The sequence below is a fragment of the Salmo salar genome, chromosome 16 (assembly GCF_965601325.2).
Source record: "Salmo salar chromosome 16, fSalSal1, whole genome shotgun sequence".
Lineage (NCBI taxonomy): Eukaryota > Metazoa > Chordata > Actinopteri > Salmoniformes > Salmonidae > Salmo > Salmo salar.
This window is the reverse complement of record NC_138306.1, coordinates 19,862,487-19,934,575: the sequence shown is the minus strand read 5'-3', so window position 1 is coordinate 19,934,575 and position 72,089 is coordinate 19,862,487. Positions and strand designations below refer to the sequence as shown.

Below are 72,089 nucleotides of genomic sequence, written 5' to 3'. Positions count from 1 at the left end.
GTGCACGGACGCAGACCTCCCTCCTTTTTCTTCACAAAAAAGAAACTCGAGGAGGCGGGTGAGATGGAGGGCCGAATGTACCCCTGTCCCAGAGATTCCGTGACATATATCTCCATAGCCACCGTCTCCTCCTGTGACAAGGGGTACACGTGACTCTTGGGAAGCGCTGCGTTAACCTGGAGATCTATCGCACAATCCCCCTGTCGATGAGGTGGTAATTTGGTCGCCCTTTTTTTACAAAAAGCGATCGCCAAATCGGCGTATTCGGGGGGAATGCGCACGGTGGACACCTGGTCTGGACTCTCCACCGACGTGGCACCTATGGAAACTCCTAGACACCTCCCTGAACACTCCTCGGACCACCCCTGGAGAACCCCCTGTTTCCACGAAATCCGGGGATTGTGATCAGCCAGCCAGGGGACCCCCAGCACCACCGGAAAGCGAATCGATAAGAAAGAAACTAATCCGTTCCTTATGATTCCCCTGCGTTACCATGTCCAGTGGAACCGTAGACTCCCTGACTAGCCCTGACCCTAATGGCCGGCTATCTAGGGAGTGCACGGGGAAGGGGGAATCTATTGGCACTTGCGGAATGCCCAGCTTAATGGCGAGTCCGCGATCCATAAAGTTCCCAGCTGCGCCTGAATCGACTAGCACCCTATGCTGGGAAGAGGGAGAAAAATCAGAAAACAAAATGAATAAGAACATGTGACCAACAGGGGGTTCTGGGTGAGTTTGGTGCTGACTCACCTGGGGTGACCGAGAAGTGTTCTGCCTGCCCTCTCGACTCCCAGACTGACTCCTCCAGCACCGGTCGGCCGTGTGTCCTCTCCGACCACAGCTAGTGCAGGAGGAGCCACATCCTCCAGTACACCTTGGCACAGCCCCCCCCCCTAACTCCATAGGAGTAGGGGCGGGGGTGCACGGAGGTGGAACGGACATGACCCTTTCCGAACTCCATAGGAGTAGGGGCGGGGGTGCACAGAGGTGGAACGGACAGGACCCTTTCCGAACGCCCGCGGGCAGCCAGCAGATTGTCCAGTCGGATAGACATGTCGATGAGCTCATCGAGAGAAAGAGCGGTGTCCCGACAGGCTAGGTCCCTGCGGACGTCCGCCCAGAGACTACACCGGTAATGGTCTATCAGGGCCCTGTCGTTCCACCCCGCCCCAGCAGCCAAGGTCCTGAACTCCAGCGCGAAGTCCTGCGTGCTCCTCGTCTCCTGCCTGAGGTGGAACAGCCGCTCACTCGCTGCTCTTCCTTCCGGAGGGTGATCGAACACGGCCCGAAAGCGGTGGGTGAACTCTGGATAGTGGTCCCTCGCCGAGTCCGGACCATTCCAGACTGCATTGGCCCACTCCAGAGCTCGGCCCGTCAGGCAGGAAACGAGGGCACTCACGCTCTCCTCTCCCGAGGGAGCAGGTCTGACGGTGGCCAGGTACAGCTCGAGCTGGAGCAGAAATCCCTGGCACCCAGCCGCCGCTCCATCATATTCCCTCGGGAGCGCCAGACGAAGCGCGCCAGAGCCAGATGCAGTGGGAGGCGGAGGTGGCTGCGTCGGAGGAGCCAGAGGTGGAGAGAGGAGACCACTCCTCTCCCATCGGTCCATCCTCTCCATCATTTGATCCATCACGGATCCGATTCGGTGGAGGACTGATGTATGATGGAGCACGCATTCTTCCATCGAAGGAAGGGGGTTGTCAGCTGCTCCTACCTACTCCAAAGTGGTGCGGGATTCTGTATGACTTCGGTGTCGTGCTGGCGAGGAATCAAATGTAGGAAGCAGCGATACAGGGTAGTGGCTTTAATGAGCACAACGGCTAAAACACAAGCCACCCCAAACAGCAATCAGAGCGCACACAAAACAAAGTGCCCCAAACACAGGGGACAAAACACTGTTGGCGCAAACAAACGCACTAATGCAAAATACAAAATCAGCGTGTCACCAAGCACAGCATACAGAGAAACAATCCCGCACAAAGAGCAGGAGGGTTAACTAGCTAATATAGCCCCGCTAATCAACCCAACTAAGGACAGGTGCAAACAATAACAGAAAGGGGAAAACAAAAAGGAATCAGTGGCAGCTAGTGGGCCGGTGACGACAACCGCCGAACGCCAACCGAGCGTTGGAGTCGTGACAAACGCCAACCGAGCGTCGGTTGGAGTCGTGACAAATACGAAAATATTCATTGCGTGATTATTCTATATATTTCGGATAAAAAAAGCATTCATTTAGATTTTTTATCAGGGAGCAAAAGCCAATCTAGACAATGAACTCCTGCCACCACAGTTGGGGACGATCTCTCAATTGGATGATAAACAAACAATATGGCAGTTATAGTTCCCTTTTTATCCATCAGACTCTTGATCCGATTTTATGTATTGGTTTATTTAAATGTCAACTCCAGAGAGTTAACTTTATGATCACTAAAGAGTTGTCTGTCTCAGACCCTCATAGTGTAGGGAGGCATTCAGAGCCTTATGTTCAGTCTCTCATAAAGAGACTTGTAAAAACATCCAGTGAAACCATCCAGAAGTCCATAAAAGTGTTCATAAACTCTACTTATCCCACCTCTTCTCCTCATATTATACCCAGCCTCTCTATAGTTTTCTCAAAACACAGCCTGTCACAGCCCACTGACCACTGGCCGCCCAAGGCCACTAACTGGCTACAGAGGCTGGTTAAGTGTCCCTATCGGACCACAGTGGTGGAACAGCAGATTAGCCATGATCTTATCTATCCTATCCACTGGTAGCCGGCCCCTTTATACGCTCCATTACACAGCCGTTTAAAAGGAACCGGTTCGTCCATTCAGGTCCGGACGTATGAATCCCAGATGCAGCGCAGAAGAACAGGCCCTTTCAGACACAGAAAATAGGCCTTTTTGGCACCTTCTAATTGTAGTTGCTAAGGACCCCAGGGTTCAATGGCGAGGCCCCGTTGTGAGGGGAAAATGCCCCGTGGTCGCCTGACAACGGCTGCAAGGGGAGGCAGAATGTGTGGGGAGGGATGGGCGAAGACGAAACGTCTCTCTTAAGACAGGCGGGATCTGGTGATTGACAGGTGGCTACATGCTCTAGTGCTGACCGCCCGGGAGGTCTGTCCTTCCTGGGTTCTGTGTGAGTGGGGGTGTGTGCATTTGTGCGTGGGTGCCTGCCTGCATGCATTTGTGAAGTGCATGTGCATGTGCTAGCATTAGGTAGCATTGATGGAGCTCTGAAAGCACTGTTTGTAAGTCCATAAGATGGGGTCTCTCAAGTTTCATTTTCTAGCATATCTAGCAAACAGCCCTGTTCACTATGGTCTGAAGGGCGCAGTACTGTCCATCTCCTCAGTAAGTCAAGGGCCACTACATGTCTGCTGTCTGCGTGCCTGCCTGGGTCCCACCAGGACATCCATCAGAGCTCTTTGTCCCCCCTAGTCAACATTAGTTTCCAGGGCCCTCAGACGGATATGTAAACGGCTGTCTCCTTCCATACCTACCTGAACAGATGTTTTCTGTTCTTAGTCTGTATAAAATATAGGTTCGGTTGCAACTTGTAAACAGCCTGTAAATGATTTCTGAGGTGTGTTGTGTTAACTATGAATGTCTTTCAACATGGTGTGCAAAGTGCTTCATTCAGCAAAGTGAAGCACAGTGTCTTCAGAAGGTATTCATACCCCTTGACTTATTCCACATTTTGTTGTGTTAAAGCCTGATTTTCAAAATTGATTAATTTAAATAATCTCACCTATCTACACACAATACCCCATAATAACAAAGTGAAAACATGTTTTTAGAAATGTTTGCACATTTATTGAAAACGAAATACAGAAACATCGATTTTACGTAAATATTCACACCACTGAGTCAAAACGTTGTTGAAGCACCTTTGGCGGCGATTACAAATGTGAGTCTTTTTGGGTAAGTCTCTAAGAGCTTTGCACACCTGGATTGTATAATATTTGCCCATTACGCTTCTTAAAATTCTTCAAGCTCTGTCAAGTTTTTAACATTTTATTTAACCTTTATTTAACTAGGCAGTTAATTGTTGATCATTGCTAGACAGCTATTTTCAAGTCTTGCCATAGATTTTCAAGACAATTTAAGTCAAAACAGTAACTCAGGAAAGTTCAATGATGCCTTGGTAAGCAACTCCAGTGTAGATTTGGCCTTGCGTTTTAGGTTATTGTCCAGCTGAAAGGCACATTTTTCTCCCAGTGTCTGTTGGACAGCAAACCGAACCAGATTTTTCTCTAGGATTTTGCCTGTGCTTATAGCTGTATTCTGTTTATTTTAATCCCAAAAACCTTCTAGTCCTTGCCCATGACAAGCACACCCATAACATTATGTAGACACCACCATGCTTGAAAATATGAAGAGTGGTACTCAGTGATGTGTTGTGTTGGATTTGCCCCAAACATTGTATTTAGGACAAAAAGTTCATTTCTTTGCAACATTTTTAGCAGTATTACTTAAAGCTGCAATATGTAACTTTTTGGGTGACATTCCCTGTCACGTCCTGACCCTAGTAAGATGTAATTTTCTATAGTAGAGTAGGTCAGGGCGTGACAGGGGGTGTTTTGTGTTTTTCTATGTTTCTATTTCTAGGTTTGTGTTCTAGGTTTTCTATTTCTATGTTGTTTTTTGGGGGGTTGATCTCCAATTGGAGGCAGCTGGTCCTCATTGCCTCTGATTGGAGATCATATTTAAGTATGGGTTTTTCTTCCTGGGTTTTGTGGGTAGTTGTTTTCCGTTTTGTCAAGTGTACCTGACGGAACTGTTGGCTGTCGTTTTTGGTTAAGTGTTTCATTAAAAGAAAAGTATGAGCACTCTACACGCCGTGCCTTGGTCCCCTTTATACGACCCTCGTTACATTCTCATTGAAAGAAAAACTAAGATGCTGTAGATATGTTCTATGTGCTCTATTTCTATGCTTCCCGTTCTTAAGTTTAATTTTTGCTTCTTTTACTTTCGGTACACCAGTTTCAAACAGCTGAAAATTCAATATTTGGGTTTTAATTAAAGTTTATTTCACAGCGCTTTAGATGGTACAATGGTTCTCTACACTATACCATTGCTTGTTTTGTCACATAAACTGAAATTAGGCAAACCAAGAGCGATTTCTACATAATTGCACCTTTATGTGCCTTGTCACAAACAAGATGCATGTTTTGGAATATTTTTATTCTTTACAGACTTCCTTTTTTTCACTCTGTCATTTAGATTTGTGTTGTGGAGTAACTACAATGTTGTTGATTCATTCTCGGTTTTCTCATATCATAAACATTAAACTCTGTAACTGTTTTACAATCACCATTGGCCTCAGGGTGAAATCCCTGAGCAGTTTCCTTCCTCTCCAGCAACTGAGTTAGGAAGGACGCCTGTATCTTTGTAGTGACTAGGTGTATTTATACACCATCCAAAGTGTAATTAATAACTTCACTATGCTCAAAGGGATATTCAGCGTCTGCTTTTATTTGTAAACATTTCCAAATCGGTGCCCTTCTTTGCCAGGCATCGAAAACTCTACCTGGTCTTTGTAGTTGAATCTGTGCTTGAAATTCCCTATTCAATTGAGGGACCTTACAGATAATTGTATGTGTGGGGTACAGAGATGGAGTAGTTTTTCAAAAATCATGTTAACCACTATTATTGACCGCGGAATGAGTCCGTGCAATTTATTATACGATTCGTTACGCATTTCTACTCCTGAACTTATTTAGGCTTGCCATAACAAAGGGATTGAATAATTATTGACTCAAGACATTTCAGCTTTTCATTCTTATTAGTTAGTGAAAATATCTACAAATATAACTCCACTCTGACTTTATGGGTTATTGTTTGTAGACAAAATCTCAATTTAATCCATTTTAAATTCAGGCTGTAACACAACAAAATGTGAAAAAGTAAAGGGGTGTGAATACTTTCTGAAGGCACTGTTTTAATGGTGGGGATATAGTGTGGATTCTGATTTTATGTGTTTTATATGCATATAATTCAGTATATAATGTGTTTATGCAATGATTCTATGTGTGTTTGTGTACGTTAGTACCTCTTTGTGTTTGTCTATGTACCCACTTTACACACCCCTGTCTGGGAACCAGCACCCCGCCAGTCCCCAGACAATCCCTCAGCAGTCCACCTGTTCATTCAGGCCCAGGGGGTTAAGGGAAACAGACAGAGCGGTGGGGTGGGGTGAGGATCTAAAGGGGGTGCAGGATACACAGCCTCCCCTGTACTCTCAACCAGACGTCTGGGACAGTCTGGACCCTTCTCTCCCAGACAGCCCCCCCAAATGCGTTCCATAAGCCCCCTTCCCCCTTTACCCTTGACCCCCCTGTCACAGTGGCCCTCCAGACAGGCTGGGGTTAAAGTTTAGCCTAGCAACCACACATCAGACACGGCTGATAGACCATGCCTGCACTGATGTGAATGGAGAATAATGGTAATCAAATTGAGAATCAGCCTGTTGGAATGTGGCTGGTGCATTCCTATAGACATGGACCCAAAGACCTTTTGGGTCCTTTTAGCATAGTGGATGACTCTAGATATTCTAAATGTGTAGACCGTGAAGACAAATTAGAACTGTGTTAATGTTTCAAGGGCCCCTTGCCTTCCTACCCGCTGTGAGATTATATTTTGATTCAAAGTCTACGATTTATAGGGAAAGTTGGGGTATATGGATTTGACTGATCTATTTATTTGATAACTATAAAGCGTATGAACAATCCATATCATATGGCCAATGGCTTTTAAAAAGAAGATGCATTTGTTTATGTTTAAACATATGACAGGACATATTGCTTTAATTGCTAAGTTGTCAATGTTGTTGTTGTTAAAGGGACCTCAGACCTGTACAATATGATAGACAATTTGCAATTCAATATTGTTATTGGTTTTACTATGAAACATACACAGTTTCGGCCACTGTTCTCAGTAACGTTGTTTTGTTTCTGTACCCACAGCTCACAGCTCAAACTTTACCTTTTGACTGTGTTGACTCAAACTGGTTTCAACAAATCCCCACTTTATGCTCGTTCCTGCCTCTTTGTTATGACTGATCTATAACAGAAGGGATGGGCTTCATCCTCTCTGCACTGAGCAGCTAGTCCATCCATGTGGCATGTAGCTCAGATGGCTCTCTCTCCCCCTGACTGTAAGCATGTGCATGCATATAATTGTGACGGTCAATACATGGCCCTTTCTTTCTCTCCCTTCTCCATCTCTCTCTCTCTCTCTCTTTTTCTCTGGAAGAATAAGAAAATAAGAGAAACCCTTCCATTAAGAGCTAAGTTAACATTGGGGATACACCACTGATCCAAACACATTTGAAGCCAGGTGCAAACAGACAACATGAATCTACATCTTATTCACTGACTAATGAATGATTCCTAGCTCTAGTGAATCCTGGGCTCTGATCAGGGGTTCAATGCTACAGAACGTTCAGATAGAAATGTATTGTGTAGAACAAACCTACACAATACATTTTCTGTAGTATGCCATGTAGAATAGGAGGGATCATGTTAGCACATTTCTATGCAATGTTTGGAACGTTTCACTTTTCTGAATACACCCCTAATGAGTTACTCAAACTGGTTAGATTGTTTTCTACAGTAGGGAATGAAATTGCACCTTTCTCATTCAACATCATCAGCGCTGTCACGACTTCCGCCGAAGTCGGTTCCTCTCCTTGTTCGGGCGGCGCTCGGCGGTCGACGCCGCCGGTCTTCTAGCCATCGCCGATCCACTTTTCATTTTCCATTGGTTTTGTCTATGTTTCCCACACACCTGGTTTTCATTTCCCAATTACTGGTCATGTATTTAACTCTCTGTTTTCCCTATGTCTTTGTGTGTGTTTGTTTATTGTTAGGGTCGGTACGTTTCCGGCTGGTTTGTTCCGGGTGCTGTGTTCACCTGTGTTGTATGGCAACCATTATAGTTCACACATTGGTTTTGTTACTTTGTGCTATTTTCTCTAGTAAAGTGCGTTGTTCACTCATCTCTGCTCTCCTGCGCCTGACTTCATGCACTGGCTACACCCACCGCCTGACAAGCGCATAGCCTACAAGCAGTAACAGGCTATTGGTTTGTCTCTTGCTGTGAGAAGGAGAGAGGCTGTGTGTAGTCTCCATTCCTCTCCTCCACCACAGGACATCAACATTAACATTCTGCCCCTAGATCGTATACCCTGAATAAAAGAGACCAAAATGCTCTACTACTATGAGAGAGATATAGAGAACAAAACCAGCACTTTTTCTTTTCACCTCCAGTCAACATGTTTGTAAAGTTAAGTTATTCAAGATCTCTTCCACACACACAATCACACGCTCACACACACACACGTAAAGATGCCTCGTCCTCCACCCCCAAAAGCCTATTCACAATGGTGCCTGTCAAATGGTGCCCGTCAAAGGGTTATTACCAAATAGTGCCCGCCCAGCACCAGTGCTCTAAACACTCCCTCCATATTGCTGCATTTGAGGCGGGTCACGTTCAGGATTAAACCATTGGACTAAATGTAGGAGTCCATATAAAAGCACACACCATTTGAAACATTATGTACTTTGCTGTCCTCACTTATTTTCACACACCTCTGTGCTGACTCTGAATGGCATTAAACAGTTTTCTTTTACATTCATATATATGACGTCAAATCCCGTAGCATCATTAGAAGAAAACCTCTGATGATGCTGTGTTGTTGTATCATTTCTGGAGGTGTACGATATTGTGTTGATTCAATTATGATGTTGGTATACACAGTGGCTTCATAAAATATTCATACCTCTTGACTTATTCCACATTTGTTGTTACAGCTTGAATTGAAAATGGATTAAACAATATATATATTCACCTATCTCCACGAAATAGCCCATAATGACAAAGTGAAAACATGTTTTTGAAATATTTGAAAATGTATTGAAAATGAAATACAGAAATATCTAGTTTACATACGTATTCACGCCCCTGAGTCAATACTTTGTAGAAGCAACTTTGGCAGATATTACAGCTTTGAGTCGTCCTTGGTATGTCTCTATCAGCGTTGTACATCTGGATTTGTGGATTTTCTCCCATTCTTCCTTGCAGATTTTCTCAAGATCTGTTAAGTTAGATGGACAGTGGCGGTGAACAGCAATCTTCAAGTCTTTCCACAGGTTTTCAATGGGAGTCAAGTCTTGGCTTTGGCTGGGCCACTTGAGGACTTTCAAATTCTTGTTCTGAAGCCATTCCAGCGTTACTTTGGCTGTATGTTTAGGGTCATTCTCTTGTAGGAACATAAATCTTCACCCAGTCTAAGGTCGTTTGCACTCTGAAGCAGGTTCTCATCAAGGATTTGCCTGTATTTGGCTCCATTCATTGTTCCCCCTATCCTTACCAGTCTCCCAGCCCCTGCCGCCAAAAAGCAACCCCATAGCATGATGCTGCCACCACCATGCTTCACGGTAGGAATGGTGTTAGATGGGTGATGATCTGTGCCTGACTTTCTCCAGACAGACTGCTTTACATTCAGGCCATAGAGTTATATGTTTTGTTTCATCAGACCACAGAATCTTATGCCTTATGCTCTGAGTCTTTCAAGTGCCTTTTTTGCAAACTTGAAGCGTACTGTCATGAGCCTTTTTCTCATAAGTGGCTTCTGTCTGACCACTCTCCCATAAAGCCCAGATTGGTGAAGTGCTATAGAGACTGTTGTCCTTCTGGCAAGTTCTACCATTTCAGCCAAGAAACTCTGTAGCTCTCTTAGAGTGGTCAATGGGTTCTTGGTCACCTCCCTGACCAAGGTTCTTCTTGCCCGGGTGCTCAGTTTGGTCAGATGACCAGCTCTATGCAAAGTCTGGATAGTTCATACTTTTCCATTTTCCAATGATGGAGACCACTGTGCTCTTAGAAACGTTCCACACTCTAGAAATTGTTTTATACCCTTCGCCAGATACAGTGCATTCGGAAAGTATTCAGACCCCTTCACTTTTCCAACATTTTGTTAGGTTACAGCTTTATTCTAAAATGGATATAAAAAAATGTATTGTCATCAATCTACACACAATACCCCATAATGACAAACGAAAACAGGTTTTTAGAAATGTTTGCTAATTTATTAAAAATAAAAAACTGAAATATAACATTTATATAAGTATTCAGACCCTTTACACAGTACTTTGTTGAACCACCTTTGGCAGCGATTACAGCCTCGAGTCTTCTTGGGTATGACTCTACAAGCTTGGCACACCTGTATTTGGGCAGTTTCTCCCATTCTTCTCTGCAGATCCTCTCAAGCTCTGTCAGGATGGATGGGGAGTGTCACTGCACAGCTATTTTCAGATCTCTCCAGAGATGTTCGGTCAGGTTCAAGTCCAGGCTCTGGCTGGGCCACTCAAGGACATTGAGAGAGCAGGTTTTCATCAAGGATCTCTCTGCTCCGTTCATCTTTCCCTCAATCCTGACTAGTCTCCCAGTCCCTGCTGCTGAAAAACATCCCCACAGCATGATGCTGCCACCACCATGCTTCCCCATAGGGATAGTATTGGCCAGGTGATGAGTGGTGCCTGGTTTCCTCCAGATATGACACTTGGCATTCAGGCCAAAGAGTTCAATCTTAGTTTCATCAGACCAGAGAATCTTGTTTCTCATTGTCTGAGAGTCCTTTAGGTGCCTATTGGCAAACTGCAAGTGGGCTGTCATGGTCCTTTTACTGAGGAGTGGCTTCCATCTGGCCACTCTAACATAAAGGTCTGAATGGTGCTGCAGAGATGGTTGTCCTTCTGGAAGGTTCTGCCATCTCCACAGAAGAACTCTGGAGCTCTGTCAAAGTGAACATCGGGTTCTTGGTCACCTCCCTGACCAAGGCCGTTCTCCCCGATTGCTCAGTTTGGCTGAGTGGCCAGCTCTAGGAAGAGTCTTGCTGGTTCCAAATTTCTTCCATTTAAGAATGATAGAGGCCACTGTGTTCTTGGGGACCTTCAATGTTGCAGAGATGTTTTGGTACCCTTCCCCAGATCTGTGCCTCGACACAATCCTGTCTACGGACAATTCCTTCGACCTCATGGCTTGGTTTTTTGCACTGTCAACTGTGGGATCTTATGTAGACAGGTGTGTGTCCAATTAATTGAATTTACCACAAGTGGACTCCAATCAAGTTGTAGAAACATCTCAATGATGGTCAATGGAAACAGGATGCACCTGAGCTCAATTTCGAGTCTCATAGCAAAGGGTCTGAATACTTATGTAAATAAGGTATTTTAGTCTTTTATTTGGAATATATTAGCAAAAATTACTAAAAGCCTGTTTTCGCTTTGTCATTATGGGTTATGTTGTGTATATTTATGATAATTTTTCTTCCTCCATTTTAGAATAAGGCTGTAATGTAACAAAATGTGGAAAAACTGAAGGGGTCTGAATACTTTCCAAATGCACTGTATATGCCTCATCACAATTTCGGAGATCTACAGATAGTTCCTTAGACTTCATGGTATAGTTTTGCTCTGAGATGTGCTGTCAACTGTGGGACCTTATATAGATAGACCTGTATTTCTTTCTAAATCATGTCCAAACAATTGGCCACAGCTGAACTCCAATCTAGTTGTCCTGACATCTCAAGGCTGATCAAAGAAAATTGGATGCACCTGAGCTCAATTTGGAGTGTCATAGCAAAGGAGTGTAAATTAGATATTTCTGTTTTACATTTTCAATACATTTTCCAACATATATAAAAACATGTTTTCACTTTGTCATTATGGTGTATAGTGTGTAGATGGGTGAGAGAAATATTGAATCGACTTTGAATTCAGGCGGTAACACAAATGTGGAATAAGTCATTGGGTATGAATAGTTTCTGAAAGTAATGTATTATGCTGTGTTGTATCAAGTGTTTTGATGTACATATGATGTTGTGTTGCGTGGCTCTCTGACTCTGCTGATAGGATTCTGGTCTTATATATTCTACTAGATGCTGCTGTCAGAGAGGACTCTCTGAGGATCTATAACAGCCTGCAGTTCTTAGTCAGATCACACTTTGGCCATTTTGATGTTGCCTATGTTTTCCTCTGGTTGTAAAATGCAACTAGAAAGAAGTCTTTATTCAATTTTTTTCTCACAAGATCTGTAACGTGTAAGTATAATATTTGATTCTTATTACTCCTGAATATTTCAGATGCATTACACAACCTATACCTAAACAGAAATATAATGAAATGTAATATACAGATATACGGTATAATATGCATACATTATAGACGTGGGTGTCAGGGAGTGACAGTAAAACGGAGATCAGTCAAAAAGCAAGCACTTCTCTCCATTATTATCTCTGTCAATTTCACTCGATTCAATTAATAAAGACAACACAATCCTTTTGAATTTCCCTATAATCCAGGGTTCGAGATTTTTTTAAATCTAGTTCGACATATTTAAGGCATATTTGGGGCGGCAGGTAGCCTAGTGGTTAGAGCGTTGGACAAGTAACCGAAAGGTTGCAAGATCAAATCCCCTAGCTGACAAGATAAGAATTTGTCGTTCTGCCTAGTTTAAAAAAGGTAAAATAAAAGATTTGAGTCCAAGAAAATTGCTTGGCAAACTAGTATTAAACTGTGAAAGATATTTATAGACTATTATGAATCCTAATTTACAATATAAATAATATCAAAATTCGTTTGATGAACACATGTTCTGGTATAGACTATACTCGAAGCAATTTAACGAAAATGTTACCAGAATCTCTCTATTGTCTTCTTTCCCTCTCGTTCGCGTTTTATAGCGTTTACATTTCACACATTATGTAGGCCAAGGCTATGTTACTAGTCAGAATTAAGTCAGAAAGAGAGCTATGTTACTAGCCAGAATTAATAAATCCAAAAAATAATCTCACATTTAACATACATTATATGACCGTTAAATATTTGTAGCCCACTCCAAGTTGTAATTCCTCAATGGTGTAAGAGACCAAGAAGCAGAACACTCACTTTCACTTGCAAATTAATCATTTTCAAGACTTTTCGTTGACATATTACAAGTTTGATGATAATTAGCCCTATAATTGCTTATGTGAGGATTCAATCAAGAAATGAAATGGAAACAAACTTTTATTTGGTTTGCCATTGTGTTGCACATCGTTTTGGGCAACCCTATTTTTGAACCTGTTTGGATCAACGTGTTTAACAGTACGAAATTCAATTGGAATAATATCATGTATTTTTGTATCAAATGTGAGAATGTAATATAATTCGTTTATATTCCAAATATGGCAAAACATATGAGGACAAGGGGCTAATCATATTATAGGGCTACATTTTATACACCACTTTTACAGGTCTAAGGTAAGCTATGAAATAACATGATTGATTAAGACAATGATGTATAACCATGTTGTAGGCCTATACATTATATTCACACCTCGTTTTGAGCCCCACTTATGCTCTGGGAAGAGAGCCAGACATCGCTTAAGGACGCCCCTCCGGCAGGCCTACACCAGACTACCCAGGTATACCATTAACTATATTACTGACAGTTCAGTAATTATTCAGAGAGTAAGCTTGAGCCCACTACGTTAATATAGCAGTACCACGGGCACAGGAGCATTTACACAATCTAATGCAATGAGATCCATGTTTGACACAGTTTTACCCATTGATTACGTGACTAACTTTGCCTGCACCTTTCATTTGATGCAAGTTATTAGATTATTTCATTGGTTGTTGTGTCACAATCTCTCATTTATAAACTGATGAAAACGCATAGGCCCTAAACAAAACAGTTTTGCAATTATTTTATAAATATAAATAAATAAACTGGAACAATATAAAATGTGCATAAATAGAGACGAAATAGGAAATTCACTTTTTTGTGTCTGGTTCTCGATTGCAAACTATAGAGATTCATTGGAAACACGTGGCGCTGTCCTCTCAGCACTTCGAATCCATAGGCTAAATTAGTCAAACTGACAGATGCAATGGTATTGCCAATAATCTCCCCTTTCTCCTGATAGGCCTAGGCTACAATAAAGGTTTTGCTGGTTAAGTAATATTTGTGTGTCAATATTTCATTCAAACCTATTGCAAACAATGAGATGTACCTTAATTAAAGGTATGAGGAACAAATTGTGAAGGAATATTCAATGAGGTCTCTTTTCTCAAACGATGTAATAAAATAGGCCAAGATACAAATTCTCTGCCATGAAAGGTAGACCATTTTAGCTATATTCTTGACATTCATCAGAGACTGTGGATTTTACAGACTGAAATGTTTCTTCTCCATGCCTGAAGGTGTCCCTCTTTCCAGCCTTCTCTCAAGTATTCCTGCATCTGATAGACTGCATTGCTGAGAACACTTCACTGAAGCTCTCTCTCTGATACACATATTATCCTCTCAGTCCAGCTTTCTGCATCAGGTTTTCTGCAGCATGTTATCCTTATTCTAATTCACACCTATCTTTGAATAGCTGTTTCAGTTCAGTTGCACTTCAGTATTGAATGTGAGATGGGTGATTATGATCAGAGTGACACCAGTCTGATCCTTTTACCATTCTAATTCGGATTAGTTATAAACAGCTCAGTGGTTGGGGAACCAATTGATTATGTGGAGGCCCAACTTCTTTGGGAAGAGAAAGGGACCCCTGTTGTCTTATACCAGCTCCTCAGACTCCTCCAACTTCCAAGTCCAGGGGCCCATAAATTGGATGAGGGGTACCCGGATTGGGGGGCGGGGCATGCCTTAAACAAACTGCTGTACCCCCGGTCTGAATAAATGGGGGGTGGGGGTGTCTAGAAGGGGGTTGTAGGATACATTAAATCAGCCTGATTAGAATTTTAGGCATGGCTCAGGTCTGACAGAGCGAGCGGGCAGCTCCTGAGTGATACTATTCACATCCCAGGAGAGAGGTCAATGGGTCAGAGAAGTTCACAGGAGCCATCCCTATTCTCATGCTAACAGTTCATATACACAGCCTTAATGCTCACTGGCTAGAAAGACATAAACAGTTCCTATTCCTATCTGCTCACTGTGAAACTTATTCCAGCGCCCACTGACTGCTGAATTGGAATGTCTAGCAACTTTTTAGTGAGTTTCCCTCTATCTTTCACTCCTTAAACTAGCCTACAACTGCAATAGCCTACTGGCTGACTCTTCTGGTCGTGTTTCCTTTTCTTGTTTACTACTTGCCATATAAAAAATTGAAAATGATTTCCTTTTCACAAAAGAACATGATTTTGCAAATGTGTTGCAGTATATTCTGACACTGCATTTATGTTGGTCTTAAAAAATATGGGGGAAAGTTGGCTTTTTGTATATGAACACAATGTAATTATGACATTGTGCAATCGCCAATAAGCAATCAGTCATTTTCTTTTGTAGTTACTACAGTATTACTACAGATTACTACATATTTTTGACTGAAATCTGCCTGAAATACTGTGTGGTAAATATCCCAGTAAAACCACCCTGTAAAACAACCCATTATTGTTCCCTCCAATAGTCTACTGATTGTGGTGAATAGGCTGTAATCACTAGTTAATTTAGTTAGTTAATCACCATGTAGTTTTTGTTAAAGCCTGGTCATCAAGGACCTCCCCAAGCCTCTGCCTGTCCATCTCAGCCAAGCGGTCACTGGGGAATAGCCAGAAATAGCCACTTAATTACTGGCACTTGACCTCTGGCTGTGACCCCTGACCTTGGTATCACATGATTTTCCTTTGGGCTACTGTCCAGAGCATAACCTCTTGACCCTAACCTCCAGCCGCCATAAGGGCATTACCAACAGGGCCATGTGCCTCGGACCCACTTTGGTCTCATCAAAGAGGATGCTTCCACCACCTCAAGCTGCTAATTTAACAGACTCAATACTAACAAAGGTGGTGGAGAGTTGGCCTGCATTATAATAAATCAATAAAAATCTAATGAAATTATAATAATTTCTACAGCATTTTACTTCAGTGTTTCCCTTTGTTGTCCAGTCAAACGTGACAACTGTCGTCCACTTGCAATCTACAATATAAACCACAATATTCATGATGAAGAGAGCTTGCTGCCTTATATTTCAGGAAATATTTTAATGTAAAATGCATGTGAAATATCACAGCCAACGCACAATTTGTAAGATTACTTGCACAATTGTGTACATTCTGTCTTTGGGGTTGCAAGAAAATACCATATGATTTAGCAATTTAAACATTTTTTTTGTTAATGCAAAATATAAATAATAATAATAGTTTACAACGGTTTATTACTGTTCTGTAATTGTATTACATGTCATTGTGTCAGTCTTTTCACTCCATCAAAACAGCACTATTTGGACTGTTTTCCAGCATGAATTAAACCATTTCCTTGACAACTTTGTAAGTGTTAGCAACAATACCAATGATAAGCATTAATTTTGTTATATTTACTACTTTTTGTCTGTCACATCAAACATGTTTTGATCATAACAACACAAAGACTCTGAATAATCCCTTCTTGATCTTACTTCTGTCCATCTGTTGTTGACTTTGGTCATCAGGACGGACACTGATTGAGGTCAAGGGTGAGATATTGGAGTCAATGTTCGGTCCATCAAATCAGACCTACACTGTATAATCCTAAACCTGATTTGGTGTCAGAAAATGGAGTCACTAATCAAGTCTGTCAAGTCTGGAATTAGGAGTAGCTTCTAGTAGGGTAAACAACTCCATCAAAACAAGTCTAACTTCAGATTTAACCTACTTCAGAAATAACTGCGTTAAATATGAGAATATTTGACTACATTACATATACTAATTGACGGACATTATATGTTCCTGAGGCCACCATTGTTTCTCACTCCCACCTGCATAAATTAGTTTGTTATATGAAAAAGTGGGAGCTGTAGCCCAACCCAAGGTGCTGTCCAAGGTACTGACACAAGAGGACTAAATGATAGGTTGTTTGCTTTGCACTATGGCCAGCTCCAAAGAGGTGGGTTTCTCTCAGCATGGTAGCATGGTAGCCATTTAATTGACAACAATGTGGAATCACTTTCTTCAGGGTTTGTAAAGAGCAATCACACACACACACACACACACACACACACACACACACACACACACACACACACACACACACACACACACACACACACACACACACACACACACACACACACACACACACACAGCAGAGTTTGAATATCAATTGTGACTTGAGAGCATAAGTGAGTTTATGTTTTCATTATTATTATTACATTGAATCAGATAAAGAACAACAAATTCAAGGAAGAGTGAATGTGTGAATGTATTCCATGAAAAAATATCAGATTTCTCCAGTATTTTCTAGTCTCTTGTGATTTTTGCCAAAGTATATTTTAAGCGTCCTCTTGCATAATCTTCCATTGTCTTCCCTCTAGCTTGTTGTGGTCCTCTGGTTCTGTGAACAGTGTAGGCTACTGTAGCTCCTCATGCCAGATGTATAAACTGACTATGACAGTGACAGAGATGGTTTTAACTGTCTAATGGTTGTTTGGTCCATACCAGGATCCCCAATAGGGTATGCAGAATCCTGACGACTCCACATCCAGACCTGAGAATATGACAGAAATAATTATTAAGAACACGCATATACACTATACAGTAAAAGTCTAAAATTTGAACAAACTATTTTTACTATTTTTCTACATTGTAGAGTAATAGTGAAGACATCAAAACTACGAAATAACACATATGGAATCATGTAGTAACCAAAAAAGTGTTAACTTCTATGGGCTAGGTGGGACGCTAGTGTCCCACCCGCGGTACACACTATCAACAGCCAGTGAAATAGCATGGCGCGAAATACAAAACAGCAAAAATCTCATAATTTCATTTTCTCAAACAATCAACTATTTTACACCATTTTAAAGATAAACTTCTCGTTAATCTAACCACATTGTCCGATTTCAAAAAGGCTTTACGGCGAAAGCATAAAATTTGATTATGTTAGGACATAAACTTCACAAGAAAAACCACACAGCCATTTTCCAAGCAAGGACATGTATCACAAAAACCAAAAATACAGCTAAAATATTCACTAACCTTTGATGATCTTCATCAGATGGCACTCATAGGACTTCATGTTACACAATACATGTATGTTTTGCTCGATAACGTTCATATTTTATCCAAAAACCCCATTTTACCTTGGCGCGTGATGTTCAGAAAATGTATTCCCACCAAAACTTCCGGTGAATGAGCACATCAATTTACAAAAATACTCATCATAAATGTTGATAAAATTTACAACAGTTATAGAAATAATTATAGCTATACTTCTCCTTAATGCAACCGCTGTGTCAGATTTTAAAATAGCTTTACGGAGAAAGCACATTTTTCAATATTCTGAGTACCTAGCTCAACCATCAAAGTAAGCTATACAGATACCCGCCAAGTTCTGGGGTAAACTAAACTCAGAATTAGTATTATAAATATTCTCTTACCTTTGCTGATCTTCATCAGAATGCACGCCCAGGACTCTTACTTCCACAAGAAATGTTCTTTTTGTTCGAAATACTCCATATTAATGTCCAAATACCTCCGTTTTGATTGTGCGTTCAGATCACTATCCAAAGGCATAACGCGCGAGCGTAAATCCAGACACGAAAAGTCAAATAGTTCCATTACCGTTCATAGAAACATGCCAAACGTTGTTTACAATCAATCCTTAGGGTCTTTTTAACATAAAACGTAGATAATATTCCAACCGGACAATAGCGTATTCATTACAGAGGAAAAAGAAGGAGCGGCGCGCCAAACGTGCCTGCGCAGTAAACAACTCACTGGTCCCAGGCAGTCCACTCATTGACTGAGCTCCTATTTTCTGCCCAGTAACAGGAGAAGGATGAGAAGACTGTGTGAATCAGGCCTTGGTCGAATTGCTGCAAAGAAACCCCTACTAAAGGACACCAATAAGAAGAGACTTGCTTGGGCCAAGAAACACAAGCAATGGACATAAGACCGGTGGAAATCTGTCCTTTGGTCTAATGAGTCCAAAATTTGACCCGAAGTAGGTAAACGGATGATCTCCGCATGTGTGACTCCCACTGTGAAGCATGGAGGAGGAGGTGTGATGGTGTGGGGTGCTTTGCTGGTGACACTGTCAGTGATTTATTTAGAATTCAAGGTATACTTAACCAGCTACCACAGCATTCTGCAGTGATATGCCATCCCATCTGGTTTGGGCTTAGTGGGACTATAATTTGTTTTTCAACAGGACAATTACCCAAAACACACCTCCAGGCTGTGTAAGGGCTATTTGACCAAGAAGGAGAGTGATGGAGTGCTGCATCAGATGACCTGGCCTCCACAATCATCTGACCTCAACCCAATTGAGATGGTTTGGGATGAGTTGGACCGCAGAGTGAAGGAAAAGCAGCCAACAAGTGCTCAGTATTTGTGGGAACTCCTTCAAGACTGTTGGAAAAGCATTTCTCATGAAGCTGGTTGAGAGAATGCCAAGAGTGTGCAAAGCTGTCATCAAGGAAAAGGGTGGCTACTTTGAAGAATATAAAATATATTTTAATTTAACACTTTTTTGGTTGCTACATGATTCCATATGTGTTATTTCATAGTTGTTATGTCTTCACTATTATTCTACAATGTAGAAAATAGTAAAAATAAAGAAAAACCCTTGAATGAGTAGGTGTGTCCAAACTTTTGACGGGTACTGTATAAATGATTTGTCAAGATTGGTGTAGAAGAACTTGACTGGCCTGCACAGAGCCCTGACCTCAACTCAATTTAACACCTTTGGGATGAATTGGAATGCCGACTGTGAGCCAGGCCTAGTTGCCCAACATTATTAATGTTCATTAATGCTTTTGTGGGTAAGTGAAAGCAAGTCGCCGCAGCAGTGTTCCAAAATCTAGTGGAAAGCCTTCCCAGAAGAGTGGAGGCTGTTATAACAGCAAAGGGGGGACCAGCTCCATATTAATGGCCACAATTTTGGAATGAGCTGTCCACATACTTTTGGTCATGTAGTGTATATAATACACACATTTTTCACAAAAAAGGGGAAGACTACAAAGAGACTCAAAACGAAAAACTTTTTTGATACCACTCACTTCTTCAGTCTACCCTGTCCTCCGAAACCAGACATTGAACCCACCAATTTAACAGTACTGCAGCCCACTCTCACCCATTTAACAGAACTGCAGCCCACTCTCACCCATTTAACAGAACTGCAGCCCACTCTCACCCATTTAACAGTACTGCAGCCCACTCTCACCCATTTAACAGAACTGCAGCCCACTCTTAGCCATTTAACAGTACTGCAGCCCACTCTTACCCATTTAACAGTACTGCAGCCCACTCTTACCCATTTAACAGAACTGCAGCCCACTCTCACCCATTTAACAGTACTGCAGCCCACTCTCACCCATTTAACAGAACTGCAGCCCACTCTTAGCCATTTAACAGTACTGCAGCCCACTCTTACCCATTTAACAGTACTGCAGCCCACTCTTACCCATTTAACAGAACTGCAGCCCACTCTCACCCATTTAACAGAACTGCAGCCCACTCTTACCCATTTAACAGTACTGCAGCCCACTCTTAGCCATTTAACAGTACTGCAGCCCACTCTAACCCATTTAACAGAACTGCAGCCCACTCTCACCCATTTAACAGTACTGCAGCCCACTCTAACCCATTTAACAGAACTGCAGCCCACACATATCTGACAAACAAACAGCATTATGAACAACAATATCTGGAATATTTTCCATATTGGCAAGCTAATAGCAAGCTCAGATGCTTAATTAAGAAGAAAGACACCGTACAGGATTGTACTTTAAATGCATTTTACTGCCTACCCGAAACACTTACACAACCCATAACAAAGCCAGATCCTTGGTCAACATGATAGCAACCTCCACAGTACACTCTCCTTATTTACGCTACATAAACATAATTTATCTTTATCCTTTATTCATTTTAGATACTTCCAGACATTTATTCAAATCTGAAATGCAAACTGAAATGCACTGAAACGCAAACAGTATTTTTTCCCCCTTTCTGCAAATAGGCCCTGCATGTTGTTCCTCTCCTCCATTTTAACTCTGTATACATGGAGCTCTGTAGGCTTTAATCACTTCAGGGAGCCAGCCCAAACTCTTTCTCTGTCAATTTTCATCCACTCCCCCATTCAAACAGTCCCTTTCTGTCTCCAACCCCACAATGCAGGGTTTGTCCTTGCTCTCTTTGTCCACCTCTGATATCTTTTTTGACTGCTCCCTCTCCTCAGACAGCATGCAGCGTATGCAAATAGAGGCCCTTTTATTCGCCAGACCCCTCCCCTGAACGGGAACAACCATGAAGGGGACCACACTCGCATACGGACAGAGAGGTGTAGAAATACATACGCAAAAAGCCTGTACATGCACTTACAGAAACTCACACACACACACACACAGACTCACAAACACAAACACTGAAACAAATTGACTGACATACCAGTTATTTTACACTGAAAAGTGAAAATTCTCTCTGGCTGGTATTACCACATCCATAAGGTTGTTCTGTAATACTAGAGTTTTATGCCATCCAAATACTTCTCAATTCAACACAACAATATAACACAATAAAACAGAAGCATACTACCTCAAATATATGTAGGCAAAGCATACAGTGAGTGGCAGAGGGAAAAGTTAGAATACAGGGTGGAGGATGTATGGATTCTCTTCTATAGAGTGAGGGTGTTGAGTCTAGACAGGGATCAAGGGTGGGGGGGGGGGGGTACGCTACACAGATCTACAGAGGGGTAGACTGAGGGAGGGGCCAGACTGGAGCTATGGAGCGTAGACTGAGTATTTGGGGTTTGGGGGAAGACTGTGTGCTTATGGGGGACTAGACTGTGTGTCTGAAGTTGGGGTGCAGGTGGTGGGAGGGTAGACTGGAGTTATGGTAAGGAGGTGTCTGATGAACATAAAGCAGTCCTTCCCTCAGAGCTGACATTCCAAAGCTCTGGGCCTGTGCCTTCTGTGAGTGTGTGAGTGTGTGTGTGTGTGTGTGTGTGTGTGTGTGTGTGTGTGTGTGTGTGTGTGTGTGTGTGTGTGTGTGTGTGTGTGTGTGTGTGTGTGTGTGTGTGTGTGTGTGTGTGTGTGTGTGTGTGTGTGTTGGGGGGCTGATGTGCAGCCTACTCCCACCCATTTAGACGGCTCTGACAGCTTGGCCTTTTCATGGGTGCATTGCTGAGCCAGCTGGCTTCCCTTCCTTAGCAACCTCCACAGGGGTCAAAGGGCACCCCCCCACCCCACCACCTCTCCCACTGGCCAGAGACCAGACAGCTTGGCAGCCATGAACTTGAGCTTGACGAACTTGACCTATACTACAAGAATAAGTTGAAACAAAAAAGCATGCACATTACATCACGTGATCAGATGTGGATATTTGATCCGTCAAATAATGATCCAAATCAGATCGAATAATCTAGAATCAGTAGCACGATGATCAAAATGGAGAAGGAACCAGTATGCAGTATCAGCAAGAACTGAGAGCTAGAAATGTTACAGTGCTATACACTGAAACTGATACTCCTCTTTCTAAGTGTTCCTCACTTCTCTCAGTTGCAAATCTGCAGTATTTCAGAGAGGGATCGACACAATCATTACAGAACTGCAGATAGTACCATACAGTAGCTGTGCATCTTCAATCAGATTAAGAACATGCAAAGAAAGAAACAGGTCACTCTCAAGACCTCCCACCACCCCACCTCCAAACTCCATCTTCCCCTAGTGTGATTATAATATGAGTACTGTATTAAAAGCTCAGTCACCTAATTCTCCTCTACTTTCATTAGAGCACAGAAGATCCCTGCTCCGGGACTCTGGGGGCAGACAGACATAATCTGAAAAGCCCTGGATGTAGAAACTTCTCCTGTGTATTCCTCTATAAGATACTTAAAGACAAGGCTTTGTGCTAGATTACTACCGGCCAGAGTTGTATTAGGGAGCCCTGATGAGGCCGGCCTGACCCACATTGGACTTCCACTCCCCCCTTCAGACCCCCCCACCCCCAAAACACACACACTTGAGCCAGGCTTAATATATATCACAGTGAGCCATTAAAACATGAATACTATCCACACAGCGAGAGGTGAATCCAGAGAGGTAACTGGGGAGATGTACTTATTTCATTAACTGTTTGTGGGCTACATTACTCATGTACAGAATGGGAACTGTGGGAACACACAAGATCAGTGTATGGTATGACTCTCACTCTCCAAACATGAAATAATACTTTTTCTAAATAATAATATAATATCCAAAATGCTCAAACAACACTACTACGATTCAATTAATGCTAGGCTACAATATCTCTAATTTCATCCTTTCCTTTTCAGGACACACACAGTCATCTGTGGCAGTCACCAAAACCTATACAGTCGCTCCCCTATATCAGGAGCATTCAACTCTTACCCTGCGAGGTCCGGAGCCAGCTGGTTTTCGGTTCTACCTGATAATGAATTGCACCCATTTGGTGTCCCAGCTCTAAATCAGTCTCGGATGAAAAAATGCAGTGGAACTGGCTTCGAGGTCCAGAGTTGAGTTTGAGGGCCCTATATGGATAATTACGTTTGTTCAGAGGTTAAGGGAAAAACTTTGGCTCATGTATCCATCCACGGGAGGGGTAATCTTGCGGAAACTATGATCCCAAATTGTTCTTAAACCATGTCTTAGTGCCACTGACCTCTCTGATCAATCACTGATTGGACATGGCCACCGTTCTGATTGAAAGTTGGGGTTTAAAATTAAAGTATTTCTCCTTAAGCACCTCAATACTGATGCATTATAATGAAATCACTTCAGTTCATAGGTCAACTCTCAAACTATACCACATTTGACATATTTTGGATCACTTTGGTATTTTCTGTTATAGTTGATTTTCTGTTCAGATAGAAGTTTATGTTTTACTTCTATACCAAATTCACATGATCTGGAACTGTGGAACAGAATGTATTTTATATGAACTAATAGTGCTCTTTCCTAAATGCAAATATGGTTTAGTGTCTCATTAAAGAAAACACACAGGGGAACATTGTTTGTCTATGAATACTGAACAGATGTGCATGGACAGTACTGGGGCTGGGTGGGGGGTCTAAATACCCTTTGAACGCATGCATGCTTCCAGTATGTGAAAGAAAAACCTGTCTCTTTTAAATGCTAGTATAGTGACCATGAATACATTTAGATTGCCTCACAAATCTGCCTCGGTCGCTGACTCTCTTTGGCCACTGTGCCGACGACTGTAGCATCTGTCACATAGAGCTGACCCCCCACCCCATCCCACCCCCGCCCCACACACAGACACACAGACACACAGACACGCAGACACACCCTCAATAACTCCCCCTAATTCTCCCTTACTGACATGCAATTAAACGCATACAGGTCCTTTGATTGAGCTTACGCCTCGCTGTTCCTCTGCTTACAGTAGCTTCTGCTCCACGCGGGGAGGCGGAGGGAAAGAAACATGGCCACTCACCCTATACACACTATCATGTGTCTCTCTCCTCCTCCCTCTTAGCATCTTTCAGCCTCTCCCTGCCCCTCTCGTTCCTCTCCTTTCCACCAATCTGTCTTTTACCTCTTTTCGATGAGCAACTGTCGACATTTCAAAGTGGCGTTCTATAGCTGTCTTTAGTCTGTTCAAAAGCAGATTGTCTGTCAGACATATTTTCTTCCTCTCTTTGTTTGCTATAACCCAGTAGTACCACTCTTATAGAAAAGCGACTAAGTGTCATCTGAGTGAATTCTCTCTCTCTTTCTGTCCCCTTTATCATAGTTTCATATGCAGTATATGAGACAGACAGCCCTAACACAGTTACAGTATATAAAGAGCTGTGCGCATCATTCATCTGAATAAGAAGTATAATACTTTATGGGCCGGTTTTCTGGACCCAGATTAAGTCTGTTCCTGGACTGAAAAGTTGTCACGGGTGTCGTAGGGATTAGACCAAAACGCAGAGGGAATGTGAATACTCATCTTCTTTAATGAAGGAAAACGTAAACACTTAACAAAACAACAAACATCGACGAGAAACAGTCCTGTCAGGTGCAACAAACACTAAACAGGAAACAACTACCCACCAATCCCATAGAAAAAACACCCCTACTAAATAGGACCTTCAATTAGAGGCAACGAGGAACAGCTGCCTCCAATTGAAGGTGAAAACAATAAACTATATATAGAAATAGAAAAAAATTGAAAATAGAACATAGAAATACAAAACATAGAACACAACCCAAAAACCCCGACAACACAAAACAAACACACCCCTGCCACGTCCTGACCAAACTACAATAACAAATAACCTCTTTTACTGGTCAGGACGTGACAAAAGCATACTAAATGGAGACTCTCTACTATAGCCTTTTAGTCCAGGGCTAGTCATAATGCTGTTCTGGGAAACCAGCTTTGTAAATATAAATGAGACATTCATTAAACCTGTATGATGAAGGAGATGGATGATGAGTCAGCTGTTTCAACACACCTTGCAGGTCCACTGAAAGTACTCAGTCATTCAATACATCACTTTTCATCTACTTCAACCAAATGAACTACTATACCATTAGATTCCCTCTGATACATCCAGTGGTCTCAGTGGGTTTTCTCTATCTATACCTGGTTCCTCTGTGGAACCTGCTCCATGCACCCCAGAGATAAACAGAGAAAAATGAGGTAGAGGAGGAGAGCTTGGCAGAGAGGAAACACGTCAGACCCACTGATAACACTGAAACACTCCCTGCCTTTTTTGTCTCAGACAAACTCAGACTTAAATCTATTTTACCACTAAAGCAACAACAAGACAATCCAGAACATAAAATAATAATAGTGATGAGTAACATTTCACCTGTAATGCAACTTATATTTCTATCATATGCCTTTGCCAGCTTGTGTATATTGTGTACATTGTTAGCGTACATACTGTATAACGGCAGTAAGATCTCCTATACGTTTGTCAAAGTATTTCCCAGTCCACAGCATCTATACCCCTGTCAGTCATGCAGAGCAGACTGAACAGACTAATGAACCCAGTCAGGTGGCACTCTAGTGTGTGAACCTACCCCCACCCACCACTCCTCACCCATCCAACCAACATATCAAATGCACATATTAAAACACACACCACACACACATTAAACCCAGTCGCTCACAAGACTCCCCTGATCGGTTAAAACATTCTAATGTCTGTGGCATCTGCTCATAGTCTAGTCTGGAGGGCCTTTCCCACCCTGCCCCCGGCCCCAGGCCCTCCAGACCCAGGCCTCGCCTCACCACCAGCCCTCACAATAGTAGGAAAGCAGGGGCTTTTTTTGGGGGGGGGGGGGGCAGCCTTTGAGGGGGAGAGAGAGTGGGGATGAATAATAATGTGAAAACGCAGGCCTCTGTTCATTAACACGCGAACGCAGGCTGCAGCTGCACACATTGGCCCTTAACGCAGACTCTCTCTCTTGGCATATCTGCTTTTCGCTCTCTCGCTGTCTCTCTTGCCCTGTTTATGTTGATGCAGAAACCGCCAGGGGCACAGGGTGGCATTTATAACAGACTTAAGTCTGATTTTGGTGTGTTTTGTGCGTGTGTTTTGCATGTCTGACCATGTCTGCCTGTGCAGTTCATTCATGAATCAAGCCAGTTGTGCAATGGCCAGTTGTGCAATAGCTCCATTACATGTCTCATCATCAATATTTGGGAGTAGAGTATACAGAAATGAGGGAGTAATTTGGCAGTAAAGTATGCTCACACAGATGCACGCACACACACACACCCCACATACATAAACTTGATTCTAAAAAAGATGAATATAGATTAATATGAATCAATTAATAATTTGGGAATGGCAAGTAACAGCCAAGTATGAGCATAACTTTGTAAATTGTCCTTGATGTGTGTTTGATAATCTCACACAATATCTGAATAATTATTCCATATCATTCATCATTTAATTACACAGTAGGTACATGTGAGTTTGATGTAGTAAGATACGACAACTGTACTGTATAATGTGGAGCACTATATTAGTCTTCATCTGAACAAAAACGTCATGAGAAAAAAACAAATAAGATTGAGAATTAATCTCATAGAAAACTCTATTTAGCAGGTATCTGTAGTAGATTATCAATGAAACATTTTAAACCCCATTCAAAATCCCTCGTTGCAAACTACTTGCATCAAGCAAGACAACCATCAACACAACCCACACTAGAATACTTCCCAAGCGCACTAAGCCTCTCAGAACAAAATGTCCCTGCCCGCAGTCTTTTTCATGTCATTTTTTTAATCTTCACTCTATGTCTAATAAATCACTATGTCTGTTATTTTCATGTAAATAACTCAAACTATTTCTTGTAATTTATTTTCCTGAGCCTCCTTTTGCCATTGAAATGCTCAGTCTGATCATGTGGGTGACAGACGAGTGGCCCCCCTCTTGACAGCAGACAGAAATGTTTTAAGTTTAAGAGTTAATTTCGTGCAATCCTACACATTTTGCCATGGGGTGTAGAGAAAATGTTGCAGTTTTAAAGCAAGTTTGATGCAATTCTACTTATTTTGACATGAGGCGGAGAGGAAAGTTTGTTTTTAATATGATATCTGAGTGAGACTGATTAACAAAATAAATAGGGAACCCCCCCGGCCGGTAATTTGACCATGATAAACAAGTTTTGATAGCTGGCAGTTAAATTAACTTAGCAAACAAAAACATTTTTTGCTGACATGGGCTAATTAACTGATTATCAGTGACTGATATAACTAGAGAAAAACTGTTGATTCACAATGAAATTTAGAATTTGCACCTTGCGTATTCTACTATTCTAACTCGCAACAGTAAGTTGAGACCCCGACTGAGTTGTTTTTTTTTTACCTCACTTACCCCCTCAAAGAATGAGGAGCCATATGCATATAAAAGATGGACTGGTTATTGGTCAGAGTGATCTGATCAGATTGTGATGTCATGCTGTGGGCCAAAAATTCCATACCACCTGAATAGGCTGAAATTCCATTATCAGAATTTTCACAATTACAAAGTGTTATTTTGACATCATAGTGTGGAAATATCTTCTTAAAAAAAAAAGGAAATCACGTTTTTGACTGCACTGCTCCTTTAAAATATTACATAACATAATCAAGGTCTTCTCAGAATAGCATATCCTATTTGAGTGGGAGGAATAGGCCTTCCTTCCTCTACTGTAAAGAGTAAAAAGCCGCCAAGAGAAAATTGTAGGCTTCCTGCAATCCTCCAATCGGTGCCAGCTCATTCATTTTGTTTGCCACCCAGCCCCCTGCCTCCTTCTCCTCGCCCCAACCCCTTCTCTTTTAATTAATAGTATCAGATAGGCGAGGGAAGAAGGCCATGTGTGATGTGGGAGGAAATAGGGAATACCCCCCCTCTCTCTTCACCACCCCCTAATAATTTTTCACCCCCATTCCCACTCCCACCTCTGGTACCCAACAGAGGACCATGATGCAACTCACCTCGTGTGCCAGCCAGCCCAGCCATCTTAGGTACCGCGGCAACGTCTCCCAAGATGGCTCCTTTCTATCCTCTTTCAGCACCCATCCGCCGGGGATCCGGCACAGTCTTTGTCCCCTCTCTTGTCTCCCTGTTGGCAGTACAGATGACATTAGAGGCTGGTGGGTAAAGGGGGTGGGGTGTTGGGATAGGGAGTGGCAATTTCCAGACAGTTTCATCCTCCTCTTTCTCTTTTTGCGGTGATTCTGTCCCCTTTTTGTGCTCCTTGATCACACCAAGTTGAACAAGTCACCTGTGGAGAAAGCAGGTGGACGAGAAAAACATACACCATGATATTTGGTGATTATTACCAATTCAAAACCATGGCAACTACTTCTTCAGATTATTTTTAAGAGACAAATGTGGATGCACAATTCCTCTAGTTCATTAAAATGTTAACATATAGAGCATTTCAAAATGACACTACAGAAACCCATTCTGCTTCAATTTAATTATTTTATGACATACACTCTACTTACACAGATGTGCTTTTTTTTTGGGCTGCCCGAGGAGTTGTCTGACTCATGCATTAAACTGATACAGCTGGAGATGTACAATAACAGTGTGTGACTGACATGTGCAGAACCCAGCATGCTGTTGGTCAATATCTTAACCCATTACCAGTGCATGATGACTAATGCAAAAAGATTTAAAGCTAGTACGGATAACACATGCACACCTCTCCCAGAAACTTCTCCCCAAGTCATCCTTATTACATCATCCTCCCAGGCTAACAACACCACAATTAACAAAATCAAAGGAAATCTATATTATTGCAAGACTTTGTGATGGCATACAGAATGCCCTGACTATACCGTAAAGACCACACTGAGTGAAAGCTCGTTCCAGGCCTGCAAGGGAAAAGAACTAGGACTTTTACATAAATCCAATCTCCCTATCTGAATCAAAGCAATTAGCCAGGCCTGGGCTGACAGTGAGCCCGGCTGCAGCAGGTAGTTAAAGGGATGAATGAAAACTCATCTCACTTTAGTGCTCTCTAGGCTTTACAATCTCAGTTGCTTAATTCTCTGGTCAAAGCACACAAAGTAGGTGAAGTAGAAAGTTAAGAAGTGCGGGCCCTGTATCCTGGATGTCCCTGCCCTTGTTATTGAGAGGACACAAAGTATTGGTAGAATTACTCCCAAGGTCTCAGACACTTCAATTTTAACTGCAGTCTGCAAGTGTTTTTCTTACCCATGGGTGTATTCTTAGAGTAGGCTTACCTATACCATTCACATTTAGTTGCATTTCTAGTGTATTGCATATTCAAATAGCCTACACTGCCTAGAACATGTAGTGCGTTATTAGGCTAGTTTAGCCTACACTCTTATTTGGCCATTCTTTCAAACATCCTTTAATTTTTCGTTTTCCTAATGGCTTGAATAAGGAATAGGCCTACTGTAATATTTTTGGCCAAAATGTAAGAGAGATTAATTTAAGTTAGAAGGCCTATTTGTGTGAATAGTGGCGGCCATGGCAAAGTGCTGTCAGGGTGGTGGTTGAACGTGTCAGTTTAACTTAATACGCAGCCAGAGAGCACGCGCCCTTCTCAACCTGTGGGTGCGAGTTGTTTTGCATTCAGCACCATGTTCTAGAACGGGCTGAATGGATAGCTCCCGCGTAGGCAGGCTAGGTGGATAATCGCCCCATGAAAACAAACTAACCCAAACACATCGAAACATTCATACCTCGTCAGTGACTGCGACTAATGCCACCAACCAACATCGGGCCTTAATAGGCATAGGCCTATATTCACAAATGTAATCGAGTCATATGTTTGTTGTAATTGCTTTAATGGCAGCCTTAGCCATTATCAAAAATGCAAAGACGTGGTATTTACTTAGATGACCCTATGCGAAAAGTTTTAAATGTAAAGAGAGGCCTGTAGTCCTTATTTGGCCACAAACATGGTCATAAGAGCAGCGCACACCCTTACCACAAAGGAAACAGCCAAAAAGACCTAGAAAAACTAACAAATGTCCTCAAGCCAGTCGAGGCGGGCATACATTAAGGAATGTTCACGATGTCAGAGTTCAGATAAAAGTAGGTTAGGCCTACATCTGCTCATATTTTGTTTACTGAAATTAAAAAAGCAGCCATTTCAAATAAATTGTTGATTTTCTTTGATTGTATTTGTAACCATAAATATTAAAAACACTATAATGTTTAAGAAATTACATTGCAAGCATTGTGACAACAAAGACGTTTATTATTTTTACAATTAACAACATGAGGTGTTGCTTACCTTTGAGGTGGAACTAGGCGAAACTTGTTAGAAGGCCTAATTAGTTGTAGGTATACCCTAGGCTTTATTTCCTACCTGACCGTGAATGTGGAAGTAATTTCTACTTTCGGTTATCTAGCTTTATGACAGGTATTTAACACTCATACAGCTAGATAACCAAAGACAGAAACCGACCTCCGGTTCACATGAATTTTCGTGGACTACTTTGTCTTGCTGCCTCGTACTCATGACAGATTGGTGAGCGGTAGTGATGACGTGCTTCATCCGACACCTTGAGAGAGGAAGGAATGATAGATATGATTTAAATTTGTTATGACCATATTAAATGTCCTTTTACCAATGATGGCGGAAAATAAGTGGGGAAAATATTATATTATATTCTAGAGATGTCCATTTATTCTATTCGGAGATGTTCATGTGGCGTGAGGCAGGGGTGGTTCTGGGGGTTGGGGGGGGGGGGGGGGGGGGGGGGGGGGCAGTGCCCCTGTTACAATTTTGGACCCCCTTGTGGCCCCCCTAAATATGGAGTATGACATAATTTTTACATAACTAATTTTTGCCATGTTCTTTTGCCTGTTAATGCCTGCAATGCAGTGGAGAAAACGATATGACAACAATAATGTCTAATGTAACTGGCCCCTCTAACAGTACAACTGGCTCCAGCTTGGCCCCCACAGTTGAAATGGTCTAGAACCGCCACTGGCGTGAGGACAGGACACTGACAGCAAGTCATCAAATTCCTTTTTAAAGGACCAAAAAGAACAAGATAGACCTGAATTAACATTGACTATAAGTGAGTGGCGTTTATACAGTTAGGCCTGTTATTACAATATATAGCACCATCTTTCAGGCTATGGCAACAAAAGGCCTATACTGATTGGCCTTATCATTCGATTATATTTAGTTTTCTAATCATTATTAGAAAGTTCATCAACAAGTAGGCTAGAAAACGTATAGGGTTACACTCGATGTGAGTTAAAAAATGTGATTGCCTTTAATTGAAGGGGAAAAATATATATTTGTGGGCCTCCCTTACCAATCCAAACAAACTCAGTTCGAACAAAGTGGCTAATTTATTGTTCTACGATAAAGACAGTTTGTATAATGTGCGCATGGGACCTGGTTATGTTGGGCCTATATATAAATGATCTGTCGCCAGAATTAAATTAATCAAGTAGCTTATCTTAATTTAGGAGATATCGCCACAGCATTGTGGAGATGTTGGAGATGTTTCCTTGTCAATTTAAAAGCTTTTCATTTATCTCAGAGACAGAAAAAACATTTCCTGATGTGTCTAGTATCAAATCATAGTCTAGTAAAGTAGCCTGCGTTATATCGTGAAAATGACAATTGTATTCTTAGTAAGTAATCCAGTAAATGTGATGTTACGAGTGTTGATTAATTGGCACGACACTGGCCTAAACAACAGGTGCGTTGTTACATTTCATTAGACTAATATTAATGGACAATGCTTACACAGAAATAAACTATTAAACTTCCACTGAAAATAGGCAATATGACTCAAAGAGATGTGAATAGCTTACATTTTATTTACTAAATTACTTATTAGTTGTGTAAGGGTGTAGGCTGCATAGGGACTACTGATTTTGTTTGCATGCATTTGGACAGTTATTTTCCTTCTATCCATTAATATACAATTTACTGAACAACAACCAAACTTAAGAGTTCCTTGTCTGTAATCAAATTAACCAAATGTGAATAAAGACAATCAAAAGCAGGCCTAGGCTTACAAGTTCTTCCTAGTAGCAATACGAACCATTGTTTGTTTTGTATTTTAAGAACAACAACACTATTAGACCTAGCTGTGAAAACTATTTTTAAATACTGAATGATTTGTCTATATGTCACTGTTTAGAAGTTTAGCATATTTAGAGGATGACTTGGACGTGAAACTGAATTTGAGACAGCGCGGCTATAACGCATGATATGGCGAATATATCGTGTAGGACTCGGCCCTCATGCTGTCTTCAGTTCAAGCACGTTTCGATTTACAAACCACCGACCCGTTTAAAAACATACAAGATAGAAAAGAAGGACTAGGCTATATGATAGACCATAATTCAAACGCTAATAATATGATTGTCGAGTTGCCTTTGTGTGCCCCTAGGCCTGGTCACTTTTATTGAGAGTTCTTGCCAATGACCTAGTTCTGAATCAAGGGCTATATTCACATCAAAAGCAAGGCTATAGCCTGGTTAGGAAAATCATAGTATTCTAATCTATTAGCCTACTGAAAATAGCACAGTACATTGTTATAACACTTTCGACAAGAATGTCGGCTACTTTTCTATTCAATGTAAATAAATAGCATATGCCCCTAATATATTATAATGTACCCGATGCCAGAAGCGCACGCCTATTTATAACCAAGGCACAACTAAAATTCGATAATTGTAAGTAAAAGGTGACCGCCAGCAAACCAGACACATCCAAGGCAGCAGGCAGACCATGGACATGACGAGAGAACAGATTCCTTGAAAGGTGCAATCCATCCTTATCTAAGATACCCTGTCTGTTTGCAGTGATGCCGCTATAGCTTACTTGTGTTTAAGTCCTAGATTAAGAACTATATTTTTGGAATCCCCCTTTTTCAGTCTTCAGTTCTATCTTTCCCTCCACGTGCGTATGCTATGTCTAGTTAACTCGCGCTCTCGCTCTTCATCTGTCCGTCCTATCATTGCATTAATACGCACCGTCTTCTCCCCCTAGTCCGTCTCCTTCCCTAGTCCTCCGAGCTCTAGCCTACTCACTTCGTGCGCGCATCCTCTGGTGACAATTTTCGCACACCGTGACGCCATTCCAGTGGCAGGTTGTTGTATGTCCAATCACAGAACCCGATGAAAACGAAGGTTTTTGTGTGTGCGCATGTGTTGTTAAGATGCACGGGGTTGGGAGTCCTTCTGTAAATGTCTTATTAACAATCATGGAGTATCTCCATTATCAAATCATTGCAAATTGCTGCACAGTTTGGAATCCAAATGTGCCAGTTTTTAAAGCGTTATTCTTTATTCTTACTCTTCTTATAACTCAATGCAAACTATGAGTTATATATATTTGGTGATGTCCAGTTATGCCTTCATACAACTAATGTAGGCTAATATGGCTCATGTTTACTCGTTAAATGTAGGCTATTACGCAGACACAAAACTAGAGAGGAATGTATACGTTTCACTTGATCGCCTTTACTAATTTATGCATTGGCCTAATTGGTGCGTAAAAGGCGACCCTTTATCCAGCCACATTAATTATGGCAACGTACACGTAGGTTCTTGAATCATGTCATAGTAGCCTAATAAAATAAAATATAACTGCTTGTCTGAATAATGACTGAAACTCAATTCCTACAAGGGAGTCTATATTTGTTTCAAATCAAATCAAACGTTATTTGTCACGTGCGACGAATACAACAGGTGTAGACCTTACAGTGAAATGCTTACTTACAAGCCCTTAGCCAACAGTGCAGTTTTTAAGTAAAAAATAGGTATTAGGTAAACGATAAGCAAAAAAATACATTTAAAAAACGGTAAAAAAATAACAGTAAGGAGGCTATATACAGGTGGTACTGGTACCTAGTCAGGCTATTTGAGGTAATATGTACATATAGGGTTAGTTAAAGTGACTATGCATAGATGACAAACAGAGATTAGCAGCTGGGTCAAAGAGGGGTTGGGGGGGGGGGGGGGGGGGGGGTCTGGACACAATGCATAGGGTAGCCATTTGATTAGCTGTTCAGGGGTCTTATGGCTTGGGGGTAAAGCTGTTGACAAGCCTTTTGGTCCTAGACTGGGCGCTCCGGTACCGCTTGCCATGCGGTAGCAGAGAGAACAGTCTATGACTGGGGTGGCTGGAGTCTTTGACCATTTTTAGGGTCTTTCTCTGACACCACCTGGTAGAGAGGTCCTGGATGGCAGGCAGCTTAGCCTCAGTGATGTACTGGGCCGTACGCACTACCCTCTGTAGTGCCTTGCGGTCGGAGTCTGAGCAGCTGCCATACCAGGCAGCGTTGCAACCAGTCAGGATGCTCTCGATGTTGCAGCTGTAGAACCTTTTGAGAATCTGAGGACCCATGCCAAATCTTTTTAGTTACCTGAGGCTTTGTCGTGCCCTCTTCACGACTGTCTTGGTGTGTTTGGACCACTCTAGTTTGTTGGTGATGTGGACACCAAGGAACTTGAAGCTCTCAACCTGCTCCACTACAGCCACGTTGATGAGAATGGGGGCATGCTCGGTCCTCCTTTTCCTGTAGTCCACAATCATCTCCTTTGTCTTGATTACGTTGAGGGATAGGTTGTTATTCCGGCACCACCCAGCCAGGTCTCTGACCTCCTCCCTATAGGCTGTCTCGTCGTTGTCAGTGATCAGGCTGCCACTGTTGTGTCGTCTGCAAACTTAACAATGGTGTTGGAGTCGTGCCTGGCCATGCAGTCGTGGGTCAACAGGGAGTACAGGAGGGGACTGAGCATGCACCCCTGAGGGGCTCCAGTGTTGAGGATCAGCATGGCAGATGTGTTGTTACCTACCCTTACCACCTGGGGGCGGCCTGTCAGGAAGTCTAGGATCCAGTTGCAGTTAGCTTATTGATGAGCTTTGAGGGCACTATGGTGTTGAACGCTGAGCTGTAGTCAATGAATAGCATTCTCACGTAGGTGTTCCTTTTGTCCAGGTGGGAAAGGGCAGTGTGGCCATTTAGGCAGGTAACCTTAGTGTTGTTGGGCACAGGGACTATAGCGGTCTGATTGAGTCTGTAATACCAACATGTTTCAATCAGGGACATGTTGAAAATGTCAGTGAAGACAACTGCCAGTTGGTCAGCACATGCCCGGAGCACCTGTCCTGGTAATCCGTCTGGCCCAGTAGCCTTGTGAATGTTGACCTATTTAAAGGTCTTACTCACGTCGGCTACAGAGAGCGTGATCACACAGTCGTCCAGAACAGCTGATGCTCTCATACATGCTTCAGTGTTGCTTGCGTCGAAGCGAGCATAGAAGTGATTTAGCTCCTCTGGTAGGCTTGTGTCACTGGGCAGCACGCGGCTGTGCTTCACTTTGTAGTCTGTAATAGTTTGCAGGCCCTGCCACATCTGACGAGCGTCGGAGCCGGTGTAGTATGATTCGATCTTAGTACTGTATTGGCGCTTTGCCTGTTTGGTTCGTCTGAGGGCATAGCGGGATTTCTTATAAGTGTCCAGGTTAATTAGTGCATCCTTGTAGGCGGCAGCTCTACCCTTTAGCTCAGTGCGGATATTGCCTGTAATCCATGGTTTCTGGTTGGGGTATATACGTACAGTCACTGTGGGGACGATGTCATTGATGCACTTATTGATGAAGCCAGTGACTGATGTGGTGTACTCCTCAATGCCATCGGAGGAACATATTCCAGTCTGTGCTAGCAAAACAGTCCTGTAGCTTAACATCTGTGTCATCTGACCACTTCTTTATTGACAGAGTCACTTGTGCTTCTTGCTTTAGTTTCTGCTTGTAAGCAGGAATCAGGAGGATGGAATTCTGGTCAGATTTGCCAAATGGAGAGCTTTGTACGCGTTTCTGTGTGTGTTGTAAAGGTGGTCTAGAGTTTTTTTTCCCTCTGGCTGCACATTTAACATGCTGATAGAAATTTGGCAAGACTGATTTCAGTTTTCCTGCATTAAAGTCCCTGGCCACTAGGAGTGCCACCTCGAGTGGGCGTTTTCCTGTTTGCTTATTTCCTTATACAGCTGACTGAGTGCGGTCTTAGTGCCAGCATCCGTCTGTCATGGTAAATAAACAGCCAGAAAAAATATAGATGAAAACTCTCTTGGCAAATAGTGTGGTCTACAGCTTATCATGAGATACTCTACTTCAGGCGAGCAAAATCTAGAGACTTAGATTTCGTGCACCAGCTGTTTTTAACAAATATACACAGACCGTCCCCCCTCGTTTTACCAGACTGTGCTGTTCTATCTAGCCGGTGCAGCGTATATGCCGCCAGCTGAACGTTATCCATGTCGTCATTCAGCCACGATTCCCTGACGTTTTAAGGCATTAGGCTACTTGAATTGGTGGAAATTTAACTCAGACTTTATTTTCCCATTTGAGATTGGATATGCATTTCCTTGCAAAAGGGAGATTACGGTCTATCTCACAATAAAGCTGGAAGCTATCTTTCATGGTTAACTTTATAGCCAACTGATGTACACTTGGGACTCCATAGAATAGTTATAGGTTTTACAGAATTTCAAATGTGTAGTACCCATTTTGTTCTTAAGGTGAAATTCATTTTCAGATCCGAGTTCAAAAGTTGTCAATATAACAAAATAAAGTCAACAGAAACTCGATCTGTAGAGTGGACCATTGTGTGTGTGTGTGTGTGTGTGTGTGTGTGTGTGTGTGTGTGTGTGTGTGTGTGTGTGTGTGTGTGTGTGTGTGTGTGTGTGTGTGCCAGGAATGTGTGCACACATGGAGTTCAGAAATTACTTCAGGACAAGTTTCTAGGAGAGAAAGGCTAAGACACTTCCTTCAAAATATAATCTCACTATTTAGGCTATGCTTGATGTGCAATATTGGTTTGCATTGTTCTCCTCTATGAGACGATAACTCCCCATGAATAATAAATACATATAATTGAAAAGATACAGCATCAATGAGCCTACAAATCACTTTAAATCTCCACATGATAATGATATTCATTTCAATGCTACTATGTCAAAATACACACAGCAAACTCCTGTTCTTCACATAATCTATTACACACATGAAACTAGACCTACACAAACCCCAAACGTATGCTTAAACTGAAATAAGAACAATCTATCTAATACTGTATTGTCACAGGAATACAGAATACAATAAATAATTGTTGTCATTTATTATCCCAGAATAAGCTACCAGTTGACAAGTTTTTAACAGGTTTCAACAGAATAAACCTTAAGTGACCTAAATTGAAAGACTCACTGAAAACAAGCACTTAATATAACCTATAACAAAGCACATAGGGCAGGGGTCAAGTTCTTGCTGGTGACCATACCTTCCATCCCACTCCCTCTGCACCACAGTGGCAACATTTTTACGCATTGTTTTTTATTGGACATTTCACAAAGATTATGAGCAAATATGATGTAGCCCTATCTAATTTGAGCAAAGAAAACCCAGTTGTGTTAATTACAATGATTTTTTTTATATACTAGATGGCTGACAGGGGGCGCTGTTTTGAAGCAGCCCAACCTAAATCTTGGCACTCTCCCACCATTGCAAAAAAATGTTGGACGCGATAGAAATGTATTATAGTCTACATTTGTTTTTGCCACGTTTATTCTATTACATACACCTTAATGCATACGTGTACATTATATTATGTGCGCTAAACATACAAAAAATGTTGAATAAACATTTAAACATTTAATTGGAATACTGTAGAATTCCCTTCATTCCCATGGAGGATTGCTTCTTCTGGAGAATGCCAATATGGCCGACCGGTGGCTTCCAAGCATCTCAGTGGACAATACACAGAAATAACAATCCAGGGTTTATATACATCGTTGATTAATTAGTTCTGAGATTTTGGTTTGCGGTTCAAACTCATAAACGACACACCCTCGTCCACTTACCCTCTTTTTAATCTCTCTCATGGACTTCTCAAACCCCAAACCCCAGCCTTTGGTCTGTTTCGCAAGCATTCCCTGAAGTCTCGCGATGTTGCGCTTCTGGGTTTAAAAATTCGGTTAGCAGTCCAAACACCCAAAAGACACACTGCACAGAATTTGAGATGCATTTTTCTATTCAGGAAAAAGTTTTAGAGGAACATATCCTTAATTCACATAAAATACCAGATATCTGATGTATGATTGTATCGGTGATAATCACATTGACCACGTTTTCATGTGCACAGTATTCCGGATAGTGGCTCATATCCCGCTTAAGGTCTTATTCTGGATAAGATGTTTACATGCACATTTGATATCCCACTCATGAGTATCCCTGTATCCATTAATAAACATAATATTACTCATTTACATTCATATGAGTTAAATAGATTAGTCATTGAAATATGGACACTGGCTGTAGGTCTATAACCTCTCATGTAGCGTAATAGCCTATAACATGAACTTCTGCAGAATTATGCATTTATTTGCAGTGAAATTATACAACAAATGTTAATTTTGTCTCGGGAACAGGAGTGGAGAAATATGATTTATTTCTTTCACCATCACTTGACAAAATGCGAATGCTACGAGTGTAATGTGTTATCTTTGACACTATTATGCAAGCAGACTAAAAGTATTTGGTTTAAAAATACTTAACTATTAAACTTCAATGAAATTGCTAAAATGTACTTAATTATCAAAAGTAAAATTAGAAACCATTTAAAATTACTTATAATAAGCAAACCAAAAGGAACACTTTTCTTTATTTTTTTTTAAATTGATGGATAGCCAGGGGCACACTCCAACACTCAGATTTAATTTACAAATGAAGCATTTCTGTTCAGTGAGTCCGCCAAATCAGAGGCAGTAGGGATGACCAGGGATGCTCTCTTGATAAGTGTGTGAATTTGACCTTTTTCCTTTCAAAATGTAACGAGTACTTTTGGGTGTCAGGGAAAATATAAATAGCAAAGTAAAGTACAGATACCCCCCAAAACGACTTAAGTAGTACTTCAAAGTATTTTTTACTTAAGTACTTTACACCATCGGGAGTAAAGTACTTAATCGGGAGTTTTTTTCGGGTTATTGTGAACGAATATGATGTTCATATGCGACAACTTAAAAACAGAATAGTTGAGTATCCCGAATAAAAACGGGATATTGGTGTGCATATAAATGTGGTGACTGATTGACCAAGCAAGGATGGAATCTTTACGTCATTGTCCCTTCATCCGTCATTGTTCATGTTAATATGTAAAAGTTTCGACCCCGGCAGGACTCGAACCTGCAATCTTCTGATTCGAAGTCAGACGCCTTATCCATTAGGCCACGAGGCCTACAACAAATATGTGAAAATATGGTATTATACTAAATTAACATTTTTAACCAGTGGCTGATTTGACTAAAAGCATATTTTCATCAAACACTGGCCAGATACTTTGTAAAAGGTTCACTTTATCTTACACTTCCGTACGGGAGGTCATCCCTACCACTGGATGTCACTAGATAGCTGGTCTGCTACAATGTTTCAACCTCCATGCCGGGGAAATACCGTTGTCACTAGTTACCACAGCCACAAAGTCGAAGTTGTCTGTATCGCAAACATAATTTTTTGTCTTGATTTAAGGTTATGGTCGGGCATAAGGTTAACAACGTGGTTTGAATTAAGGTTAGGGTTAGGTTTAAAATCAGATTTTAATAAGATACAGTATAGAAATGGGCGGGGTTTAACCTTAAGTATGACTTTGTGACTGTGGTAACTAGTGACGACCGGGAAACACATTGTTTATGTCACATTGACGCAAGCTGTGAATTGCAAAGCGTTAGGACTCTCAGCGAGATTGGTAAATGATCACTATTTTATTCTGTTGTCAACACAGCATTCTGACCATTCTCTGCATTGTCGCTTGAAGATATCAGCAGGTTTCTCAAGTAGGCCTACGTAGCAATCATGGTTTTGGTGTGAGGAATTGAGTGCCAGGGAATCGTGTTGATGATCTAAATAGCTATTACATTTTATTTGTATAAATTATTTTATGGCTTTGATCGGATGGTTGCATGGTCGCAAAGTTGCATCCTGGCTCTCTCTCCATTCAGTTTTTCATCATGTTCCTGGCCAAGTCCAAGGGGAGGAACAGGTAACTAACTAAGATAAGGACTAGTTAGACAATGCTGCATCTTCGTCCCTTCCGGAGGCCTCTCTCCTCTGTCCTACGGAGGAGACTATGTTGTACCTCCTACTCCACCCAGCAGCCCCACTCCCTCCAGGGCTCCCTCCCCCCAGAGACCCGCCTGAACCCCCTCAATATCCAGATGCTGTCCCAAAACCTCCATGAGCAGATCTTCCGCGGCGCAGAGCAGGAGTACGAGGACGAGAAGGTGGAGCGGAGCATCAGGCACCTACAGAGGCACCAGCTGTGGGGTAAAGAAGCCTCCCTGCTGCCTGGTGTGGAGCTCCAGCTGCCCCACATGTACGGGGAGGACATAAACGGCCACTTCCGCCTGCTGGCCCAAAAGCAGAGCCTTCCCTACCTGGAGGCTGCCAGTAAGCTCCAGCAGGCCCCGCTGCCCCCCATGCCCCGGGACTGGGTGTGGGAGGTGGGCTGGATGCGCTACGGGCCGGGTGGGGAGGCCAGACGGGTTGACTTCCCAGACGAGGCAGGCCTGGTGTTTGACGTGGAGGTGTGCATGGCGGAGGGACACTGTCCCACGCTGGCTGTGGCTGTATCCCCGACTGCCTGGTGAGATTAATAGAGAGGACCAAGACCCTCTACTGTGGGAGGGAGGAGTTGTTGCAATTAGCTGGAGGAACTGACTTTATTTCAGTACCAGACAGTTTCTCTTCTTAGTATTTGTACCTATTTATTTGTAATGTAAAATTATCTGTAAATACACAAATATTGAAAGGCTTTTCTAGTGACAGGTTGATGGTGTACCAATTTGTAAGTCGCTCTGGATAAGAGCGTCTGCTAATAAATGTAAATGTGTATATTGTGTTGGAACTGGTCAGGAATGATTACAGTTATTTATCAAGGACTATTTATTTTAGGCCAGGTCAGTATTGCAGTTTCATTGAATATTCTGTATTCTGTCTTTCTGTTTCCTGCCAGGTACTCGTGGTGCAGCAAGCGTCTGATAGAGGAGAGATACTCCTGGTCCAGCCAGCTGACCCCTGCTGACCTCATTCCCATGGAGACCCCGACCAACTCCAGCCGCCCTCCGGGGGGCCAGTGGAGGGAGAGACTGATTGTGGGCCACAATGTCAGCTTTGACCGATCTTACATCAAGGAGCAGTACCTGCTGAAGGTCAGAGTTCACAGGCTTACGGGGACACGTTGAGGCATAATTCATCACTATTTAGTGTGATTGACAGTCATTTATGCCGGATTCACACTATAGGACCGAATGGCACTGTGCTGTGCGGGCTATGATATTTTATTATCCTCAGGCTAGCCCAGAACAGTTTGGGGTTGTCCCAATAGTGTGACTCAGGCATTAGGGTCTTTGGAGTGGCTCATGCTTTCTGTTATTATTTTGGCTGTTTCCCAATTCACAAGGATGCTTGCATTGGAAGCAGGTAGGCAGCTGCCTTTGGATTGAGACACAGCCTCTGTATGTTCTTTTTCCCACAGGGTTCCAAGGCTCGTTTCCTGGACACCATGAGTCTCCACATGGCCATCTCTGGTCTGACTGGGTTCCAGCGCACGCTGTGGATGGCCAACAAGCACGGCAAGAGGCGTGGCCTCCTGGAGGTCAAAGAGCATATGAAGAAAGTGGGCCGACCTGGGCGGAAGGAAGGGCCCATGGTCAGTGCTTTCTGTCTTCTAGTCAATGATTATGGAACGACACCGAAAACTGTTGATTTGCGATTGTTCTGTAGAAATGTTGTTGTTGCCTATCTGCAGGTCAACAATCTCGTTCTTCAGCCCTTCCTTTCCTGGATTGGCTTTGGATCTTTCCTTCAGGTATCCAAAGTTTTAAAAGGAGCTCATTGGTTAATAAATTGGTTTTGTTTTTGTGTGTGTAGATCGGCTCATGGGACTGGGTGAATATCAGCAGCATCAACAACCTGGCTGATGTGCATGCTCTGTATGTGGGAGGGGAGCCACTGCAGAAGGAGGCCAGAGAGATCTTTGTGAAGGGCAGCATGGCTGACGTCAGGAACAACTTCCAGGTCAGAGGTCAATGGAGGTCCAACCTTTCGTGTACAATAATGATTGGTTGTTACAAACCTCATTGATTTGCTTTTTTAAAAAGGGGAAATCAGTTTAAACAACAACATGCAGCCTCCCCACCACCTTTTTAGGAAAACGGCTATGGGATGGAGCTGGAGAAATATAACACCTTTCAAATTAATAGATGCTGCTATGGATGCAAGGACTGAGCATCCATGAGATCAAAATTATAGTTTAAACTATTTTGTGAAGCTATACAGTGTTTGTTTACAATTACATTGTTTACAAACGGAGTAAAACCAGATTCGATTTTGGGTTGGACAGTTGAACTAACCTCACGAGGCATTCATGAGTTATATTCTTCAAGAATCAATGGCTCATTCCTTTAAAAGTAAAATAATTGATATATCAATCGTAGATTAGATTGCCCTTCCTCTCAAAGTAGTTGTCAGGATGGAAATAAGAGGTTTTCTTTCTTTGAACATACAGTATCAGTCAAAAGTTTGGACAAACCTACTCATTCAAGGGTTTTTGTTTATTTTTACTATTTTATACATTGTAGAATAATAGTGAAGACAAACTATGAAATAACACATGGAATCATGTAGTAACCAAAAAAAGTGTTAAACAAATCAAAATATATTTTATATGATGGACTGTCGTTTCTCTTTGCTTATTTGAGCTGTTCTTGCCATAATATGGACTTTGTCTTTTACCAAATAGGGCTATCTTCTGTATACCACCCCTACCTTGTCACAACACAACTGATTGGCTCAAACGCATTAATGCTGGAAAGGAATTCCACAAATAAACTTTTAACAAGTCACACCTGTTAATTGAAATGTATTCCAGGTGACTACATCATGAAGCTGTTTGAGAGAAGGCCAAGAGTGTGCAAAGCTGTCATCAAGGCAAAGGGTGGCTACTTTGAAGAATCTAAAATATATTTTGATTTGTTTAACACTTTTTTTGGTTACTACATGATTCCATGTGTTATGTCATAGTTTTGATGTCTTCACTATTATTCTACAATGTAGAAAAAATGAGTGTGTCCAAACTTTTGACTGGTACTGTATATGCCCAAACCAAATGATTCACCCACTGTACTTGAGTCATAACGGAGTCATTTCTTTGCTGCCCCCTGCAGGAGCTGATGCAGTACTGCGCTCTGGACGTCCAGGCCACTTACCAGGTGTTCTGTGAGCAGCTGCCCCTCTTCATGGAGAGGTCAGACAACCACATTTGCTTAATTCATTTAAACTTAATTTAATAATACAATAATGCCCAAGAGGCAAAGCAACAATATGTTTTACTTTTAGGGGCATCTCTAGCTTGATCCCAGATCTGTTTATTGGAGTTGGCAAGATAACACAAACAGATCTAGGACCAAGCTAACCCATCTCCCTCGCCACCTGCCAATCATTGGACGGTAGTCTCTCAACCAATCATTGTCCCTCCTTTGTCTGTACACAGGTGCCCTCATCCAGTAACATTTGCAGGGATGCTGGAGATGGGCGGGTGCTACCTACCTGTCAATCAGAACTGGGGGAAGTACCTGGAAGACTCTCAAGACACGTTTGAGGAGCTGCAGAGAGAGATGAAGAAGAGTCTGATGAGTCTTGCGGACGACGCTTGTCAACTGCTACAGGACGACAGGTGAGGGACCATCATGCATGCAGTACTTGTTTTATGATGCAATGAGGCTTACATAATGACATTGTAAATACTCTATAGTGTGTGCATACGTACTGGATATGCGTGTGTTTAAGACCATGGTCATATTGGGATTTTGTGTCTGAGAATTTCAGATGGAGCTAATGCCTTTTCAAACGATCCGTCTTTTTACGTATGCAACTTGTCCAAACTTGTTTGGGGAAAAAAAGAAATGAGTGACACATTTGATGAAGAAAAGCTAACAATGATGTGCATCATGCGATTTTTATCCGTGTTCATCCATCTGATTGTGGCGGTGGCCTTAAGATAACGGACTGTTTCTTTGTAAGGTATAAGGAGGACGCCTGGCTTTGGGATGTGGAATGGGACGTCCAGGAGTTCAAGCAGAAGAAGGTGACCGTCAGCAAGAGAAAACGCTCAAAGGCTGAGGCTGAGCCAGCATCCAGCATACCATTGAGAGACTGGGATCAGGGTAGGAGCTCACACTATATACCAGGGCCCATATTTAAAAAGGAGTGCTGATCTAGGATCAGGTGCCCTGTCCATACAATCTTATGATATAAATGCAAAACGGACACAATATTAGCACTCCTACACTGACTCTTTGTACATATGTGCCTGGAACAGAGATAGACCAAGGGCCTTTCAAAAAACTAGTTAAGACTGGTCTATGGTTCCAGGACCGATACCAGTACTACGGGACTATTCTGTCTTGCTAAGTTGTTTTGTGTGCTTATATTGGATCCTATAGGGGTAAAGGTGTAGTCCAGTGTCTTGTGGAGCTGTAAAATGATTGACTCTGCTGCTGTGTTGATTTGGATTAAAACTAGCAGGTGACTTAGCAGTGTTGTTGTGCTATCAGACCCAGGTCCCCCCACTGAGGAGGAGATAGCAGGACCGTGCCCAAGTAGGGAGGCTCTGGAGAGGCTGAAGAAGATGGTCAGCAGGCTGCCCAAGAGGAGACAGCACCTGCCTGGACATCCTGGGTGAGCTGGGCTGTACTGGGCCCCCTGTGGAGCTCCATGTAGCTAACTGTTAACTAATATAACACACTAACACCCTGGTACAGCTAACTACTGTGGCTGTGAAATACATCAGGCAACACTCACTAACGTCTAATGTCAATTCTCATTTGAGCTCTTTCTCAATCTTTCCTTGATTCCTCGCATCCTCTCTCCTTGCCTCAAAATTCACTGAAGAAGGTAGGAGGGGAAGGACCTTCTCCTATACAGTGAAAAGGGAGGCGAGAAATCGAGGAAATCCCATTGAGAAACAGCCATAGTCTATTCCTCCCTACCTTACCAGGTGGTATCGTAAGTTATGTGCGAAGATGTCGGAGGAGGAGAGCTGGTCGCCGGGGGCCAGCCTGATCAGTCTGGCTATGCGGGTGACTCCCAAGCTGATGGGGCTGACGTGGGACGGCTTCCCCCTGCACTACACGGAGCAGCACGGCTGGGGCTACCTGGTGCCTGGCCGCAGGGACAACCTGATGGAGCCCCAGGGGGAGGAGGAGGACGCCATGGGGCCTGTGTGTCCCCACAGGTAGGTCACAGCACAACACACAGCTCAGTCAGGGGCACCAGGGGAAACAAAGACAAAAGAAGCACAGGGATGAGTCAAGTGAATGAATGAATCAGTCAACCCATTTAATTTTTTTGCCACATCACTGGGTGTACTCTAAGTGCATCCACCAGAAGTAGTGTGTGTATAGTTACCTCTGTGTGTTGTTGTGACTCACAGGGCCATAGAAAGTGTGTACAGAGAGTACTGTGAGCAGAAAGGTAAAGAGCAGCCTAGGTGTCTGGACAACGGCCTCTCTGATGACCTCATGCTAACCGACAGCACACTGTGGCAGACGGTAAGACCTTGACACACACAAGATTAGCGTTAAAGCTAAAATCCTCAGTTGCTACATCCATTTTGTACTTAATTATATGTACCCATTGATTCATAAAGAATATAAGGAGTAGCGCTGCAGTCTAAGGCACTGCATCTCAGTGCTAGAGGCATCACTACAGACACTGGTTTGATCCTGGGCTGTATCACAACCGGCCGTGATCGGGAGTCCCATAGGGGCGGTGCACAATTGGCCCAGCGCCGTCCGGGTTAGGGGAGGGTTTGGCCGTGGTAGGCCGTCATTGTAAAATAATAATTTGTTCTTAACTGACTTGCCTAGTTAAATAAATAATGCGTCATGAGCTTAGTTCAACTGTCATACCCCATCAGAACCCAAAATATAAGCTCGTTTTACATGTAAACAAACACCGTATAGCCTCAAAACATGATAACTGTAAAGTTGATATCATGGATGGTCAGTCCTTTAACCCATAGCTCTGTCTATGAATTTGAGAGTGGCTACATTTCTTCAGGCCCATCCCTCAGCTTTTTACCAAAATATAGGTGGGAGGGGTTCAACTGCTGATTTATAGTTTTAATAGCTGGAATATATAAATTACATGATAACTGTGCAATAAAGAATTACTCACAGAGAATGATCTTCCCATATCAACTAGGAATTCTGTGCAAATAGCAAATATGCTCTCCTGTCAGAAAGTATAACAGGTGGGTGTCTTTCCTGTGTTGACCTGTAGGTGGAGGAGTTGGGTCGCTTGGAAAGTGTGTCAGAGGAGGAGAATGGTGGCAGGGTGACGAGGAAGAGAAATAAGGTGAACTGTCCCCTCCATAGAGATGGAACGAGGGCACGCCTCTTTGACATTTATCGATTCTTGTGGCAAGTGCGCCCTCTATACATCTCTATGGTCCCCTCCTACTTATTTCACCTATTACCTCAATGATTTTAATGCGTTGGGTGACATGTTCTATGTTGTGTAACCAGGAAATGCAGGATATTAATTCTCTACCAGGTGAGAGTCACTGCCCCTATCACCATGGAAACGGACCTTACAACGATGTCAACTTTCCGGGCTGCTGGTTTTTCAAACTCCCACACAAGGTACATCAACTGATCTATGCGATGCTGACCTAAGTTGTGTTGGGCCGAAACAAAATGCCAATCCTCTCATAGGGGCGAATCCTAACTCAAATTGTTCACTTAGTCTTGCATGGGAATATTGTCTGTATCAAGTATTTAATAGAATGATCCTAGAATCGGTGCAGTATCTGTGCACATGAACACACCCATAAATGCTTAAGAGACTGTTTTGACTATAGGATGGAAATGACAACAACGTGGGCAGCCCCTTCTCCAAGGACTTCCTGTCCAAGATGGAAGACGGCACCCTGAGGGCGGGGCGGGGGGCCACCAACGCCACCCGGGCTCTGGAGATAAACAAGATGATCTCTTTCTGGAGGAATGCCCAGAAACGCATCAGGTAGGCACCCAGGCTCCACTTCATGTGGACAGTTACATGTAAGAATGACTTAATAAATAGGAAATAAATTAATTTCTGGAAAAGAATGGTTGAAGATGTGCTGCAGTTACATTGCTAATCATCATGGCCAGACACAATGAGAAGTAAGAAATTACAATTCCTAGAGGGTTAAAGTACAGTTGTGTTATCATGTCTGTTGTGTCCTGGCAGCTCTCAGAAGGTGGTGTGGCTGAGGAAAGGGGAGCTCCCTCGCAGTGTCAGCAGGCATGAAGAGTATGATGAGGAGAGGCAGTACGGCGCCATCTTGCCCCAGGTCATCACCGCGGGAACCGTCACCCGCAGGGCTGTGGAGCCAACATGGCTGACTGCCAGCAATGCTCGGGTAAGAGAATAGAAAGAGAGGGAAAGAGAACTACGGCGGGTCTGTATTGGGCAACACAGCTTTTTAAGGGAGCCACTGATATAGAGGTTGTGTGTGTGGTCTGTGCAGCGGGATCGAGTGGGCAGTGAGCTGAAGGCCATGGTACAGGTGCCCCCTGGGTACCACCTGGTGGGGGCGGACGTGGACTCCCAGGAGCTCTGGATCGCTGCCGTTCTGGGAGAGGCCCACTTCGGTGGCATGCATGGTGAGACTTCACCCCTAGTGCTGATACTCCGATTGATGCTGTATTCATTTTGCAATGTGAATGGTCAGAAATGTGAGTTTCCGACAATGTCCATGAAAGACGGAAATCTAATGAACTCATTCCCAGTCAGAATATTTCAGTGTCTGTTTGCATTTTGTCACGGAATTCATATTGTTTTACAACATATAGCATGTTTTTAAACAGGGCCCCATATCTATGGACTTCAGGAATCCATTCAGTCGTTAATGCGGCCTGTTAATCATGTATCTGTTACTGTGTCCAGGCTGCACAGCGTTCGGCTGGATGACCCTGCAGGGCAAGAAGAGCCAGGGCACTGACTTGCACAGCCGCACGGCTGACACAGTGGGCATCAGCCGCGAACATGCCAAGGTCTTCAACTACGGACGCATCTACGGCGCTGGGCAGCCTTTCGCCGAGCGCCTGCTCATGCAGTTCAACCACCGCCTCAGCCAGCCCGAGGCCGCCAGCAAGGCCCGGCAGATGTATGCCCTCACCAAGGGCCTACGCAGGTACAGGAAGGATAGTGATGGATTGGATTTAAGTAGTGATGACACCCTATTCGCTATATAGACAACAGAATATGCCATTTCAGATGCAGATCTAGTGATCAAAGCGCTTCAGATTGTGAAGAGGGAGGACTCCCCTCATCTACTACCAATGTGTAGCACCTCGCCGAGGGGTATAGTACGGCTAACATGATGGGAGTTTGGAGCTGTACTGTGAAAATCATAAACTCGCCTATCCTTGCTCTTTTGGAGGTTTAAGCTTGGATCTAAGCACTTTAAATGCATCTATATTATGTGCACAGAGCAGTAGATAGTAATTCTAAGCACAAGGGACTCCTTAGATGTTTGGAGGATTAAATTACAGAAAGGATGCGCCACACTGAGCTGTGTTTGTGATGCTAGGTACCGTCTGTCTGAGGAGGGTGAGTGGCTGCTGAAGGAGCTGGATGTGGAGGTGGAGAGGGACGAAGACGGGAGCGTCTCCCCGCAGGATCTCCGCCGGATCACAAGACTGGCCTCCCAGAGGTGAGGCAACAGTGTGGGTGCGTGTGCTCCTAAGCCCATTGGAAGGCTATGTGGAGCCATTGTTTACACCGATCAGGTCTGCAAATAGTGGTTAGAGATACTTTTGAATCTGGCACTAATGTCAGCCTTGTATGAACTGAAGTTCTTCACTACCCCTGACCCCCTTGCCCCTCACCCCCAGATACTGCTGTAGATCTGGCTAGGGAAACACTTACATTCTCTCATTCTCTCCTGATTGGCCGTGCAGTTCTCGGAGGAGGAAGTGGGAGGTGGTGGGCCAGCGTCAGTGGGCTGGTGGTACGGAGTCAGAGATGTTCAACAAGCTGGAGAGCATCGCCCTCTCAGCCCAGCCAGCCACCCCCGTCCTGGGCTGCAGGATTAGCAGAGCCCTGGAGCCTCAGGCCGTCAAGGACGAGGTCAGGAGAAACACACAATCATAACACACACACATACACAATCATAACACACTCACTCTCAATCATAAGAACAAAATCAAACACACATTTTAAATTAAGAGATTTAACGTGTGTGTCAGTTCATCACCAGCAGGGTAAACTGGGTGGTGCAGAGCTCGGCGGTGGACTACCTCCACCTGATGCTGGTGGCCATGCGCTGGCTGATGGAGGAGTACGACATCGACGGACGCTTCTGCGTCAGCATCCACGACGAGGTACGCTACCTGGTCCGCAGCGAAGACCGCTACCGGGCAGCACTGGCCCTGCAGATCACCAACCTGCTCACAAGGTCCGTAGTACTGCCCTGACTCTTTCACTCCTGCTGATGACTTGCCACATCACACCTTGCAAAATACTTTCTGACCCTTTCAGGATAATATACAAAAATTAATGAAAATTGAAAGTATTATGTAATTGTTATTCATAGCCTGTGAGTTACTTGTTTTACATAAACAGCTTATTGAACAGACTTGAGACATTGTGTTCCTTCATACTTTACTATTGTGCTCTACAGGTGTATGTTTACCCATGCATTGGGCATGCAGGACCTGCCCCAGTCAGTGGCCTTCTTCAGTGCCGTGGACATTGACCGCTGTCTGAGGAAGGAGGTGACCATGGACTGTGTGACTCCCTCCAACCCCACAGGGCTGGAGCGAAAATACGGCCTCCCACAGGGTGAGTATATCATCACTGTACATCATTCTTAAAACCTGTGCTTGATACATACAGCCCCAGAATGTCTTCAGATTGTAGTGTTGTGTTGCAACCTTATTTATAGACCTTTTTATAAAATAATTTTAGAAACATTATATAATTTAGAAACATGTTTTAAATACAGTTACATTTTCACAGTAAATTAATAAGCAGAAAGTGTTGCATGCTCTCAGTCTGCTAAGTGAAAGCTTTAAACAAATGATCAGATAATACAAAAACATCTTCAACCTCTTGTATCTTTCTCTGTACAGAATGTACCTAGAGTAACCACACATTGAATCTCCACAGGTGAGGCTCTGGACATATACCAAATCATAGACATCACCAAAGGCTCTCTGGGAAAAGGGAGATAACAGGGTGAACAGACCAGTCCTCTATTGTGTAGCTCGTGCAGACAGAGACATCATGGGATAAAGGTCCTCCAGGGCTGCCCCAACCCAGGCACTGAGTCAAACCAATGACGTCAATGGGAACTGCAGGGTCATGTTCATAAGGCACCAAACAGAAGAAAACAGTCAGCAGCGGAGTTGTACTATCTAGAGTTGTCCAATTTAAAATAAAAAATATATTAAAAAAAATAAAGGCTAATTTGTTTTTGGCTGCAATTATTTTGCTACAGTTAGCCCAAATGAACACAAGCCATCTCAGTGGATCATCCGAATGAATGGGGGCAGCTCCAGACTGGTTGAGAGAGGAGTCTATTGAGCGGTTTAGAGGGAGAAAGATGTATTGTTTTTCATCACTGCTTCCTCTTGGGCTCCTGGCTCTGCTCTGGCTCCCGAGAGGCTGTGGTCTAAAGAAGGAAAAGATCAAAAGCAGCACTTATCCTCCTCAACACGCAATTGGATATGTGGTGTCAGACACTGATACTTTAGCTCAGACCATTGGGTCTGGGAAAAATAGGAGAACCAAAAGAAAAAATTATCCATGGAGTTATAACTTAGAAATGTGATGTGTGCTATTGAACAGGACGATGTGAGGAATGCAGGAGTATGGGCAGGACTAATAAAGCATAAGTAAATTTGGTGTGACAGGTGATGATGGAGCTGAGTGAATAGGAGACTAACCAATGTTTTGGATAGCTGTCATGTGTGTGTCAGTGTTATGGTTGATGCTCACCTGCTGACTTGTCCTGCTCCTGCAGCGCTGCCTCCAGTGGCTGCGTTGATGCAGAAATCTCTCAGCTTCATGTACTGAATAAGATTCACCTACGCAACACACAGACACCCGTTTTATCTTGTAGTTACAATAATGCAGTGCATGGTTAGTTTGGGAGATGTTCTGTTACTGAAAAGTCCCACAAGGCTCTGTATCTTCTATTGTGTGTCCTCATTTTCAGATCTTGCTTTATGTTTGGTTGCAAGTAGACACTTCCATTCAATTTGAGACAATCTCCCATCCCAAAGCATTCCCATACATACCTTTGATTTCTTGGAGGGGGTGATGAGGTATTTCTCATTCTGCTCTATACTGTAGATCAGGTTGGGAATGGCCTTGAGAATGGGAGAACAGTACACATGGTTTTAGTTAGACCTAGGCTCAATATCAGTTGAAGTGGGCATTTCTTTGTAACTGTAAATAAGATGTGTGTAACAGAAACTCCGTACAGACGCTGTAGTAGTGGCCTCCCCCCTCCTTTATCTTCTTATCATCTGCACCTCCTCCAGCCAGCTCAACACTGCAGGAAAACACATGTCAATGGTCACAACAACATGAAAGGGTATCTTAACTAGAGGACAGTGTCAACAAGAAAAGTTGTATTAGCTAGAGGCCCTATGGCCAGATCTACTAAGCGTTTGCACCAGGTGAAAGTTGATCCCTTGCTGAAAAAACAGTGGAAACACTTAGTTAATCTGCCCATAGTTTCATAGGTCGAGGGTTTAGGAACAAACGATGCCACATGTTGGCAGACAATGGCTGGTTAGATTACGTCAACATGAGGCTATACCTGCACATAGGTGATGTAGGAGTAGCACTGTGGAGTCAGTTGAGAACCTGACAGCTTGACCTGGAAACACATGGATATTTGGGATTTTAGTGGGGGACGCGCATACACAAACTCACTCACACACCTGGCCTCGTAGGACAGTGTCCATTGAGAACAATGCTGCAGACTCACCAGCTTCTCCAGGCGCCCTGCTGGCCTGAGCACAGTTTAATATTTTTGACATGGGTGGTGCAGATGATGTATGTGGGTGTAGTTAAGTGAGTCGTTCAATGAAATTAGTGCCCAATGTGATTTTTTGAGAATTTGGCAGTATGTCCAACCGGCCTCACAACTGTAGACCACGTGTAACCACACCAGCCCAGGGCTTTCACATACGGCTTCTTCATCTGCGGTATCGTCTGAGACCAGCCACCCAGCTGATGAAACTGAGGATTATTTCTGTCCGTAATAAAGCCCCTTTGTGGGGAAAAACTCATTCTGATTGCCTGGGCCTGGCTCCCTACTGAGTGGGCCTATGCCCTTCCAGGCCTACCCATGGCTGTGATCTTGCCCAGTCATGTGAAATCCATAGATTAAGGCCTAATGAATTTATTTCAATTGACTGATTTCCTTATATAAAACTAACTCAGTAAAATCGTTGAAAATGTTGTGCTTATTTTTGTTCAGTATACAAGGCAGGGAATGGCAGAAGTGTTGTGCCTGCCTATCTGTGTAGTGTCACTTAACACTGCCAGCTTCGATCTCACCCAGCGGTGCAGGTGTAGTGGTGGCCATACACAGGCATACTCAGTATGCCCACCTAATTATCTACAGATATACTCATTAATTACCATTGAGAATAATTGAATGGTTGAACGATCTATCTTAATACCTTTAATCTGCAGGTATATCTCTCTGGTCACCCCCAAAGCCAATTCCTCCTTTGGCCGTCTCTCCTTCCAGTTCTCTGTAGCCAATGACTGGAATGAACTGCAAAATCTCTGAAACTGGAAACACTTATCTCCCTCACTAGCTTTAAGCACCAACTGTCAGAGCAGCTCACAGATCACTGCACCTGTACATAGCCCATCTATAATTCAGCCCAAACAACTACCCCTTCCCCTACTGTATTTATTTTGCTCCTTTGCACCCCATTATTTCAATTTCTACTTTCTGCCACTACAAATCTACCATTACAGTGTTTTACTTGCTTTATTGTATTTACTTTGCCACCATGGCCTTTTTTGCCTTTACCTCACCTCATTTGCTCACATTGTATATAGACGTATTTTTCTACTGTATTATTGACTGTATGTTTGTTTTACTCCATGTGTAACTCTGTGTTGTTGTATGTGTCGAACTGCTTTGCTTTATCTTGGCCAGGTCGCAGTTGTAAATGAGAACTTGCTCTTAACTTGCCTACCTGGTTAAATAAAGGTGAAATAAATAAATAAATAAAATAATCTCTGCCATTATTATAGGTGGAGGGAAGAGAATGACCACCTATAGGTAGCTACCTACAGCATATAGACAATTGTTGATAATTCATACTCACCTGATGGCAGAGCTGGGGCTGGATAGTTTTTGAAGGATCCTTGTTGTACAGCGTACAGGCACACACACACTTGTTTGGTATGATAGCTAGCTTAGCCTTTAGGTCGGTGCTTGGTGGCTTTTAATATGAGTTATGTCTGTCAGTAAAGCCACCAAGTATTGAAGGAAGACAGCTAGCTAATATTATCTAACGTTACTTGTTGGTGACCCTTATTTATAACTAACCTGGCGAAAGGTAGCTAGCTGGAGCGATGGTCAGCTAACGTCAGGTAGACAGCTTGTACTTGGAAAACAGCTAGCACACGTATCCTCTACGCTACGTTCTTTAATTCAATATTGTGGACGCCTAAAAAAAAAAAATTCATGCAGTGAAATTATTAGCTATCTTACTGTTTAAGTTCGGATATTGATTGAACCAACCGTATACTGGTCTTTATTTTATTATATAAGGCTGATGCTAAGTTTCGAGTCACTTGTTACTAAAGTAATATAGCTGCTTACTGGTGGCAGAGAGAGGTGAGGGTCAAAACGTTGTGTCACGCCGTGTTAGCTGGATCGTCTTGAACGATCCATGTACAGTAACTTACACACATTTGTTTGGAATGATAGCTAGCTAGCTTTAGCTCAATGCTTTTTGTTGTCGTTTTGAGTCACCAACGAAATTCCCACCAGCAAACTTTTTCCTGTCGTCATTGTTTGCATGCCAGTGATTGGCTCTCTGTGTATGTTTGGAACGCCGACCACGTGCTACGTGTCAAAACATTTTTTTTTTTATGTATCTCATGAAAAGCAATTGACGACTTACTAAGAGAACTAAACTTAGCAACCCGAATTTCCAACGAGTAGCTAGTTATATTAGTGAAATATGCATATTCCCATGTTGTGTTAGCTGGATAATTGATCTGACCGTGACAAGGAAGGTAACGTTAGCAGAAGATATATGAACATGTTTTCTCGCTTGCTAGCTACGAAGTTCGGTCAACACCGTCATAGGAAGAGGTGATGCTGGAAACCGTTCAACACCTGCCCACCTGTTGCACTAACGTTAACTAGCTAGCTACCTAGCCATCGGCAGTCAATTCAATTTCAATTCAAGGGGCTTTAGTGGCATGGGAAACATATGTTAACATTGCCAAAGCCAGTGAGGCAGTCTCCATCTCATCAAAGTTTTGCGAGCTCGACAGGCGACCTTTTCCAAAAATAAACTATTGTTCATTTGGAGTGTATAGGGTAGTTGTTGTGAATTTGGTAGATATTACTGCATTGTCGGAACTAGAAGCACAAGCATTTAGCCTCACTCGCATTAACATCTGCTAATTCTGTATGTGACCAATAAAATTTGATTTGATTGGAATGAATGAGACTGACATGATGACGTAACGTATTGCAGTGGTATATTTTGAGGAGAGTAATACGGGAGTGCAGCGGGCCAGTGGCGCAATGGATAACGCGTCTGACTACGGATCAGAAGATTCTAGGTTCGACTCCTGGCTGGCTCGAATTTTTCCATCCATCCATGTAGGTTAATTTAATTTAGACAGAAGTTATATGATATAACTTGATATAACTGATATATATATGCATTGAGAAGTCCCGTATGTAATGCTGCATTCGTAATTAAGTGGACATTTACGACCATTGCTTTAGAGGACTCTCGATCAGGGATCATCAACTAGATTCAACCGTGGGTCGGTTTTTTTCTTGAGCGGATGGTCAGGGGCCGGAACATAATTACAAATAATTTGTAGACTAAAAATTGACCAAAGTAGCTCAAACAGATATAACATTTGACTAAAACATAATAATTTCAAACCTTGCTTACGTTTGTATACGATCACATACAGTGCATTTGGAAAGTATTCAGACCTCTTCCCTTTTTCCACATTTTGTTAAGGTACAGCCTTATTCTAAAATGTATTAAAACATGTTTTTAATTCTCATCAATCTACACACAATACCCCATAAAGACAAAGCGAAAACAGGTTTTTAGAAATGTTTGCAAATGTATTAAAAATAAAAAACAGAAATACCTATTTACATAAAAATTCAGACCCTTTGCTATGAGACTTGAATTTGGGGCGGCATTTTGACAATTGACTGCCGCCCTCCGGCGCCCCTGATCGGCTACTACACCGCCCGCGGCACCCCAACCACCAGCTCATAGCGTTGATGCAGTTCCCGCCCCCACCCCATTCCCGCTTCTCTCGAAATTCACTCCCGCTATCATTGGTAGCCATGGTGCCGCGGGCGGTGTAGTTCATGGTTCATATGGGATTATCCAATTGTGAAACATTCATAAAAATGAATCCGCCAGTTAAATGATTGGATTTTTCTTCTATGTTTGTGTGTGAGGAAGACGATTAGTGATTAAGGCAGTAACCTAACCTAGCCTGTTAACGTTAGCTAGCTACTACTAGTGAATATCATTTTAGATAAAAGTAATCTTTAGAGATTTGAAACAATTTGCTACCATGTCTAAGAGAAATAAACTATCAGGAAGCGATTTTTTTTTTAAACTACGAGAAAAGAGGCACAATCTATAAACCATAGAAATTCGCTGGTGAAATTTCTCAGCGTGCAGCAATTTCCATCAGCCGGTGTGGAGAATGACAAGCCTACGAGAACAGGCCATTCATTCGCCGAGAACGACGAGCCCCCGTTCGTTGATTCTAGCAGCGAAGAGGGCAAACCGGAAGAGTCTGAGCCATGCACTTCCACCGATGATGACAGCTCTCTGGCTGGACAAGAGCAGGTGGTCCCACCAGGCCTAGCCACACCTCTAAACAATGCCGGCGAAGACCCTGCTATCTTGGACCCAGACTCAGATTCGTCGCTCCCCGTCCCGGGTGACGGAGATGCTGCTAAATCGGACTCCCAAACAAAAAAACATATAAGATCCCGGTGAGTGGACACAATATATGAACGGATCTTTACGGGATATGTTAGTGCCGGCTGGACCACATCAGCATAAGGAGGGGTATTTCCCAAGAGATGAGGGGCAACGAAAGTTTTCGGTGGCCCACTACAATAGGAGGATGGCGAACCGAGAGAGAGTGGAGAGACCGATGCTTTGTCTATTCCAAGCAAAACGATGCAGCCATCTGTTTTTGCGGCAATTATTTTTCACACTAGTGCAATTCTGCGCGTGTCAGGGATGGAATCAGGGACTGGAAGAATCTGTGCCACCTCCTCAGCTCGCATGAAAAGTCGCATGACCCCCTAAATCGTTTCCAGAGGTTGAATGAGCTGGAGATCAGGCTGGTGTCCAAACTAACTCAAATTATTTGATTTCAGGACCATGGACAGCTACCGAGAGAAAACATCGCTGACTGCAATGCAGCACCACAGCAAAGAAAAGATGCCACTCTAGGTGTTGACGAAATAAATAAATTCGATATGGAAATAAACAAAATTCGTTAAGGTAGGGTCATTAGCATAAAGCTTAATTTACACTGCTCCAGCAAAACGAGGCCCACCATGCATTTATGAAAGCACTTGTTTCCAAAGATCAAATTATCTTACTCTGTTTTACAGTGTACATGAATATTAAAATAAATGTTAAATATGTTATATAAAAGTGTTATTTTTATTATAATTGTAACAATTATGTGGTCGTGCCATGTGTGATAACAGGTGTGATATTATTGATAAGAAACTCGTTTTCCTACTATAGGTAGTAGGTTGCATAGTGATAGCAACAATGTAACACTCCCATGCAGGGGTAAAAGTAAAATTCCTTTCTGCCTGGTAAGGGACCTCCTATATGTGCACGTGTGCACCAACATTTTTTATGGGCATCAACATATATAATTGGAGCATATTTCTTCATCTTGGTAAGTGGTAAGCCTACTTGTTTGACAGACACAATTATCCTATCCATAGATCTCGGTATAGCCAAATACTCCAATACGGTCGCATGTACTGATTAAATACCTCCGTGTCTGGGAAGGGCTTGGTGTGTTTGACTAAAACCAGGGCTCGAATTGAGTGAGGGTACAACATACCCTTTGTTAAAGAAAAAGGCAAAAAGGATATATTTTGTTTTCTTTATATTTTTAAATAAATACATAAAACGTATCCAGATTATATCAATGTTTAACTCGGTGATGCCTTATGGTAGAAACAAGCTCTAAAATGCCTGTGAAAGACGTGACTCAGATGCTTATGGGGGTATATTGATTCCTCTCTATGACAATCTGAAACTAATCTGCAGCGTCACGTTTGGAGGAACCCTGGCACCATCCCTACAGTGAAGCATAGTGATGGCAGCATTTTTTTCAGCGACAAGGACTGGGCAACTAGTCAGGATCGAGGGAAAGGTGAACGGAGCAAAGTACAGAGATGGGGTATTGTGTATAGATTGATGAGGATTATAATTTTTTGAAATACATTTTAGAATAAGGCTGTAACATAACAAAATGTGGAAAAATCAAGGGGTCTGAATACTTTCCGAAAGCTCTGGTTATCTTTCTTATTGTGCGTGGGAATTCTTTTTTTTGGGGGGGGGGGGGGGCAAAAGAAATCACCCATGGGCCGCCAGTTGGGAAACTCTGTTCTAGATGGATAAAACCTGTTTTGACATGGACATCGCCTTTCTTCTTCTTTGGTGTCCATGGGCATTGCCATTGAGGGCTTCACCATTTTAAAGTAATCAACTGTGTGGGACTTCCTATGGGTGAAGGAAGGATCACATGATTCCAGCCGGTCAATCAGAAGGGATCAGCCAATGAATTATACTCTCGAGCAAACATTCCATAACTGTAGATGGCAGTAATTGGCCATCCTTGGCTTTATACCTGTTCAAACAACACACTCTAGATGGCAGTATGCTCCTATTCAGTTTGTTTGCCAACTCATAGAAGTAGTAGAAGGGCAACAAATTTACTACTTCAAAATGGAGATGCCTTAATGGCGCTGTCTGTGCACTCACAGATGCCATAACGGGACATATATAAAGAATATATATCTCTCATTCTCTACGTTTACCACATGACTGGGAAATATCTATTTGAACGGCCCTCCAACTGGTAATTACTAGTGGGAAACTTGTCTTTCATCCCTGAGCTACAAGTGGGAGGTGGGAATTTACCAGTTGTGAAGTCATAAATACCAGTTGGATGCATTCACGTGCTATGAACTTGTTGAGAAACGCCTAATCGACTAATGGACAACAAGCTGTGCAAACCATCAACTAAAAGTACAGTTATCGGGCCTGTAAACCAATTATAGTGTTCAAAAACCATATGAATAGACTACTTTTTTTAAATTTAGTTTTGTAGTTGCATTTAATTGCTGAAAATGCTGTTATCAAGGTAATTCTGTTAGTAGATGAAGTCAGAGGTCACCATGTAGGAGAAGTCCCGTGTGGCTCAGTTGGTAGAGCATGGTGTTTGCAACGTCAGGGTTGTGGGTTCAATTCCCACAGTGGACCAGTACGGGGAAAAAAATGTATGCATTCGCTACTGTAAGTCGCTCTGAATAAGAGCATCTGCTAAATGACTGAAATGTAACTGTAAGTCGGAGAATGGTAAACACCTTTCCCGCTAGTCAGGCCTGGTCCTGGAAGTTCTTCTGCCCTACGCAAGACAAAAAACTGCCGCTTTTTCCTATCCCTGCTAAACTATGTATAGCAGGGGTTGGCAATAGTTTTGGCCTTCGGCCAATTTTTAACACATCTGGTTAGTAAGCTATATAATCAGTTCAATGTCAATAACATAGCCTAATGTTTTCAATCGGATTACATTGATAAAATCACCAATGTCTCAATTAAATTCGTTTTTTATCTTTCTGTGTGTGTTGATTGGGGAAAAACAGCTTGCAATCAAATGAAAATGTCGGGCTGAAACAGTCTCAAAAGACAGATGGATAATGAAAATAGAAGTTTCAGTGAAGAATGGACAGAGAAATTGGCATTCTTACCGTATTTCTCCAATGTCAAACTAGAGTGTCTTGTTTGCAACACTGTTTGCAAATAACTACATCTTAGACATCCTTATGAATCTAAGCAGGGCACTTTTGAAAGTTACCTTTCCACCCAGACAGACACTTTTTTCCCCCCTTCTTTTTTCCCCTTCTTTTTTAAACCTTTATTTAACTAGGCAAGTCAGTTAAGAACAAATGATTGTTATTTACAATGACAGCCTACCAAAAGGCAAAAGGCCTCCTGCAGGGATGGGGGCTGGGATTAAAAATAAAAATATTGGACAAAACACACATCGCTACAAGAGAGACAACACGACACTACATAAAGAGAGACAACACAACACTACATAAAGAGAGACCTAAGACAACAACACAGCATGGCAGCAATACATGACAATACAGCATGTTAGCAACAGTACATGACAACAACATGGTAGAAACACAACATGACAGCAGCACAACATGGTGCAGCACAAAACATGGTACAAACATTATTTGGCGCAGACAACAGCACAAAGGCAAGAAGGTAGAGACAACAATACATCACGCGAAGCAGCCACAACTGTCAGTAATAGTGTCCATTATTTAGTGTTTGAAATGAAGAGATGTGTTGTTTGAGTGCAGCTTGTTCCAGTCGCTACCTGCAGCGAATTGAAAAGAGGAGCGACCCAGGGATGTGTGTGCTTTGGGGACCTTTAACAGAATATGAATGGCAGAACGGGTGTTGTATGTGGAGGATGAGGTCTGCAGTAAGTCTCTCAGATAGGGCCTAAGAGGGTTTTATAAATAAGCATCAACCAGTGTGTCTTGTGACGGGTATACAGAGACGACCAGTTTACAGAGTATAAAGTGTAGTGATGTGTCCTATAAGGAGCATTGGTGGAAAATCTGATGTTCAAATGGTAAAGAACATCTAGCCGCTCGAGAGCACACTTATCTGCCAATCTATAAATGACGTCTCCGTAATCTGGCATGGGTAGGATGGTCATCTGAATCAGGGTTAGTTTGGCAGCTGGTGAAAGAGGAGCAATTACGATAGAGGAAACCAAGTCTAGATTTAACCTTAGCCTGCAGATTTGATATGTACTGAGAGAAGGGCAGTGAACCGTCTAGCTATACTCGAAAGTACTTGTATGGGGTGAGTACCTCAATGTCACGACTCCCGCCGAAGTCGGCCCCTCTCCTTGTTTGGGCGGCATTCGGCAGTCGACGTCACCGGCTTCTAGTTGCCACCGATCGATGTTTCACTGTTCGTTTGGTTTTGTCTTTATTGTGTACACCTGTTTTTGATTTCCCTAATTATGTTCATTATTTAACCTCTGCATTTCCTATTTGTCTTGTCGGTGATTGTCTCCTGTTTTGTGTTGTTGGAGGTGTTTCTCCAAACAATGTATTTTCCTATGAGAAGATTTATTGATATTTTTAGTAAACACGTTTGTTTACATTTATCCCGGTGTCCTGCGCCTGACTCCGCTACTTCTCTAAAGAAAACCATTACAGAATCACCGACCACACAATGGAGTCAGCAGGAGCAGCCAGCCCTCCTATTCGTATAGAGGAGCGCGTTCAGCAGCAGGCGAGTATGATCCAGAGTCTCATGACTGCCATGTATTGCGTGCTGCTGACCATGGAGAGAGTGGAGAGTAAAGGATGTCCCGTCGACCCAGCCACACCACCGCCAGGCACACCTCTGGATCATACCCAACCATTGTCTATATCCGGTGGGATTCGGCTCTCGCTCCCGGGAGCGTATGACAGAACTGCTGCCGGGTGTCAGGGGTTCCTACTCCAGCTGGAGCTCTACCTGGTGGCTGTCCAGCCGCCGCCCTCGGGACGCGAGAGAGTGAGCGCCCTCATCTCCTGTCTGACTGGTAAAGCCCTGGAGTGGGCCAACGCCATCTGGGAGGTGGAAGACCCGACTCGGGATAACTACGAGGACTTCTCCCGCCGCTTTCGGGCAGTATTTGATCATCCACCAGAAGGAAGAGCGGCGGGAGAGCGCTTATTACATTTAAGGCAGGAGATGAGGAGCGCTCAGGAGTTTGCACTGGATTTTAGAACTCTGGCGGCTGGTGCGGGATGGAATGAGCGGGCCCTGATCGATCACTAAAGGTGTGGTTTGCGAGAGGACGTTCGTAGGGAGCTAGCCTGCAGGGACACCACCCTCCACCTGGACCAGATGGTGGACTTATCAATCCAGCTGGATAACCTGCTGGCCTCCCGCGGACGTCCGGATCGGGGTCCGTTTGTTCGATCCTCCAGTCCCTTAGACCCAACACCGATGGAGTTGGGCGGGGCTGGTACTAGGGAGACCGGAGGGGGAACCATTCCATGCACCAGAGGTGACCGCAGATGGCACACTGCTGGTCGGTGCTGGGGAGGTTTTCCAGGTAGTCGAGGTGGTAGGCGGAACACTGGAGGTACATCTCAGGTGAGTAGGCACACGACTCACCTAGACCCCCCTGTTGCTCACATGTGGTTATCTATAGGATTTCCGGGGTTTTCCCCGCATTCCCAGCATAAGGCGCTAGTAGATTCAGGCGCAACTTTATTGATCGGTCCTTGGCCAATAGATTAGGGATTCCTATTGTTCCCGTTGATGTTCCCTTCCCTGTACATGCCCTAGATAGTCGTCCGTTGGGGTCGGGGCTGATTAGGGAGGTCACAGCTCCCATTGCTATGGTAACGCAGGGGAGTCATGAAGAGAGTATTAGTCTCTTTCTGATTGACGCTCCTGCGTTTCCCGTTGTGTTTGGGTCTTCCCTGGTTGGCTTCTCATGATCCTATTATTTCGTGGCAACAGAGGGTTCTCAAGGGATGGTCCTGTCAGTGTTCAGGGAGGTGTTTAGGTGTTTCCTTAGGTGCCACTACGGTGGAAAGTCCAAACCAGGTTTCCACCATGCACATTCCTCCCGAATATGCCGATTTGGCAATCGCCTTCTGTAAAAGGAAGGCAACTCAATTACCACCCCATCGACCGGGGGATTGTGCGATAAATCTCCTGGAGGGCGCTGCACTTCCCAGGAGTCACGTGTATCCTCTGTCACAGGAGTAGACGGCGGCTATGGAAACATATGTCACTGAATCTCTGGGACAGGGATACATTCGGCCCTCCATTTCACCTGTCTCCTCGAGTTTCTTTTTTGTGAAGAAGGATGGAGGTTTACGCCCGTGCAATGACTATCGAGGTTTGAACCAGATTACTGTTAAATACAGTTACCCGCTGCCTCTGATCGCCAGTATGACAGAGTCATTGCTCGGGGCGCGCTTCTTCACAAAATTGGACCTCAGGAGCGCGTACAACCTGGTGCGTATCAGGGGAGGGGATGAGTGGAAGACGGCATTTAGCACTACTTCTGGGCACTATGAGTACCTCGTCATGCCGTATAGGTTAATGAATGCTCCATCCGTCTTCCAATCATTTGTGGATGAGATCTTCAGGGACCTGCACGGGCGGGGTGTAGTGGTGTATATAGATGATATTCTAATATACTCCACCACCCGCGCTGAGCATGTGTCCCTTGTACGTACCGTGCTTGGTCGACTGTTGGAGCATGACCTTTACGTCAAGGCGGAGAAATGTCTGTTCTTTCAACAGTCCGTCTCCTTCCTTGGGTACCGTTTGTCCGCGTCAGGGGTGGAGATGGAGACTGACCGCATTTCAGCCGTGCGTAATTGGCCGACTCCAACCACGGTAAAGGAGGTGCAGCGGTTTTTAGGGTTTGCCAACTACTACCGGAGGTTTATCCGGGGTTTTGGCCAGGTGGCGGCTCCCATTACCTCCTTACTGAAGGGGGGACCGGTGCGATTGTGGTGGTCGGCTGAGGCGGACAGAGCTTTTGGTAACCTGAAGGCTCTGTTTACCACGGCTCCAGTGCTGGCGCATCCTGATCCCTCCTTAGCGTTCATAGTTGAGGTGGACGCATCCGAGGCTGGAATAGGGGCTGTGCTATCTCAGCGCTCGGGTAAACCACCAAAACTCCGCCCCTGTGCTTTCTTTTCGAAGAAGCTCAGCCCGGCGGAGCGAAACTATGATGTGGGGGATAGGGAGTTGTTAGCTGTTGTCGGGGCTCTGAAAGCGTGGAGACATTGGCTTGAGGGGGCTAGACACCCTTTCCTCATTTGGACTGACCACCGAAATCTGGAGTATATTCGGGCAGCGAGGAGACTGAACCCTCGCCAGGCTAGGTGGGCTATGTTTTTAACATGCTTTTCTTTCACTCTTTCCTACAAACCAGGTTCCCAGAACGTCAAGGCAGACGCACTGTCTTGGCTGTATGATACAGAGGAGCGGTCCACAGAGCCCACTCCCATAATTCCAGCCTCATGCCTGGTGGCACCGGTGGTATGGGAGGTGGACGCGGACATCGAACGGGCGTCATGTGCAGAACCCACTCCCTCCCAGTGTCCCGTTGGGCGCGTGTACGTGCCGTTTGATGTTCGCGATCGTTTGATCTGTTGGGCCCACACATCACCCTCCTCTGGTCATCCTGGTATCGGTCGGACGGTGCGCTGCCTTACGGGGAAGTACTGGTGGCCCACGTTAGCCAAGGACGTGAGGGTTTATGTCTCCTCCTGTTCGGTATGCGCACAGTGCAAGGCACCTAGACATCTGCCCAGAGGGAAATTACAACCCCTTCCCGTTCCGCAACGACCGTGGTCACACCTATCGGTGGATTTCGTGATGGATCTTCCCCCGTCACGGGGTAACACCACGATCCTGGTTGTTGTGGATCGGTTTTCTAAGTCCTGCCGCCTCCTTCCTTTGCCCGGTCTCCCTACGTCTCTACAGACTGCGGAGGCCCTATTCACCCATGTATTCTGGCACTACGGGGTGCCTGAGGATATAGTGTCTGATCGGGGTCCCCAATTTACGTCTGGAGGGCGTTTATGGAACGCCTGGGGGTCTCGGTCAGCCTTATCTCAGGGTTCCACCCTGAAAGTAACGGGCAGGTGGAAAGAGTCAACCAAGAGGTGGGTAGGTTTCTGCGGTCCTATTGCCAGGACTGGCCGGGAGAGTGGGCATCGTTTATCCCCTGGGCAGAGATGGCCCAAAATTCCCTACGCCACTCTTCCACTAACCTTACCCCTTTTCAGTGTGTGCTAGGGTATCAGCCGGTCCTGGCACCATGGCATCAGCGCCAGATCGAGGCTCCTGCGGTGGATGAATGGTTTCGGCACTTGGAGGAGACATGGAACGCTGCCCATGTACGTCTTCAACGAGCCATCAGGCGGCAAAAGGCGAGTGCCGACAGCCACCGCAGTGAGGCCCCGGTTTATGCACTGGGGATCGGGTCTGGCTCTCGACCCGAAACCTGCCCCTTCACCTGCCCTGCCAGAAGCTGGGTCCGCGGTTTGTGGGGCCATTTAAAGTCCTGAGGAGATTGAACGAGGTTTGTTATAGGTTACAACTCCCCCTGATTATCATATTAACCCCTCGTTCCATGTGTCTCTCCTCAGGCCGGTGGTGACTGGTCCGCTCCAGCAGTCTGAGGTACGGGAGGTTCCTCCGCCCCCTCTGGACATCGAGGGGGCCCCGGCGTATACAGTATGAGCCATTATGGACTCCAGACGTCGGGCGAGGGGCCTTCAGTACCTCGTGGAGTGGGAGGGGTATGGCCTGGAGGAGCGAAGCTGGGTACCGGCGGAAGACATCCTGGACCCGTCGTTAATCCAGGATTTTCACCTCTTCCGTCCGGATCGCCCTGCTCCCCGTCCTCCGGGTCGTCCCAGAGGCCGGTGTCGGCGTGCTGCTGGAGCCGCGCGTCAGGAGGGGGGTGCTGTCACAACTCCCGCCGAAGTCGGCCCCTCTCCTTTTTCGGGCAGCGTTCGGCGGTCGACGTCACCGGCTTACTAGTTGCCACCGATCAATGTTTCACTGTTCGTTTGGTTTTGTCTTTATTGTGTACACCTGTTTTTGATTTCCCTAATTATGTTCATTATTTAACCTCTGCATTTCCTGTTTGTCTTGTCGGTGATTGTTTCCTGTTTTGTGTTGTTGGAGGTGTTTCTCCAAACGATGTATTTTCCTATGAGAAGATTTATTGATATTTTTAGTAAACACGTTTGTTTACATTTATCCCTGTGTCCTGCGCCTGACTCCGCTACTTCTCTAAAGAAAACCATTACACTCAAACTCTAAACCCTCAGAGGTAGTAAACACACTGGTGGGGAGAGGGGAATTCTTCTTACCAAACCACATGACCTTTGTTTTGGAGGTGTTCAGAACAAGGTTAAGGGTAGAGAAAGCTTGTTGGACACTAAGAAAGCTTTGTTGTAGAGCGTTTGATACACAATCCGGGGAGGGGCCAGCTGAGTATAAGACTGTATCATCTGCATATAAATGGATGAGAGAGCTTCCTACTGCCTGAGCTATGTTGATGTAAATTGAGAAGAGCGTGGGGCATAGGATCGAGTCTTGGGGTACTCCCTTGTTGACAGGCAGTGGCTGAGACAGCAGATGTTCTGACTTTATACACTGCACTCTTTGAGAGAGGTAGTTAGCAAACCAAGCCAAAGACCCCTCAGAGACACCAATACTCCTTAGCCGGCCCACAAGAATGGAATGGTCTATTGTATCAAAAGCTTCGGCCAAGTCAATAGAAATAGCAGCACAACATTTCTTAGAATCAAGGGCAATGGTGACATCATTTATGACCTTTAAGGTTGCAGTGACACATCCATAACCTGAGCGGAAACCAGATTGCATACCAGAGAGAATACTATACACATCAAGAAAGCCAGTCAATTCATTATTGACACGTTTTTGATACATTTTTGATAAACCGGTCAACATAGAAATTGATCTATAACAGTTAGGATCAGCTTGAGCTCCCCCTTCAAATATAAGATGGATCGTGGCTGCCTTCCAAGCAATAGGAACCTCCCCAGAGAGGAGAGACAGATTAAAAAGGTCAGAGATGATGATAGGGGCTGTAACCTTAAAGAAGAAATGATCTAAACCATCTGACCCAGATGTTTTTTGGCAGGGGAAAAAGAGGGAGGGGCAGGGGGTAAAGAGGGAGGAGCATCGGGGCTAGTAGCATTGGAAGGGGTGGGAGATGAGGACATTTTGGACTGGCAATGAGGCTACTCATCCATTGCATAACCCAACAAGAGAAGTGCTTCCCTAAAAGCTGCCTGGGTTTAAACATATTTTCTTTTCAGAAAATGAAAAGCTCAAATAATAGGGACAGAATAGCATTGTTATAGAACATATGTAATTCTTTCAAAATATAAATATAAAGCTAATAATAGGTATCATTTTTGCCATTTTCATTAACAAATGCATGGCGGTCTTCGTTTCCCTAGAGCAGTGTAAAATAAACTTTCTGTGAATTTTGTTAATTTACATATCGAATTTGATTGTCCAACATCAGTTTCAGCATTGCTTCATTTGGCCTGCCGAGAGTGGCCTCTTTCCTTTGCTGTGGTGCTGCATTGCAGTCAGCGGTGGTTTCTCTCGGTAGCTGTCCATGAAATCAAATCATCTGAGAGAGACAGAGAGAGGGGGGAGAGAGAGAGAGAGAGTGGGGGGGCAAGATTAGGATGTAGCAAGATTAGGATGTAGTCTATTTGAGTTAAAAAATGACAGAGTAAACAGGCAACAGATAATTGAGCAATCTTACAAATGACACTGTGATAGAATTAATGCGAGTGTATGAACAACGCTTACCTTTTGTTCAAAGACAAGTTGACTCGCCTGGTCTTCCTTGGAGGTTGATTTTGTAATGCACTCTCTAAACGTCCTGCACTCTCTTTTTAACTCCGCTTTGCTTCCCCCTCATACAGGGGCAGAGGCAGAGGGGTGTCAGGGGTGGCACTGGACACCCCTGACATCTGATTGGCCACCCCGGGTGCCACCCCAAAATGTCATTCACTACTGGCAGTTTGATGCTGATTGACATCTCATTTCACCTCTTGTTGAAAGAAGCATTTATTTTGAGGTTCGGCAGTGCATTTTTTACATTGAGGACAAGAGAATATTAACATTGGTTGGGAGATACAGAAGAATAAGAAGAACATACAGAAGAAGAGAGAATATTTCCACAGCTCCACAAGATTTTTTCGCGATTGGCGAAAGCACCATATTTGAAGTAAGTTTTAAGGTTTAGCATCAGGTTTAGGTTTCCTGAACAACTTTTATGAAAGTTGAGTCGCTGTGTAAGTTAACGTTAGACCTTTGGCTCCATTAACAGACAGTTAATCAGATAAGAGAGATCGGTTCCCAATTTAGCCTAACATTATGTTTACATCTGTGCTAGTAATACATGCATACACAGTGCAGTGTCGTAAGTTACAGTATACAAATGTTTAGCTAATGTGGGGTAACTAGTAGGCTACAGCTGTCAGTGTTCAGCAAGTGAACATTCAGCAATTTGAAATCGATTAACTCAGTTAGATTTTCGTACTTGCACCCAAAACGAACAATTGTTATTATCAATCTGTTAATGTTACCCAAAAGATTACCACAATTTGCAGATAGCCTGTTTGCTATCGTAAAGGTGTAAGAAATTATAGCTAGCTAAGTTATTTACTGCAGAGTAGGGCTAGCAATGATCTAACTAGTAACTTAGGCTAGTAGTTGATTTTAATGTACAGTTATGATAATGGAGATTTGTAATTAAGATTGAGATTGGACTAAAATGTGGGTAACTGGATGCTTAGATGTAACCATAAAATGTCTTCTTTTTGCATAGGGTCTATTAAACATGAAAAGAAAGGGAGAGATATCAGACTTCTGTTTCAAAAGGACCCAATGGTAGGCCAGGCCTATACTTTAAACAACACATTTTAATTAGCCGCTGTTAGTATCTAATCTTGTGGATCCTTAAATTATACATTTCCATAGAGATACGGCACATTATTTAACGTGTATGTCAGACATTTCAAGATCCAGAGAAGAGGGTCCTGTACAGCCGTGTTTGAAAACATTTCCCAGAACTCAGCATGGTACTAGGAAAAGGGCTTTCAACAGCTCCTGGTATAAGGACAATTCATGGCTTGAATATTCTGTAAGTCAAGATTCTACTTATTGTTTCGCCTGTAGGCATTTTTCTCTTCCCAATACACCTGAATCTGCCTTCACATCACAGTCAGGTTTTTGTAACTGGAAAAAGGCAATGTTTAAAGATTCTGGGTTTAAGTTCCATTCGAAGGCAGAGCATCATATCAATGCTATGTATGCTTGGAATCAGCATGAGGGCTATTGACAGCAACTCATCAATGTTAGATGTCAGAAATGAAGACCGGAAAAAGAAAGTGGAGGAAAACTGTACTTACATTAAAACAAATGCAGATGTGCTCCTATTAACTGCCACTCAAAATATAGCGCAGAGAGGTCATCGAGAGTCTGATGACTCTCACAAGGGCAATTTTTCGACAATCTTAGAAGAAATAGCAAAGCATGACCCTCTCATAGAGAAAAGGATGAATGCATATGGCAATGCTAAGTACATAAGCCACCAAATCCAGAAGGATGTTCTTGAGGACTGAGCTGAGATGGTACAAAGTCAAATAATAAGAGAAGTAAAAGAAAGTGAAGTTTTTTGTGTAATTGCAGATGAAACCAAATATTTAAAGAAAAAATAACAAATGTCTTTAGTTGTGAGGTACTATTACAATGGGGCCATCCACAAAAGCTTTTTACACTTTCAGTCAGCTGAAAGCTTAGATGCAGCAGGTCTCACAAAAATGATAATTAATTGCCTTGAAAACATGGTCTGGACCACAGAAATAATCTTGTGGGGCGCATCTGTCATGAGCGGAAAGCATTCTGGTGTGTCTGCACTGATTAAAAACAGTGCAATATTTGCATTTTATGTGCACTGTAATGCACATTGTTTGGATTTCGTTCTTGTCGATGCTGTAAAATCAGTGCCTGAGGAAATTAACTTTTTTGCTCTCCTGCTGAAGCTTTATAACTTTGTATCTGGCTCGTACGTTCATCTCAAGTGGCTTGCAGTTCAGAAAGAGTTATATCCACAGCAGCAGCCCAGGGAACTACAGAGACTGACGGATGTAAGGTAGGCATGCAGATGCATGGCATGCCGTAATCTGAGAGACAGGCTTCCAGCAGTTCTGAGAGTGTTACAGGATATCACACTTGAAAATAGTGGTAATAGATCAGTGGAGGCAAGGGGCCTTCTTTCTGAGATAGATTTACATTTCATAGGGCTTTTGGTTAACTTTTATAAAGTGCTTGGTGATGCCAAATGTCTTTCTGACATGCTCCAATCAAGCTCTCTTGACCTAGCAGGGGCTGTGGATCTAGTAGGTGCCCTTACAGACACATTACATGACTACAGAAGTTAGGGTTACTTTGGAGAGCTATGGAAAGAGGTTGTAGAGATTGCAGAGCATTGCAAAATAAGTGTACAAACAGTGCCTAAAACACGCTTAAGATTTCACGACTCATTTATGATGAGCACTGTCGGACAGACAAATAGTGACCAAAGTGATGGTGAGAGCTTCCAAAGAGCTATCTTTTAACAGGTGCTTGACAGTCTCACAGCTGAGCTGCAAAGGCGTTTTTCAAAGAAGAATTGTGAGATAATGCAAGGGGTCCAGTCTCTCAACCCAAAGAGTATAACATTCTTGAATGAGGAGCGTCTGTTTGCCTTTGCTCAGACCTTTGAGTCAGATTTAGAGGACCTCAAACATGAGGTTAATCAAACCAAACGGCTTCTTGATAAGAGAGAGAAAAGTGGAAGGGACAGACCGTCTACTCTCCTTGACTTTGTGTTTCTAGAACCTTATAGAGGTCTTCCGTGAGCTATTTTTTAATTTGTAAGATTTCTGTTGTTACACCAGTCAGCAGTGCTTCTTGCGAGAGAAGCTTCTCAGCTTTAAAACTGATTAAACCCCACCTTAGAACAACAATGGTTGATGACAGGTTAAGTCACCTCGGAATTCTCAGTGTTGAGTCGAGGGCACGCTCCCTCAACATGGATGAGTTTGTGAAACATTTTGCCAGTTCTCACCAGAACCTCTGAATTTTGCAGTTTTAAATCTACCTATGATAATTTGGCACTAAGGCGGTCCCTCTGGTCATGATTAAAACCTGCACTAGCTAGTACGCTGACATTCTAAAATGATAAATCCAAAGGGTATCATGTCACACAGATTTAATTTAGTCTTGATTTGGCCAATTCCAAAAGTTTTCTTTGCTATTAGTTAACATAATATATATGAGAATAAATATGATACTGTAGCATTATAATATTGATGGGCACCAACATTTATTATATTTTTGAAGTCCATTTCTGCTTGATACCTGGTATGTCAAATTGCAGTGTGTTTTTATATAAATGTACTTTTTTTGTAATTAAACTATCCAATTTATGTAACATGTGGTGGCTAATTTCTGCATTACCAAATGAGGAGAGTTACAAACACACCAGTCCGAGTTAACTACATCTTTAATACTTAAGATACTTTTGCAAAAGCACTTGACCTTCAATATTGCACTCTCTCGAATGAACCGTTGAATAAGGTGATTACACAATGGCTACAGAGATATTTTATAGCAAAGATACACCCCCTTTTGACATGACAAACCACAGATAGTTAGGAACGGTCCACAAAGAGACTGTTTACTTTAGAGAGGAGTATTTACAACCAGATAGCATTCGCTATAAATTATCGTTCAGTTTGATCCCTAATGACGAGGTTCTAATCTCGTCCCTGGTACTTCATAGAACAAAAACACCATTTCATCCAATGGCATAAATCAATTGTCAACTCTAGATACTCCCATCTCAAGCAAACTCCCTCTTGACCCCACTCCTGGACAGGCTCACTGGGGGGAGCGTGCCTCTAGGCCATATACTATCACAGGATAAGTGCGAGATCTAAGAGAGGACATGCAATGGTCCCCGACACTGCCATAAACCTCCCCACAATAAAGAAAAGGAGGGAGTGACTTGCACACAGACATTGTGGAGACAAGTCATTGGTTCTCCATTAATCACGCCATCCCTTCACATGGTTTAAGAATAGGTAAAGACACATTCCCATATGAAAGACAAGTCTGACCTCTCCCCTCTCTGGGCCCCAAGTGACTGAGCCCCAGCTAAGGGAAACGTGCAACTGAAAGACACCAGAGTCCAAAGGACACTTTCTAATGACAAATATCTCACATAAGCATATTATACTAATAAAACATCTTAATGAGCTATGTTACCCAACTAATTCTGATTCATCCACCACAAACAAACATGCTATCTTATCTCCTTGATGCTTGAGCTTTATTTTCTGAAAATATTTTGGATGTTCAACACTTATTATATATACCCAGAATATATATTCATGAAAAC

The 72,089-nt window shown here is 43.2% G+C and overlaps 1 protein-coding gene, 2 long non-coding RNA genes and 2 other non-coding genes across 7 annotated transcripts; 2 read left to right on the top strand and 3 right to left on the bottom strand.

Annotated features, from left to right (window-relative positions):
- Positions 1-16,170: 16,170 nt before the first annotated feature.
- Positions 16,171-33,484, bottom strand: LOC106573322 (uncharacterized). Its single transcript, XR_001321316.3, has 3 exons — positions 33,417-33,484; positions 28,421-28,548; positions 16,171-17,495 (listed from the first exon to the last, which is right to left on the bottom strand). It is a non-coding gene; the product is annotated as an uncharacterized LOC106573322 (long non-coding RNA).
- Positions 33,485-39,605: 6,121 nt separating this feature from the next.
- Positions 39,606-39,678, bottom strand: trnar-ucg (transfer RNA arginine (anticodon UCG)). Its single transcript has one exon. It is a non-coding gene; the product is annotated as a tRNA-Arg (tRNA).
- A 265-nt stretch (positions 39,679-39,943) lies between these two features.
- On the top strand, positions 39,944-50,957 carry polg (polymerase (DNA directed), gamma). 2 transcript variants are annotated; one of them, XM_014148274.3, is made up of 22 exons: positions 39,946-40,185; positions 40,439-41,082; positions 41,452-41,647; positions 41,974-42,147; positions 42,369-42,515; positions 43,664-43,743; positions 43,990-44,172; positions 44,520-44,662; positions 45,053-45,176; positions 45,496-45,732; positions 45,931-46,048; positions 46,782-46,856; positions 47,027-47,143; positions 47,362-47,522; positions 47,733-47,904; positions 48,013-48,148; positions 48,432-48,678; positions 49,078-49,200; positions 49,448-49,616; positions 49,736-49,944; positions 50,170-50,330; positions 50,658-50,957. In XM_014148274.3, the coding sequence occupies exons 2-22, from the start codon at positions 40,511-40,513 to the stop codon at positions 50,720-50,722; spliced, it is 3,609 nt and encodes a 1,202-aa protein (XP_014003749.1). In that variant the 5' UTR covers positions 39,946-40,185; positions 40,439-40,510; the 3' UTR covers positions 50,723-50,957. The 2 variants fall into 2 exon arrangements, with proteins under 2 accessions (XP_014003748.1, XP_014003749.1); XM_014148273.3 differs by having other exon boundaries at positions 39,944-41,082.
- LOC106573319 (uncharacterized) lies at positions 50,462-55,015 on the bottom strand. 2 transcript variants are annotated; one of them, XR_001321314.3, is made up of 7 exons: positions 54,352-55,015; positions 53,852-54,196; positions 52,318-52,377; positions 51,977-52,047; positions 51,791-51,862; positions 51,489-51,577; positions 50,462-51,162 (listed from the first exon to the last, which is right to left on the bottom strand). It is a non-coding gene; the product is annotated as an uncharacterized LOC106573319 (long non-coding RNA). The 2 variants fall into 2 exon arrangements; XR_001321311.3 differs by having other exon boundaries at positions 53,852-54,637.
- A 261-nt stretch (positions 55,016-55,276) lies between these two features.
- On the top strand, positions 55,277-55,349 carry trnar-acg (transfer RNA arginine (anticodon ACG)). The gene has a single exon. It is a non-coding gene; the product is annotated as a tRNA-Arg (tRNA).
- The last annotated feature ends 16,740 nt before the right edge of the window (positions 55,350-72,089 follow it).

Bases quoted from the DNA above. Each gene is read 5' to 3' on its own strand.
- polg (XM_014148273.3), top strand. From the start codon at position 40,511: ATGCTGCATCTTCGTCCCTTCCGGAGGCCTCTCTCCTCTGTCCTACGG. The intron at 42,516-43,663 runs GTCAGAGGTCAA...TGCCCCCTGCAG, and splicing joins ACGTCAGGAACAACTTCCAG to GAGCTGATGCAGTACTGCGC. The intron at 50,331-50,657 runs GTGAGTATATCA...GAATCTCCACAG, and splicing joins AAAATACGGCCTCCCACAGG to GTGAGGCTCTGGACATATAC.